General features: G+C 37.5%; 2 protein-coding genes across 3 annotated transcripts in view; one reads left to right on the forward strand and one right to left on the reverse strand.

The window, feature by feature from the left end:
- The first annotated feature begins 801 nt into the window (after window positions 1-801).
- LOC117409496 (elongation of very long chain fatty acids protein 6-like) lies at window positions 802-42,329 on the forward strand. Its single transcript, XM_034015647.3, has 4 exons — window positions 802-1,037; window positions 25,769-25,900; window positions 33,444-33,595; window positions 38,900-42,329. The coding sequence occupies exons 1-4, from the start codon at window positions 949-951 to the stop codon at window positions 39,325-39,327; spliced, it is 801 nt and encodes a 266-aa protein (XP_033871538.1). The 5' UTR covers window positions 802-948; the 3' UTR covers window positions 39,328-42,329.
- A 17,347-nt stretch (window positions 42,330-59,676) lies between these two features.
- Window positions 59,677-72,089, reverse strand: part of LOC117408408 (pro-epidermal growth factor-like) — a 48,130-nt gene continuing 35,717 nt past the window's right edge. For both annotated transcript variants that reach the window (XM_034013368.3, XM_034013370.3), the window contains 3 exons: window positions 69,371-69,473; window positions 63,496-63,598; window positions 59,677-62,937 (listed from right to left, as the gene is read on the reverse strand). In XM_034013368.3, coding sequence (XP_033869259.1) covers window positions 62,735-62,937; window positions 63,496-63,598; window positions 69,371-69,473 — 409 coding nt within the window. In that variant the 3' untranslated portion in view covers window positions 59,677-62,734. The remainder of the gene's footprint in view (window positions 62,938-63,495; window positions 63,599-69,370; window positions 69,474-72,089) is intronic.

Raw genomic sequence — 72,089 nt, forward strand, 5'->3', positions numbered from 1 at the left:
TTTGTCATACAACTGGGCACAGTTTGCCTCTCTTATTTCTCTTTGTCAGATTCTGATTGCCCTTATACTGATCATTCGGCCACAGGCTGTTAGAGACAGGATGCAGCTGACAGGTCTGTCTTGTTAATTTGCTGACAGTTTCCCTTTCTGACATTTGTTTCTGAAGCCAATGGCAATGCTAAGTAAACCTGTCAAAAACGACTTTACTGTGTCATTGTTTGTGGCCATATTTATAAAGTGGTGGTGGCACCATGCCTCTGATGTAGCACCCAAAGATTCAGTTTTCTTATATTTATTAAACCATGCTTTTGCACAAAACTTGAAACTTGCATTTTCGGGTGCCCTGAATGATCCTAGTGCCTATCAAAACATCGTTATGATTGTGCTTAATCTGACATAAATACTCTTTTTCCATTTTAAAACCCTTAGGTAGTTCATCCAAAACGTTAATAACTCAATCATTATGATATAAAACATTCTCATTGACATGTCTGTCTAAGATTTTACTAATTCTGTTTACAGTACTTCAATATTATTCATTCTGATGATTGTCTGTCAATAGCGATATATTATATTTACGTGTTTCTTAAGTGGACATCACCTCATCCGTATTACATATTTACAGATTTAAAAAAAAAAAAAACCCCGTGGAACCAGCATTATGAAATTGCCTGAAAGTTTATTCAAATTCACAAATCATTCCACTTTGGAAGATCAAGGAGGAATAACGGCAAACCAGGTTTTAGGACCTGGAAGCGTCATCCTTGCAAAAGGGTGGATGCCGGCTGGAGGTGGAGAACATTCAGGCTGACATATGAGTGATAGGAAGACAGGCTCCAGCAGCAATAGCAATGCGAGATCAAGGATAGAGCTGATATAAGTGATTCCAGGTTAAATAAAAAGACGATTTACTGTAGGTTATTGATTCAGTCTGCAAGAAGACATCCCATGAACATGTCAGTTCTGGCTTTGCAGGAATACGAATTTGAAAGACAGTTCAACGAGAATGAAGCCATTCAATGGATGCAAGAAAACTGGTAATTACCTGATGATTAACGCATTATTATTGTGGCAATTAAACTTGCAGTGGTCTTTAATAAGTACAGATTGATTGAGTTCGATTTTTGCTTTGGATGTATAAAATTGAGGTGGTGATGTAGTTGTTTTAGGTTGCTTACGGTATTTATTTATTTTGGGTCCATATCTGTAATTGGCGATTTATGCTTTAATTGTTTTCTATCATGGTATTATTTTCTGATGCGACAGATATATCGGTGGTAGAGATGAATATTTTAGGCATTACTTTTATAATCAGATTTCAGGTATTCAAGACGATGTTGTACTAATGACATTACATGCGACGATACCTGTCTTTGCAGGTACAGTGGCTCAGCCAATATGGTGTAATTTAGAAATACATTACAATATAATCACAGAAAGAATTATGGCATCGATGAGAAAGGGAGGCTGGATGAATTAAACACGTGCAGTGCAATGATATCCGCCCATTTCTGTGAAAATACATCTTTTGAATTATAGCGTTGTTCATTTTCATCATAACATTTAGTGATATACAGTACATGTTGTGTAGTCGCTGTCCTGTCAACTTTTCTAATTTCTCTAACATCAGTTGTCATGCTTTGATTCATTCATCCGGAATTTCTTCTGTGGAATATGCAATCTGCTGAATGTGCAACGTTAACCCGGTACTAATACTATGATAATTCGATCTGCACATAGAATGTATTGTAACAAGGCCGCCGATGGCAAGAAGTTATTTTGCTCCGGACAGCTGTTGGTTTTTAAGATCCTTCTATAAAAACACTGAGACAGATACCACAGTAAGAAACTCGATGATGATACCCGTATACTATTGCCGCATCTCCCTTTATGTTCGTTCAATTGTATACTCTCCAGTTCTTGGTACACCGGTGCTTACACATGTCCTTGTGTAACATCGTGTAGATCTTTCCATATGAAACCTTTAACTCATTGGAGTGTAAGAAGTGCCGGGAGTTGATAACAGCTGGCACTGCATGTGCTCATCAGATTACCAGTTAACTCCTGAAGTGCTGCAGGTTAATGTGAACCTAATTCGATGTTTAATTAATTGCTGTTTATTTGTGCGTATTGATTAATGTTTATTCGATGTAAAAAATTATATAAATAATATATTTCTGTGATTTGCACTATAAATACATTAAAAGGGCTTTAAAAACCACTGTTGGTTGTTAAGGTTATGCTGTGCAACCGAGTATATGCTGTTACAAAATTCTTACCTAGTGAACGAACGCAAAGTGCGTACTGCATTTCAACCATTCTCTGTATATTTACGAGGCTGCTGTTGAGAAATAAGAAGTAACAGAAAATACACCTGTTCAAATGTCAATTAATGAAACAAAACCTCTTAGCTCTCAGTGGGGAGCAATTAGTCACTGGCTGTGATAGATTTGAAGCAAATTAAATTGAATCTGGTCACTTACGTTGTTGGGGCGCTTCATTACTTTTGTAATCTCATAATGAAAGAATGGTCAAGTGAAATGAGTGACATACTATTTTAGAGTTTTAATGCCAGTTTCCATAACGGTACGGTAGACTGTACGGAATATACAGATACACGTTAATGTGTGTAATGTCTCGGTATGGAAAATACAAATGTATATTACTTTTGCATGTATGAATACATTAACTGTCACAAAACAAGTAATAGTCGGCTACAGTGTGTTCTGTATCCCCCGTCCTAGTCATCAGCATGTACACAAGCAATAAAAGCAAACCACTTCAGAAATGCTATCGAGTAGCCAATCATAATTATCTTATGAATGTCTGCTGACAGTGTACTGTCCAATCAGATTGCAATGTACTGTGCTGTGCTGACTGTGGAGTCCAGGCTACACTTGCATCACGGAAGCTTATTTTGATAGGGCGGCAAAATGCTTCTCATATCTCTGAAATGAGTTCAACACATCAACCTCGACTGCAAGGGCTGTTGATTAAAACTGGACGTGAATGTATCTGAGTTCAGTGTGCATATGTTTAATTGCTGTGTAATTTATATATTTTGTATTTACGTCCACTGGAATGTATTACTGACATGGAGATGATGTGGGAGATCAGTGACATATTGGATTGATTTTTGATAGTTGGGAATAGTATCCCTTCATTTAAATCACATTGTCTGAATTTCACAACCCGAATCTCTGTCTGCAGGACCGCATATGTAAACTCACCCTGTCCAACTATTGTCCAGAGAATTGCGCATATATTGCAAATAAATAGAAGCTAAAATTACATTCGTGGAACCCAATTGCAACCTTTGGAGTATTCATAATAAGATTCCTGTAGGTCCCATTATGAGTGCATATTTGTAAAGTTATATTGAAACACACTTCGGAGTTAACTGAATGCACTAGCTGAAATGTTTGTCTCCTTGACTTAATTTCTTGTTTTATTTCACAATTGCAGCACATTTCTGACGAATGAGATGGTGCTACTGTAACTGCAAATGCTTGCATTGACAGGTAGACCAGACCCTCTTGACACATTCAAAAAACAGGTTCTCTCACAGAATAAATGTAAACAGGCATGACATAATTAACAGATGCATATATAAATGATTCTCATGATTGATTTGAGATTCACCCCACCCTTAAGTTTATTGAAAATACTTTTTATGTGCTTATAAACAGATCAGTTTTGCTCTTTGGCTTTCTTGAAAAATATGTACTTTGGTGCAATTCACACATCGCAATGCTCTCCATGAGACACAATGGATTGAATTAAATGAAAGTTTGTTAGTGTATAAGATTTTTTGACATTTAATTGTGCTTATTGTAGTATTTTGTGTTACTTTTATTTTGCACTTTGCACCAGTAGTACTTGATATCCTGTAACAATAGGTTAATTATTTAATCAGTGTATTTTATGTGCTTTAAAAAACAAACTTAGCAGCCGTTTCATTATACACCCTTAGAAATAACTAGTTGGCATGTTTCTTTGAAAGAATTGCATTGGGATGCAAAACTACAAATCCACGATAAGTCAGCTTCTTATAACAAATTAAAGCACTGCAAGGCTTGCCAATAATGGTGCAGTTTCATGTGTCTTACAAACACATACAGGCCCACAAACAATGGACAAACAGCTTTATCAAGGTAAGTATTAGATACACCATGGTCTGCCAGGAGAGTCCTAATCCTGCAAAGTGTTGAGGACTTCTATTTACATAACAAACAAATCAGTCAGGTGAGGTCCACAAGTTTGGTGCCATTTAGTCCTTCTTACTGTATAAGTTATTCTTGCCCAATTATAAAATGTAAATAAAATAAAACATTATTTCAAATACACATTCAAGTTAATTAGTTTGAATACATGCAATTAAAAAATGTGCCTAATAAGAATTATGAAGTGTGTTTTTTGGAGCTACAGTATCAATCAGACATGATAGAATGATTTTATTGAGAGTGACAATGACTTCAGCCAACGAGTGAGTTCCTGTCCCACTTTCAGCTCTTAGTTTGTCTGCCTGTTAATATCACTTTTGTTGTAGTGACAGCGGTTAGATAATGCAAGCCTTTGCTGTACGCCGACCCCAGTTAGGTGTGAGTCTGACTAACGCAACCCTTAGGCCTGTAGCAGTTGGCATCTTGCATCACAACTCTTCTGTAATAGCTCCTTTATCTGAGCAGTCTAGTAATACCAGACCAATCAACAGATTAATGCCTTTTTCTTCATTGTATCAGTTTGGCCGAAAGTAATATAAATGATGAAAGATTGTCCTTCTCACCATTAAGTTTAGCTGTGAGTAACAAACCAACACGACATTAGAGACCAATTGACTAACCAACAAAAGCCTTAATGGAGGGGGTCCACTAGTAAAATCACTGCTGCTTGGAGTGTATGCTGCACTGTTCTTTGCCCTCCTGCAGTTATGGAAGAAAATGGTCTAGGCATAACTTAACCTATCAAGACCCTCTATTGGTCAGGTGCCCAATGAGTTCCGGTGGGTTACAGCATTTAGGCAAAATTCAAATTGGTTAAAACAAAACAAAACAAAACAAAAATAAAAAAAGTGATATAACACTTTTACGGATCTATGAGAGCTAGTGTAGATGTGGCTTGAGTCTTGTGCTGTAATGTTTGCAGGGTATCAGGGATGTCCGCACACACTGCTGCTATGGCATTGTTGAAGGATAGCCATCGTGTTTTACAGGCCTTCTTTAATTGCTTTGCAATTCTCGTACTTGCCTTTTGACCTAGAATGACTGCTTTTACCTCTAGCTGTATTTTGAGATGTGCTGCAAGTTTCTTGGGAGAATTGTGGCAGATTTTCCAAAGTTGAGTAACCACAGCCTCAACATCTTTGATCTTCTTAAGTGCTTCATTCCTATCAACACAGGCCAATGCAAGTTTGTGACAGGTGCCAAGGTACTGACTTCTCACTTTAACAATGCTGCTAAGCCATTTTCTTTTCCAGTCATCACACTGGCTCCATCTGTGGCCAAGCCTCTTAGGTTCTTCAGAGGAATCTTCAACGCTTCCAATTGTTGCTTGACAACTGCATGCAAAGCTGCTGCACTGGCACTGTCAGACATCTCCAGCACATTCACCATGGATAGAAACATACACTCCATCTCCCCTTTGCCGACATCTAAATACAGGATGAAGACCACCATTTGCTCTTCATTGCTTGTATTTGCTACATCATCTACCAGTAGGCCATAAAAGTGAGCATTTGATGATTCTTCCTGCAGCTTGTCACACATCTGATCTCGCAGCCTGTCTCCAAGGGTGAGATATTTTTGAGTGATCCGCATGACTTGGCCTGAAAATACTTGAGCTCTTGAAGGCCTAAAAGTTCCAAAAGGTCATGAAAGAGCTGATTTTTCTGTTAACTCCTTTGCTAACCAAGACACTTAACAGAGAGCTAGGGCGGTGAATCCAGTGCCCCAGATCCCACTAAAGACTGCGGCTTCACCTCTTCGTAAGAGACCAGTGTGGAAATCACACTGCGCAGGTGCAACAGGGGCGATGAAGAAGAACATCCTGCTATGTTGGTGATTTATTTTTGAGTGATTATACACATATATGTTGTATACCATATTCCTTCAAATCTAAAATGCCCTTGAATTTAAGATGCAACCCAAGTTTTCCACACTCAGTTTTGAGGAAAACATAAAACATCAAATAAAGCTGCATTTACAAAGATATAACCTCAATTACGCATATAAGAAAACGATGTATGGAGGTAGTTTGCAGCGATCTGCTGTCACAGAGCATTAAAGTTGTGCGCTGCTTCTCATTTTCAGTTGTGATTACTCACACCTGTTGTTCTCTCTTTTTGTGAACTGTGGTATTTCTTGGCATGTCGAAAAATACAGGGGTCTGATCATTTGCTGATCTGTCCAAGCTGGTACTGTTTGTTAGAACGGAGCCTAATAATGAAATACTGAAATTGTAAAAGCTACTCTTCGAATTCCTCAGTAAGCGAATGACTATTGTTTGAAAATGGCTGCATGTATGTCATGGATGATTCAAGATTGGGCAGTGATGTCTTTTGTTCATCTTTTCTTGGCAGCCAGTCACATTGCTGTTTGTATAGTTTGGTATTAACATCTTTTGTTGGTGATTTTAATACACATATCAATATACAGGACATTTTTTAGAAGATTAAATTGGTTTAAAAAATGCATCTTAAATTTTAAGAAATATGCTGTCTCCTCTCTCTCTCTCTCTCTCTCTCTCTCTCTCTCTCTCTCTCTCTCTCTCTCTCTCTCTATATATATATATATATATATATATATATATATATATATATATATATATATATATACTTTGCCAATTACTGTTGGTGGAATGGCTTGAAACAGTCAATGTGCAGTCCAACATGACATTTGTAACATGCAACTTTAGCCTTCTTGCCGCAATGAGCACACCTTCTCTGCATCTGATTTGTTTTTGGGTAGTGACCTTGTTCATCCCGTCGCACAGCTTTGGGCACTTTCTCCTTTCTTTTGCGTCCTGCAGTTAGTGGCCGACCAATGCCAGGAGCATTCCTCGCCTCAGCTGAAAACTTTAGCCTGTACACATTTACCACCACTGAAAAGCCAGCAGGCCCAGGGATCTATTCTTGTGCCCTGCAGAGTTCCTATACAGAAGCCATGCATTCTGTATGGCCACATCAGGCATGAACATAAAGAAGGGCACCCACAACTTCTTTGAGCGGATGGAAATTCTGTAGTAGCTAATGTTTTGGTCCATTCTATCAACTTCACCCATGTACTTGTTGTAGTATCGAATTACCTGTGGCTCATTCCATCGTGTTACTATCACACGATTGGTAGAATTGTAGCAGTAGTCTGCACTTCCCCGAGGACTTTGAATTTGTATCTAAAACAGGACAATCCTGCACTCTGTTAGCTCTCAGTGTGCCATTAGCTCCTATTCCTTTGTCACCCAAGTACTGCAGCAGTGGAAGTGATGTAAACAGATTGTCAAATGTTTGCTGGAATGTCACTTTCTTAGGTAATATTGAAATCAGTCCTGTCACCACAGAGCCACCCAAGCCAAGTTCAGGTAATGTAACACCTTTACCAGCATAAGGTTTGCACTGAATGAGGTATCCAAGGTGAGTATTCAGACACCACAGCTTATAACCAAACTTGATTGGTTTGCTCTTCATGAACTGTTTATCTGAGTGCTTCCCATAATAGGGAATCATGGCTTCATCTATACACAGATTTTTTTTCAATCTGGAAGGCCTTGAGGAATCTCTCATTCATCATTTCATAGAATGGCGTTATCTTGCCAAGCTTGTCTCCAACAAGTAGTCTGCTGTTATCAGCAAGGTGCAAATATCTGAGGATCTCTTCGAATCTATCACGTTTCATCAGTTGTGATACTGCAACATTACATACATCTTCACTCTGTTCCCACATCATACGTCTCCTTGGTACAACAGCATAGCCGCTTATAAGCAGCACTGCTAAAAAGGCCCTCATTTCATCTGGACTGACAGTGAAGTTCAGCTTACCTTTGAAAGATGCATTGAACTTGCTTTGGTCACACAGGTATTGAATCACTTCTTCATCAAAAAATTGCTCAAACCAAAGGTGTGGTGCCCAGTCATTCTCAGTAATTTGCAGTGTAGTGCTGTTCCCTGGTACATGGGGAATCAACAATATAAGGGAACCAGACACAACAATTATGGCACCAGACAAAACAACAATAACATCATCAACTATATTACCATAGAAAAAAAAACCTGTATGCATCTGTGCCTGTCGTCCCATATATGGGACGCTACAAAAAACAATGCTCAGTTTAGACAATATGCACATTTTTAATAAAATGGTTATGTACAGCTGCAGCACACCCTAACCAACATAAATTCATGAAAAAATAAGAATGAAAGATAATGGCTTCTTTGGCTGAAGTCAAGAGATATTATCAGCTGGTCATGTAACTTGGTCAATTAAATCATCCTCAGACTCCTGAAGGTAATGTAACCGAATATATCTGGGATAGATGCGGCTGCTAAAGAAGATGCAACAAACGATAAAAATCTGTTCATCTTAAATCAAAACTTTATATAGACGCCCTACGTTTTGAGTGGTGAAAGACAACATTGGTTTAGTGTAGTTTACAAAGAAAACCTTTTTCAGCTTGAACCTTTTTCCTTTTTTTATATTATTGACCTTTTGCTGAGGTTCAGTTCTTCATTATAATTATTTTCTATCGTTTTTGGAACCCTGCTACTTGCTCTTTTAATTATCTAATTTTAGCTGTTAAACCTGGAGTGAAATTGCCCTCCAGGACCGTTGATGGCATTGATGGCAGGAAAACTTAATTATATTACAACAGTTCACAAAACAAATGTCCAGGACTGTTGTGAGAATCATATTTTACAGTCTTCCACTAACACAGTAGTTCAGTCTACAAATAAAGGTGTTTTGAAAAGACCTGTTTAGCTTATTGCTGGCATTACAATAACAATACAAAATATGAAACAGTTTAGTAACAGTCCAGCAATGTCATGTGAGAGTAATCCTATGTACAGTACTCCACAAGTTAACTTTAGTGTTTTACTGTCATTACAATAACCAGGATAAAATATGAAACACTTTGATTAAAAAGGCGTGGTGACTGACTCGTTGCTACACAGGTTCACTGCTGTGTGTCACCCGATTTGTAATTTAAATAGCGCCCCTTTTAATGTGAACAAATAATGAATCCCCCCCAATTGTTTATTTGCAAAATCTGCCTTGCTGTTTGCAAAATATAACAAGAGGTGTGTCCTTTGCAAAATATAGCAAGAGGTGTGTAGTGTAGTGACTACATCCTTCACACAGTAAAGCGATCAATTTCTTTTAAGGAATGTATAGCTAGCAAATGTATAGCTTTGAGTTTGTTTCTTTGTCATCAGATAATATAATTTAATTAAGAAACGGTCATGGTTTAACATTGCTAATTATCGCTTTATAAAATGCAGGTAAAGTGGAAAGAAATAAACTAAACAATAATTAAATATGCAATTAATTTACTTACTTCGGATTTACTTACCTTGTGATGCAATGAAAAGAACATTAGGGAATTATATTACAAACTACAGTACAATTTTAACCTTTTTTTTTTTGCAAAAATGCTGACAAAGACAGCTGACAGCAAAAGTGCATCCTACGACTGTGACCATAAACATGGGTTTAAAGCTGCTTTGTACATCGGACACAGAGACTCTGGGATTGGAGTGAACGCCCTTGCAGTTGTTCATTCTGCCTTTGTTTTTAAGATTTAATATATATTACAAAACCGTATATGTGCTATACTGGGAAGTAATGTTATAAACTATTTATTTATCTGCTTTGCTTGTTTTTTTCTCACAATTTACAGTTCCAGAACCACTGTTTTTTTTATCTGATCCAGGAGAAAAAATAAATATTCAGAATATAGTGTGCCATTAAATTGTCTAGAACTGGCAGCAGATAGTCTTTTTAAAAATACATTTCAAAAACAAAAATGTAATTGTAATTGTACTGATACAGTTGTTAAATTGGTGACAAATAAAAAATAACTGAGCATTTGTGTGATTCGTAACTTTATTGAATGCAGAGTTCCAGAAAAAAGATGGGGGGAGGACATGATATACTATACAGGGCATCGTGGCGATTGAAGTTCTGTACTGGTGATGACCTTATCATAAGCAATAGAAAAAAAAACATTTGTGATTAAAAATAGCCAAAAAATAACCAAACCACCAGAGACCACATTAACCATTGGCTGGAAAAAAGGCCAATATGGCAGCACTGCATTACCTATTAAATGTTACCTCAAGTTCAATGTACAAATAAAACGTGAGTTTGTATAATTTGTTTTAAAAAAGTCAATATTTTAATTGGTGTTCTGGTACTTTAACCCTTTGCGGTCCATTTATTCAGCACGTCTCAGACGCGTCAGGTCCAATTTTTTTTCACACGCGCAGTTTATTTTAGACGCGTTGTTGCATATCAACAGGACACTCTTGTTTGTTTATGGCGGTGTTATCTCTCTGGTGCCGGGGCTATGTGTATTGCTAGATTTGCCCCCTTTTTGTTTGGCTCCTATCGGTCTCATCCAGCCATTGAATAGTTTTCTCGACTTTTTCAGGAGAAAAAATGCCTAGAGACTTGTGCTTTATGTCTTTTTATGTAAATGTTTTCGAAATGAAAAAGTTCTGGGGCTTTTCGCTTCTAATTGGACTAGGGGATAAACCTAGAATGGATTTATTTTGGTCCACCTACCCAAACCATGCTGCCCCAGTTTTCCCCTCCACAATGAGCCGGGACAGATTACAGTTAGTCTTAAAGTTTCTACATTGCAACGACAATTGTAAGACTCCTGAGGGACCATTCTCAATTGGACAGGCTCTTCAAATTACGGCCATGTCTACACCATCTGCAGCATAAATCTGAAGAGACATATACCCCTGGCCAAAATATATGTGTGGATGAATGAATCCCTCCTGCTGTTCAAGGGGAGGCTGCTCTTTAAGCAGTATGTCCCGATGAAGCGTGCCCAATATGGGATTAAACTGTACAAACTCTGCAAGAGTTCCACTGGGTACACTCAACAGTTCAGAGTGTACACAGGGAAGGCTCCCCCATGCTTCCAGACCACTAAGAAAATTGTGTGGGATCTTGTTTTTCCCCTCTTAAATCTTGGCTACCATTTGTTATGTAGACACCTTTTACACAAGGATCCCTCTGTTTAGGGCCATGTACACATCACAAACAATGGCTTGTGGTACAACAAGACCCAAAAGGAAGGGATTTCCATGACAATTGGTATCCAACGGGAAACCAGCACTGTGAGGAACTCCTGGCAGTTAAATACATTGACAAAAAAGATGTGTACCTCCTTACCACCATCCATGTATGGCCTGGAGTACAATAAATACATGGGAGCTGTGGATAGGTCAGACCATGTATTTATTGAAGAGCATGCCATGGTATAAGAAGCTTGGCATGTACGTGGTCCAGATTTCTTTGTACAGCACTGTGACAGGATGGCTGAGGGTGGTGACGTCAGGCCAGAAACAGGACTTCAAACACAGGTACTTGGGTGAAAAATGCGCACAGTGGCGCCATGTTTATTAATACAAAAATAAAACAAATATTTAAACAAAAGACACAGAGCGAAAAGGTAAACAAAACACAAATCTCGAACACAAAACTAAACAGACCTAAGGTCAGGCTGGGCAGTTGGCTTCACTGATCCTTAGTTTTTACTTTCGTTTTAGTTTTTGCTCTTTGATTCTCCGCTCACTGTCTCGTTCTCCACTTCCTGAACACTCCAACTTGAACACAGAGAGCTGCAAGCTTTTATACATGTGAGCATCTCTGGATTAACACTCAATTAGTCAGTCTGGAGATTATCACATTCTGCACAGGTTTTTGTATGATGGGGCTTTTAAACCCATCGATGCTGCCACAAAATAACACAACCCACGGTTATCGCCATCATATTTATACATAATAAATAAATCAAAACAAAATACATAATACAACAGGGCTTTGCCTTGCCCCCTCTATTTGTGTGCAGGACTTTTCCTCCACCCTGCCACAAGCACTTCTGTAGTATACCTAAGGACGACACCAGAGAATCGGCTCACATTTCTTGACTTTGAGAACTCTGTGATCTCCAGCCTTGTGTTTTGATTGAATGATTGGAAACAGTGGCAAGGCTTAGTGAACATAATTTTATTCTAACGCTGCCACAGTGGAAGGAAAGCCAAGTCACAAAAAAAGTGCTGTTTTCCCGCAAGGGCATGCAGAGGGATACACAGCACTACTGTCCACGCAGTCCCTCTCAGCCAGGCCTCTGTTTGGAGGACTATTTTGAAAGGTACCACACTGTAAACGAGTTCTAGCAGGACTAAATAACCCCAGAACAAACCACCATGACACATGCTGTACCAGTACCTGAGGTAACGTAGCCAAAGGTAGTACAAATCACTTGTTTTTTTGTCATACGACATTACGTTGGACTCCAGAGGAATAATGGGTAACAAGCCATTGAAGGGTAATGTTATGTTACCCATTTCTAAAATCTTTATTTTGTGCAGCTTCATAAAAAAATACTTATGCCAGGGTATCTTATTCTTTGGTGGCGTATTGAGCACATGAAATTGGGGTGGGTGCTATAGACCATGGGCTGCATATTTCGAAGTGGAAAAGGCAATGTGGACTGTTGCCAGTCTAGACCATTTAAACCCCCCAAACCAATTAAAAGATTTACACTTAGGCATCAAACATTAGGATTTTAGGACTAAATGTGATGTAGGTATAATACATTTTATGAAAAAGTGACCAAAGAATACACAAAAACATGGTACAAATAATACACAAAAACAAACAAACAAACAAACAAAAAAAAACAATATAAAGTTTGCCTGGGGTATCTGAAAGGGAACATATGATAATTTTGGTAAAACAGCCGACTCCAAAAATCACAAAATTCCTGTAGCGCAGAACATCACAAGGGCCTCAGCAGAGAAGGGGTTTAACTATAGACATAGATAAAAGCTACAGTACTTTGATCCGATTCCCAGGGGCTTCAAGTTACAGTATAATCCTTTAAGTTTCCTCTGGGTCACGTTTCAGCATTGTACAACATTATATTTTTTAAATTAGTGTTTCTTCATTTATGTATTTGATTGATGGTGAACTAGCAGGAAGTTAGATACCACATAAAAGCTTTTAAAACAATAAAGACCGCAACCCATTTCGCTACATTGACAAGCTGGTTCAATTTTGAATCCAAAGAAAGCATGGCTCATCATAAAATAAATTGGATCCAACTTTGATCCAGTTTATTTGACCATGAAAACATTACTTCCAATAAATTGCATCCAACATGGATATAATTTATTTGACTGTGAAAACACAACTTTAGTCAGAGGATGGCCCCATACTATTCTTTTTGCCAACCTTCTGCTACTTGTTCTACTGTGCTAGACAGTATTTATTGTTTTGCTTCCTGATTAGCACTGTCAGGACATATGTTATTATAACCTGATGATTACTCTGCAAATTACTTAAGGTTAAATACAGGAGAACTTTGGGGAAAAATACCACAAATGCAGGCCGGCTGAATTTGTTTTCTAGTCCTGTCCTAGAAGTGGTGTACTTTTTTCTTGCTGTTTTCATGACATACTTTGGTGGATAAACAGTATTATGTGTAGGTGGTTTTGCTATTTGCTGTACACTATTAGCAGCGAACTACAGTGTATATGTTATAGTGATGCTAGTTACTTTCCAGTCTCAATTTTTCTTTGGCTCCATCTCAAGCGGCTCTATTGTAAATGTACTAACTTGTTTGAAACAGTGGAAGTTATACACCTTTTGTAGGCACAACCTTTTGCTTTTATTTTTACATGCCACCACTAGCATTTATAAATAAACATGTCACCAGCCAGGGAAGCTGTAAGCTTGTAATAGGCTCAAACTATTAACACTGTATAAAAAGCATGTATCTCCTGTCGGGCATTGGTGTGACCTCACAAGGAGTTGACAGTAAATAATATTTAACACATCTTCTTCCTCTAAAGCTTAAGGTTTGTTTCTTGCTCTTTTGCCCAGCCATTATATGCTGGGTTACAGTACTTGTGTACTTGCAGAGTTTGCAAAAATTAACTGGATGTAAAATGCCTTCCAAGCATAATCTGTTTCTGTTTGTGTCATTTTAAAGCTGCAGTGTCCCACAATACAGAGTCAATTTGTCACTAAAAATATAAATCCCTGGTGTCTGCTTGTCACATTTGTTTCATAATTTTGCATTCTGGCACTATCAGAAATAGAGTTGTTATTTACATCCCCCTTGAAATCTGCTTGACACTGCGTCACTGTCTGCTACTACACATTTTGAAACTCAAACAACTTTTAAAAAGGGGGTTACTTTTATAAGAAACCTAGAGAGCTGATACTTACAACAGGCTTTGATTTAAATGTTTAAAACCTAATGATGCATGCCTTTTTATAAAACTGTCATATGATAGATCAAATGGAAAATATGATGCATCTTCTCACACTCACCAACCATATACGGCTGAGTGATCTCAGGAAATGTGAGATGGATTGATCCTATCAGGCTTTGCATGCACTAGTCACTGTTAAAATGTGCTGTACTAAACAGAATATAGAAACAACACAGACTAACACATGCTGCTGCTTTGCAGTTCTAACGGGAACAGCGGCTTCAGAATGAACTTTTCTATTACAAATCTTTACTGTTATACCAGTTATCAAGCAGGAAAGCGGAATGTGTCTCCAGCGTTGAGAGTTGAGGCGATGACAGGAACAGAGTGGGTTCTTTGAGAATAATATTCCCAGTGCTTAGATAACATATTCAATAATAACCTTACTCATGAGCCATCAAGAGTGGTTTATAAATGTTTGTAAATGTGCTGACTATTGACTACACTATACACTATAAACTTCCTTGTGATCAAAGATGCACTGAATATTTGTTCATATCTTTGTTAATTTATGTTATAGACATACAAAATGAAATGCGCTGACATTTCTTTAAAAAAAAGTACTAACTTCTTTTGCTTATTTTTTTCACTCCCTTTTATTAATGATTGATGGAGGCAAACACTACTGAAAAAAACATGTATGGAAATAGGAGGTGCTTATCTCACTGTGGCTTTCTGACAAATCCTATTGAATAAACAGAGTCACTCATGGGAACATTTTAATTTTGTGACCAGATGTTCTGGGATAAGTTTTGAAACATAATTATATTTTATTATTTTTTTCATAATAAGTACATTGGTCCTTTATATGAATGTCTGCAAAAATACACAGTAGGTGTTTGCAGAGAATCCACTACTCGAAAACCAATACTGGTACAAATACTCTTACTCTGATGATGTCATTGTAAGTGGGTGGGGCTAAAACCGAGAGTGCTGTTAAAATGTATCTGCCCCTGAAAGTGACCAGACAGTGCCTTAAGTCCTAATGTGTCATTTTTATTCTTAATGAGCACACAACTTGTGAAGGAAGAAAAAAACAACGCATACAACCCGCAGAACATACATTTTTGTCATAAACATTTTTTTTAAATTGAAGGCTTTTCAACAAAACAGACAGTAGCTTGTGTGTAAATTAAAAGCATTTATTAGTTATTTTACAGGCATGTAGCTTATTAGGTATTGTCTGTGTATACTACTGTGCAACATTAAATAATACAGCGGATATCAAATCAACCAACTAAAAAAAGTGTATTCTATTGCTTTTTTTTTCTTTTGACAAATTAAGACAAAATTAGTTTTATGGATGTGTGCGAACTAACTTAATAAATAACCTTTCAAGAAGTCTAAAATCCCCAAATAAACCTAATATGAACTAAACCTTTTTTTTTTTTTAAATAGCGTATGTTTTTGGATACTTTCCCAGCCTCCTATCATCTTAGAAATATAGCCAAGCTTAGACCCTACCTTTCCTTTTCATGATGCTGAGAAACTGGTTCACAAGTTTGTTTATTCAGTGATTGATTGTAAGAATCCATTGTTTGTGGCCATACCTTCCTTTTTTTCCTCAGCTTCAGAACACTGCTGAGAGGTCCTAAAAATCGAAATATGAACATTATCACCACGGCTGTAACTTGCAACCTCATTGCACTGGTTGTTTGTGCTTTTTAAAGTTGATGTTAAGGTCTTACCCTATAACACCCTTACCCTCTTGTACCTGTCTGAAATACTACTGAGAAGGAGAGCCAACACGAGAGGATTCTGGGAGTTTGAGTTCATTTCAAGAAGTAGTAGGGCCACTGTTACCAATCACTGCATCTCCAATGGCTTTCATGTTTTCAATCCCCATGTAATAATATTCATGTGACCACTTCAGTGGAATACAGTGATGCTTCAGAAGTGGTGCTTTTCTTCATAATAACTTTTTAAAAAATACGACCAATATGAAATCAACCACAGTATTACAATAATGTGTGTATCTTTTATACAGGAACATGCGAGACCTACAAAATGACAGTAATATGTAAAATCTGCTGGAATTATTTCATAAGCTGTATGTACTTCAAAGGATGTGCATTAACTTTTTTCAAAGCCAAAGTCAATATCAAACAGGAATAGCAGCTGAACTAAAAAAAAAAAAAAGTAATTTATTGGAAAAATATTTCAGTTGTATTTATTTTGTATTTTTTTTTTTAATGTGTCTTTTGACATCAAACAAATCAACTTTTTGTTGATGAAACGGGCATCTACCAGAAAAAAAAACCCTAAAATCTTTATTTTTACTCAAATAATAACTGCCCAACTCAGAACCTGAGGCAATATTTGAGATTTGTAAATATACACTGATTTTATGTGAAAGTAACTTCAGAGAACAGTCAGTGAGTCATCTTTCTTCAGTGTTGTACATGTTCTCTAACGACAGATCTCTACTGTAGGCATGTTTGTTCGCTCGCTAAGCAAGATTCCCCAAGTGAGCCAGCTTGTGAAGGACCTTTTCCCCGGGTGCATCTTTAGTACCTATGGGGTATTGCAGTGGACTGTTCAGGGTGCTGTCTGGCTATAGGAAGGAATGGAGCATCAGGGACTGTAATGGGCATTCCTCTGGGGAATAAATCCTGGCAGACTGGAATGATTTGTAAGACTGTTGAAGTCTTGGAGCTCTGATCAGCTGTTTTTGTGTTTCAGAATGTTCACGGTCAAGGAAATTGGGAACAGAGCTTTTAACCCTTGCTTCTCATACTATTTAAAGTTGCTTAGCAATACAAGGATTCCCTGGATTATTTTGGGTGGGTTTGTATGGTTGCAGGAACAAGTACCGTTACTTGCAAATGTATCTTCTTTTCCTTGTTTGTTGGTTCTTGGCAGTTTATTAGGAGGATTCATGTCTACTTCACCAATAGTAAATATACTAGTACTAGTACTTACTAGTGTGTACTTGTGTAAAATGCTGTGTGCAACAAAACCTACATTTGCAGTGACATCACAGTCACACTTACCAGTGCAAGTAATATAATGTATAAACACAAGAAGCAGAATTGTTTTCGAATGAGTTGTTCAAAAGGAGGTCGTATTTGCTTATTTTTCATACTGTATCAGTAACCTTGGTTTTATGTGGTTTATCGATGGATTTAGAATAGCTGGACAGTGTTCTGAAATTGACACACACATAAGGCCAGGTTTATCAAGGTCTGAACACCATTTTTTGTAAAAGGAAAATAATGCTAGAAAACTAAAAAGTGTGCCTTGGGTGTTTGTTTCCATTTTTAAAATTACACTTTGGTTAATAAATCTGGCCCACAATATAGTAGTTGTATTCTTAATATAGTACCTAATTATCTTATTTATATCAAACACAGGTAATGTTTGTTATTAAGTATGCCTTGCTGTCTGCACACAGGCCTCTACTACTACTGCACCCTGCAGCCTAGTGACAGACATTATTGTTCTGTAGCCGAGAGCCAGAAACTTTAGATTGAATATCAACATTGTGTTGTAAGGTGACCTGGTGCAAATTTCTGGCAAAAGTTAACATAGATTAGTTTAAATTACTTGAGTTTAGTCTTCATTTCAAATTACTGGCAATTGAAGCATAGAAAGTTTTTGCAAACAAACATTACTGCATTAAATAGGTGGCCGAGGAGCACAAAGTTCCAAACACTTGCTGGATAAAATCAGTTTACTGTAGACTTTGTATGTACGTTCCTTTTCCGATACAGTATTAAAGTACAGTGAAGTTAAACATAAATGGGAAACGAAAAACCCTAAACATTTTTGTATTTTACTTTAATATCCTTAATTTTAGGCTATTTGAAAATAAAATTAAACTGTTAAAACATCTGTTCTTCAGTTTTATAGTAAGAATTATTCCTGTGTGACTGTTTACAGCATTCCTTTGATAGTTTACCCTTCTGTGGACTTGTCAAAAAACAACTCTTGTTGCTTTACCAGTTTTTTTTGTACCACTATTTCAATTTTTAAAGAAAACTATCAAGCCTTACGCTTTTAGGCAGTCTGTTACAGATGCACTTGGGTTTAAAGCATGTCTAGCTGAGGAGCTCCAAAGGAAGATGGTTGGTTAATGACATGAAAGAAGGTATCGAAAGGCTGGGGAAAATTAAATGACCAAGAAAGGCTTTCTTTGGCCTATTACAAAACTGTGCTGAACAACAACAATCATCAGATTTGAACACTGCTCATCTGAGATTAAATGATCTTTAATAAGAGGGATTTTAAATGGGGTAATATCAATTATACAGATTGTTTTCACATTTTCATTTTAAATTAAGCTATTGGAGATGTTTGTTCACAAAAACACCTATTTACAGTTATTATTTTGCCTTGGCAAATACAACCACTATGGAGTTCCCTCTCTTAAAATAATTTGAAGTAAAAGTATCTTTGGAAGAGAAATGAAATCCAAGCAATTCTATGAACTGATGCAGTGGAGTTCATAGGCAAATTTCACTGGACAATTTCTACTGGCTGAGTGGCTGTGGAAAATGGTAAAAACAACTGCATACATGCCTAGCGTTTTGCATAGTTATCAACCTTGTTATTTCTTTTTTATAGCTGTCCGGACCACTGAACAAACCATCTGGCAAATTCTTATTAAAATAATAAAGAACTAAGCAAGTTTTGCTTAATGTATGTTTTTTAAACGTATAAGTTTAAATGATTAAACGTGGCATTGCCTTTTTCCCCAATTTTGTTCAGCTCTAGTTGCTTCTACCATGATAGAGAACTCTATCTTGTTTATCCTGTATATTTTATTAATGAGACGTTGTTGTCGGATGCGTTTTGAACATTAAACAGCAATTAAAACATTGATTGAGGTAGTGACTAAATATAGCTTGGGTGCTTCCCATTCAAAGACACGGTCGCTTACCCAGTCCTCTGTGACTGAGTCAGGGAAAGCCGACCTGTAACTGTTGCCATCAATAATATTACTGCACATACTGTTGTTGCCTTGGAAAACTTCAGTGTATTCCAACAGGAACTGATAGGGTCTAATGTGAATGCTAAGGGTTGACTGCAGGAAAGTGATAGGTTGTGGATACACGTAATTCTATGGGGATTCTAATTCTGTGTATCCCCCAAGAAACTTAGTCACTACAGAATCAGTATATGCTGCCATAAACCCTACATCACCACCACCACAGCAACATGGCTCTTCATCCATTTCCATTCTGAACTCACCAGCGGGCTGCCCCACTGCATGCTACATCTGACTTGCATCAACATTTTGAAAGGTGCAGCATTGCTCCCAGACACATGTTGCATAATAGCTAAAACCTCAAGTCCCGTTATTCATCCACTCTGAGATAATGTTCTCAGCTTGTTCACTCAATGAACCCTCAAGGTGTACTCAGGTGGTAAAAAGATGACATCCAAGCTCTGTCAGTTCTGGACTCCTATTCCAAATGTAAGACAGACCCCATTAAAAAGGTTCAATGAATTATTAGGGCACAGAATGGCTGAGCTCTAAGAAGCTTCCTAATCTGCCTTTTAGAGAACATTGGCAGTAAAATACAAAGATCGGTGTCTCACTCCTTGTGATTTGGATTTATTATTCTAAATCAAAGTCTCAGTGCAGCTACGTCTGTTGCCCTACAGGTCATGTATTAGAATAGTGCTGTTTAATTGTAGGGTTGTAGGATTGTGGGGTTAGACATTCTGTTTTGCATTCAGCCATTAATTCTGAGGTGAAACTTACAAGAAGTCATACAGGTACTAATGCCTTCCAGGAGATTTATAGGTCTTTATATTTTAAAGGTGCAGTCTTTACATCGTGCAGTGTGCATCTTAATTTTGGGTTGGTGGAGCTGAGAGTAGGGTTTTGTATGATTTGTAGTAGATGGTAAATATTTTGACAGATTTCTTTACCTCACATTTTGCCTGCCATAGATAATGTACAACTACTAGACAGCTGCAAAATACTATTAAACACAAAAGATCTGCCTGTGGAACAGGAAAACCAAAGTAATTCCCCATTGATTTGATGTTAAGTGACATTTTAAAAGGAAGCAGTATATTCTACAGTACTTATATTCAATATTATTATTATTTTGCTGGAAATGTTTTTTATAGAACATATGCACGCATATTACCAGGAGGGAAAAGCAGTTTGAAGAAAATGTGTCTTCAAGCAAGTGCGTCATGATTTTGTGCCAATTCAGTTGTTTTATAACAAAGTAATAAGGGTAAGCATGTCTGCTTTTCAGGTCAGTTCCTCTGTGTAGTAAATGATTAGAACTGTTTGTTACTGAAACATGCCTTTTTATTTTACTGTGTGGTTTATTTTCCTTAAATCAAATGCTGTTTTATTTTAATTTTTTTTAAAATCTAAATCTATTTAGATCATGCTTCTGTTAATTCTAGGTCAACAGAAAAACAAAGCACTTTATAAAGATACAGTACTGTGCAAAAGTTTCAGGCAGGTGTGAAAAAATGCTGTAAAGTAAGAATGCTTTCAAAAATAGACATGTTAATAGATTATATTTATCAATTAACTAAATGCAAAGTGAGTGAACAGAAGAAAAATCTAAATCAAATCCATATTTGGTGTGACCACCCTTTGCCTTCAAAACAGCATCAATTCTTCTAGGTACACTTGCACAAAATCAGGGATTTTGTAGGCATATAGTCAGGTGTATGATTAAACATTTATACCAAACAGGTGCTAATGATCATCAATTCAATATGTAGGTTGAAACACAATCATTAACTGAAACAGAAATAGCTGTGTAGGAGGAATAAAACTGGGTGAGGAACAGCCAAACTCAGCTAACAAGGTGAGGTTGCTGAAGACAGTTTACTGTCAAAAGTCATACACCATTGCAAGACTGAGCACAGCAACAAGACACAAGGTAGTTATACTGCATCAGCAAGGTCTCTCCCAGGCAGAAATTTCAAGGCAGACAGGGGTTTCCAGATGTGCTGTCCAAGCTCTTTTGAAGAAGCACAAAGAAACGGGCAACGTTGAGGACCGTAGACGCAGTGGTCGGCCAAGGAAACTTACTGCAGCAGATGAAAGACACATCATGCTTAGTTCCCTTCGCAGTCTGAAGATGTCCAGCAGTGCCATCAGCTCAGAATTGGCAGAAAACAGTGGGACCCTGGTACACCCATCTACTGTCCGGAGAAGTCTGGTCAGAAGTGGCCTTCATGGAAGACTTGCGGCCAAAAAGCCATACCTCCGACGTGGAAACAAGGCCAAGCGACTCAACTATGCACGAAAACACAGGAACTGGGGTGCAGAAAAATGGCAGCAGGTGCTCTGGACTGATGAGTCAAAATTTGAAATATTTGACTGTAGCAGAAGGCAGTTTGTTCGCCGAAGGGCTGGAGAGCGGTACACGAATGAGTGTCTGCAGGCAACAGTGAAGCATGGTGGAGGTTCCTTGCAAGTTTGGGGCTGCATTTCTGCAAATGGAGTTGGGGATTTGGTCAGAATTAATGGTCTCCTCAATGCTGAGAAGTACAGGCAGATACTTATCCATCATGCAATACCATCAGGGAGGCATCTGATTGGCCCCAAATTTATTCTGCAGCATGACAACGACCCCAAACATACAGCGAAAGTCATTAAGAACTATCTTCAGCGTAAAGAAGAACGAGTCCTGGAAGTGATGGTATGGCCCCCACAGAGCCCTGATCCCAACATCATCGAGTCTGTCTGGGATTACATGAAGAGAGAGAAGCAACTGAGGCTGCCTAAATCCACAGAAGAACTGTGGTTAGTTCTCCAAGATGTTTGGGCCAACCTACCTGCCGAGTTCCTTCAAAAACTGTGTGCAAGTGTACCTAGAAGAATTGATGCTGTTTTGAAGGCAAAGGGTGGTCACACCAAATATTGATTTGATGTAGATTTTTCTTCTGTTCACTCACTTTGCATTTTGTTAATTGATAAATATAAACTATTAACATACTATTAACTATTTTTGAAAGCATTCTTACTTTACAGCATTTTTTCACACCTGCCTAAAACCTTTGCACAGTACCGTATAGCACACCATTTTAAAAATAAAAACCTGGATATTCCTGCCCTGATTTACTGTATATATTTCAGCATGCATTTATACAAGTCTTGTCAACACATTGAAATCTCAGGGTCTCTATTGTATATTACAGACTGCCAATCACGTTTTGCTTGCTCTATTCCACAACACAACATGGAGAAACCCAGTTCATGACATCAGCTAAACCATTTTGGTATGCATCCATATTTAGGTCACCCCAGTATGTACACACACACAAAAACATATCTAGAATATTGACTTTTACACTGAATTATGCAATGAATGTTTTTTTTAGACTATGCGAATGTGAAGATGAGAGGATAGCGGTTAGTTATCTAGATCCAGGAGAGGGAGCTGCTTACTGGGGAGTTTTTCAAATGAAAAGCAGAAAAATAAATTACAGATTAATTACATTGTGTCCAAGACTGCAATTTAGCGTCCCCAAATTGATGCAGAAAAAGATGGGCATGTCCAATTGGAGTGCCTTTCGGTTCCCTATTGTTGCTGTGTCACTATCTGGTGAGGTATAGAAGTATCATGATTATGATGGTGTTGGCTTGTACTTGAGGGCATTCATTAGCACACAGTTTAAATATGATATTGGTTTGGGTGCAGTGGTCTGTTCTTCCTCTAGTGCCACTGAGCAGTCACACTGTATGACTGAGGGATTGTAGATTGTTCCAGTGGCGTAGCCAGGATTTTGTTTCGGGGGCGGGGGGATGGAGATTTTTGCAGATGGATAATAATTGGGTCTGTCAATAAAATTGCAGTTAACTTCTGCGATTTAACGCATATTTTTGGGGAGATTAATTTTTTTTTAACGCACGTTAATCGCACTCCTGTCTTGTCCCTCTTAGCAATATTCTTTATTTCCTTGGCACAGGTTTGTTGCTTTTAGTTACAGCATTAGAATATAGAGCTCAATGAAACTTGCTCAAAGTACCCCGTGGTAACGATCTCTCCCCCTCGTCCCAAGACAACACCAAACTCCCCACAGTTCAACAGCCATGTCACAGTACGTAAAGTCTTCCAGTTAAAGCTACAGATGCATTAGCTGCGCAGTACAAAACACAGTTCCAGCTAATCATTTTTGCTGTGTTAATTCTGCACTAATAACATTAATAAAATAATCTTAATAGTGCAAATACTATAACCTAGCCAAAACAATGGAAAATACCTTATCATCAGTAATAAAATAAAATAAATTAACTACACTTGGAGCTTGCAATGAACTTGAAATCGCCCTATTAAGAACCATGATGTTTCACCTCACAATCACATTTAGAACCACTGCTATGCAGTTATCAAACATACAAATTAAATAACAGAAAGAATAACCTACCTTACCTGATGTTTAGATGCCCAAGTCCATCATCCTGTTTTTCATTACAAACTTGTCGAGTGCTATAGGTCTCGGTTTTACAACAGCCGTTTAAAGCATGAATCGCAGGGGACTGAAAACCAGGTGTCCTTAGAGTTGGTCAAAAGCAGAGGATGTCTAGTAACCTCCCAGACGTGGGTTAGTTTTTATCAAAGAAAGTCTGTAAATTCAAAATTTGATGTGCTGTTGTGGCCAGAGAAGGCGCTTTTGTGCATGATTTGTAAACTATGAACCGGGTTTAAATAACTTATTTCATTGTACCTTCCTATTCAAAATCTAAAGGCTAGGATAACCATTTCATCCTTTGAGTGATGTAAATACCCAGAAGCACTGGACTCCCTGGAACAGTGCTGAGGAATGCCGCACAAACAAAAAATAAAACTATATGAACATAATTTAGATATTTTATTTAACATCATGTAATCAAATAAGCTATAAAATGCTATTGCAAAAGTCTACCGGAAGGCATAACTGTAATACGGTATCTCATGTTAGATTTCAAAATGTCAAATTTGTTCAATTTGTCAGTTTTTCATTAAATATCGATATGTAATTCAATATGTTAACATAACATTATTTATTCAGCAGGTTTCATTAGACTTTATGAAGCAAAATTTGTTAATTCTGTAGGGTGATGCAAAACTTTTGGCCTTAGCTGTACAGATTATAAAATATAGAAACATCTTTGTATTGTTTGATGCAATGTTATCTCTTTTATAGGACCCGCCTTTGCATAACTGGTTATAAGGCCATGCTATCATGGTCTCTTATCTATGGTGCCTAACTAGAATTATAAAGTGTCAATATTGTGTTTTTGTGTCCGGGTTATAATTTGCATGTGAAATGTTTGTCTAAGTATTATTAATAATGTTACACATACATATTTACTGTTATTTTTTATTTTTTTAACTTTTTATATTTCAGTATTCACATTGGTAGTTTTATGGAACATTTTTTTCATCCAATATGTGCTGTTACACTAAAATCACTCACACTTACTAAAATAGTTAACTTAATGAAAGAGTGTGGATAGCTGTATGGCTCTTCTGTACAGTACTATTTCCTATGTGCTAGGAGAAGGTTTCTGCTGCTAGTTAAGGGTCAGTTGGAGCATATCCTGCCTGTTGAGGTTTGGAACTGCTTGTTAAAGGGACTAATTGTCTGCACTCCCATAGTTGCCTGCACATCATCTAGTTTCAGTTGTCTGACTATAAGAAATCCTCCTCAGTTAGCCCAGGCCTAATGGTGTAGAGTATGACAGGCTCCGGGGCAAAGCCTATGGTAGTGGAGCGGAAGGCAGTGTGGTATGTACAGGCAGAAACAACTGAACCTCATGACAGGTCACATGATTGACTGTGTTTAGTTGGTTGGCCATGAAACGCAAAAAGGAAAGATTAATACATTATTATTTTATTATTATTATTATTTGTTTATTTAGTAGACGCCTTTATCCAAGGCGACTTACAGAGACTAGGGTGTGTGAACTATACATCAGCTGCAGAGTCACTTACAACTACGTCTCACCCGAAAGATGGAGCACAAGGAGGTTAAGTGACTTGCTCAGGGCCACACAGAGAGTCAGTGGTTGAGGTGGGATTTGAACCGGGAACCTTCTGGTTACAAGCCCTTTTCTTTAACCACTGGACCACACAGCCTCATTAAGGTTAAACCACAGACTCTCAAAAGTTTTTATTTATTTATTTATTTATTTATTTATTTATTTATTTATTTATTTTTTTTTTATTTAGTATTTAAATGTTAGCTTATTTATCAATTTGCTGTTTTGTAGCATAGAGAATTAAGATTCAGGTTCAAGTTTGTGTCAGTATTATGGTTTGGTAAAATCTACACTTTCTCTTGCAGGAAGAAGTCATTCTTATTCTCTGCTCTCTACGCAGCCTTTATATTTGGTGGCAGACACTTGATGAAACAGCGTGAAAAGTTTGAATTACGGAAACTTCTAGTGCTCTGGTCAATGAGCCTTGCAGTCTTTAGGTAAGTACAGGTTGTTTTGTAAAGGAGAAAGCCTGCCAGATGTTTAATGTAAGCTGGTTAATGCTTACTCATTTTCATCTTATAGCCTGCCACTGAATAATAGAAGGAAGCTATTATTGTAACCCGCTACTCCTTTACTATAATCCCCAGGAAAATGGATTGTGAATTAAGAATTAATTTAAGCTAAATAATATGTGCTTGCCTGCCCAACAGTTTATTAATGTGTTGACCCTCTTGCATTTGAAGGATACAAGTTTCAGTTTCCTAAGTGATTCAAAGAAAAATAATATAATCTTTCCTGGCTTACCCTTACAGTTTTGTAAGAAACACATGTTATAGAAAACATGTATTTTCATTTTAAAACAAGATATTGTTTAATTGTCAGTTGCTATGCCTTACACCCCAGGGAAGGGAATCTGTTATACCTGCAACACTTCCTAGGTCATTTATTCAAGTATGTTACTGGGTGAATAAAGTATGTCAGTGAATAGGATACAAAGACCTGACCAAGAAACTACAACACTACCTGAAAATATATTTTCTTTAGATATTTCTTTTAATCTAGTGTAGTCCCAGATATGATGTTAATAAAAAAAAAAGGTCATTCCACATCTGATGATATTGCATTTGAATGTGCCTGGTGTTTTAGGAAGAATCCCACATTATTAGCTGTCATCTCATATCTCTGTCATCTCTTATTATAAGTTTTTGGCCTATAATAGGGAGAGGGAGTGCCTGTGTGGGATGAAATCAAGCTCTGAAAAGGGGCCATGTTTGAGAGGTCTGATCTTTCAAAAGTATTCAATATATTTCACTGAACACATGACTACTCCTCTCCTCCAGGTTAATAATGTGTCAACAATTTACCTATTGGTGAGATGTTAAATATTAATTTGATGGAGGCATGTGTAGATGAAAGGGCAATGACACCGTTAACATTATTGTACTTGAGCTCCTGAACCACTGTAGTTATCATCTAGTAGTTTCATCAGATTATCTAACAACAACAAAAAATATATATATGCATTGTCAGTGTCACAAGGTAATTGGTTACTGAGTTATTAACCCCAGAGTGACCATCTGGCCAAATTGGCATCCTTGCAGCACCCTTGTGCTTTTGATGTGTCCTAAAGCTAAGTCTGGAAAAACAATAGAATTGTGATATGTATCCCTCTACATCAATGTGGCATTAATCATATTGTCACACTTTTTTTGTACACACACAAATTGTATTTTGTTATAAATGACATTTGTTATCTCCTCATCTCATTATCTCTCATCATCCAATGGTATGTGACACTTTAACATAACACGCTCTCTGAAAGGATCTAGTCATGGTCCCCTTTTTTGCTTGGGCTAATGAAGACTACGTCTTTATCAGTTTGTTGGTATGGGGAGAAACTTTGCTTTAACATTTGTTTGGACAGTAAGTTGAAATCAGCTGCTTCCCCTATTGACTGATATCCTTTCATCCAGTAACATGCTTTGACACCAAAGACCCTGCAAGGGTGAAATGACCGAAATCAGTAACAGACTTCCTGGTAGGCCAGGCAAGCAAAATGTGAACATTCTTTAACCTAGTTTAGGACCAGATTTTTATATTTGAAGTTCAGTGATGCTCAATGTGTCCAAACGATAAGCAAGCTTGCATCTTTAAATGCTGTATTTATTTCTTATCCATACAGTAACTGCATGAAAACACATCACTGCATGACTGTGAGGTGCCTAGTGTTGTTTTATGTTTTTGGTATATGAAGTTTGCATTTCTTGCATATTTTACAATCGTCCTTTTCTGGAATACATCTAAAACATTGGGATGTCTGTTTGCTGTTTTCTTTGCATATTCAGTTCACATTACGCAATAGGTCCAGAAAAATCCAAAATGTAATTTGGAGGTTGTTGGCCATATTTTATGCATGCTAATATAACGGAAGCACCTAATGAGCCCCTTGGTATTGGTATACAAACTACCATTTAATTCTTCTTGTTCTTGTTTACATTCACTTTGTATATCATTTTCTTTCAGTCTTCACATCCTGGTGACCTTTGGCAAAATTGAATTTTAAAGCACTCCTGTGGCCTCCAAAAAGCTCTCTAGCATGTCGTATCTCTAAGTATAGTTGATACACCAGATTATAACTGTTAACCCATCCCCTGCAGAAATATCAGTAATAAATACCACATAGAACAAATTAGGTATTACTTCCACTGTGAACAGGGTTCGTTACAGTCTGGTCTGTGTGAGGGAATATTGACACCAGTAGAAGTGAACTGGCCTCAGCTAGAAACTGTGGTCTGTGCACTTCCAGTCAGTGCTTTGAAGGAGAGGTGCCTCGGGTATGATTTTTTTACAGCAGGAACTCAATATGGAATGCTTTGGTTTCAAGAATGTGTTTGTTTTTTTGGTGGTAGTGGCGGCGTGGCATAAAGCAGGAGAAACTGGCAGTTTATATGAGGTCAGGGCTCTTCTAATAGCTATTGAGGCCTCAGGGATTCTGTAAACTGTTACCATGATGTATGAATATTTACAAAGTGATTCTAAACAACAACAATACACTAGTTAAGACTGCTGTGATATTTACTACCCATACCAAGTTGCTTTGACTCTTGTTCTACATAAATATTTATAACATGTGTGCATGTGAAATGTGACATAAATGTACTGTGCATTTCTGGTCTTATTAAAGTGACAGAGTGAAATGAAACCTGATTATAATTTTCTTAAGCTTAATTGCCTTGCGGATTAGCAGTGGTTTCATTATCAATTTTGTAATTCACAAAATGTTATTTCATACATGCAGTATAAAGTACAGGGATATAACTGTTTCAGGAATGTAATGTTGCCTTGCTTCTAGAATCCAGCTGATGGTTCTCACTTTACAGACTGCTGTGGTAAGCAGTTATTTTTGATGTCTTAAATACTAGAAGATAACCTACGATAGGATGGGCAAAATATGCTGAAGCCTGATATGTGTAAAAATCTACTCAGTCAGTAAAGGCAATTGGGGGGGCTTCACCATTCTGCAGCACAGATGATTGTTCACATCAGAACATAATCTTCCCAGCAACAATAAAAACGCACATAATACCAAACATTTCTAAAACGTTTTAATTATAGTGTTAGTTATCGAAACAACAATGACTCAAGGCAACAGTCCAATCTGTTATAGGTGACTGAATTTGCTTGTACTGTACTTACATTATTATTTATTTATTTCTTAGCAGACGCCCTTATCCAGGATGACTTACAATTGTTACAAGATATCGGTTGGCATATAAAATTGATATATAAAATGTGTGCATGCAAAAAAATATCGAACAATGTTCAATTGCTGTTTTATTGACAACATATTACATGTGCAATACTGTATAAAAAATGGTTAGGAGATTAATAGCCGGTTCATTTGCCAGCTTAACTATTATTCACAGTGACCAATTCAAAAGGAATTTCAACACTAAACATATTTTATAACCTAAAATTTATATTTTTTGCATTAGCCCAGAGGGTTCTATTAATATATATGTGCATAAAAATGGTCTTCTTTTAAATACTGCTCAAATCAGTGTTACCTTTACCATAGGAAAAAAAAAAAACCCTTTCAAGTACGAAATGTAACCATTACCGAATGGGTATTTACCTCCTAAAGACCCTGTAACAGGGCGAGCAGCCCTGTACATTGTTTTGTTTATTTTTGGAACGGAGTCCCCTCCGCCCCTGTGCAGATTATTGTTTTTTGTTTATTATGATTTATTGTATTTATGTCGGCGAGCGTCGTATGTTTTATTGTTTGTATTTTGACGGCGTAGCCAGTTTGTTTTGTTTAGCGTGGATGGGTAGCCCCATCCACAACATAATTAAAACTTGTGCAGAAGGTGGCCATCTCCCGAATTAATTAGGTGATTTAATTTGTTGCTAATCGGGAGATGGTCACCTGTTATAAAAAGCCTGCAGCTCTCTAGCTCGAGGGGGGTGTTGTAGGTGCGGAGAGAGCGAGACGGAGATTGAAAACGAAAAACGAAACTAAAAGAAAATAACATAGGAACAGTGAAGGCAATCTGCCCAGCCTGACCTGTGTTTGATTTATTTTGTGTCCGTGATTTGTTTTTGTTTAAACCTTTTATTTTCGCTCTGTGAGCGAGTGTTTTGTGTTTGAATATTTTATTTATTTTTGGATTATTTAAATAAAACTGCGCAAGCCTTTTGAACTGCAGTACTTCCCCGGTGTCAGTATTTTTGTTCCTGCTTCTGCCTGACGTCAGACCACTCGTCATCCCTGTCACAGACCCGAATCGTGAATATTGTATACCAAAGCTGCTCACCAAGCCTGTGACGCAGTCATGACTCCGCCCCCGAGGTATCAAATAAACTGCACTCACAGATCTCAGAGACATTTTTCCTTTCAAGACTGACCTGACAGTGCTTATATCTGTATATATTTCACATCTGATGTTTTTACACATTTTGTATGTGATAATTAAACAAATCGCTGTAATAGTTTTTTCTGTTTTATTATTATTTGTTTATTTAGCAGACGCCTTTATCCAACTTACGACTTACAGAGACTAGGGTGTGTGAACTATGCATCAGCTGCAGAGTCACTTACAATTACATCTCATCCGAAAGACGGAGCACAAGGAGGTTAAGTGACTTGCTCAAGGTCACACAATGAGTCAGTGGCTGAGGTGGGATTTGAACCGGGGATCTTCTGGTTACAAGCCCCTTTCTTTAACCACTGGACCACACAGCCTCCTATACATGTATTTGTGTGCACTACAGCCTGTTGCTAGTTATGTCCTGCAGCGGCCTTGTGCCCCACGTGAAGCCAGCAGCTCGCAGCTCGAGTATTAGGTCCTCTGCTCTTCCTAATCTACATTAATGACTTAGATTCTGGTATAGCAAGCAAACTTGTTAAATTTGCAGACAACACAAAAATAGGAGTGGCAAACACCATTGCAGCAGCAAAGGACATTCAAAATGATCTTGACAGCATTCAGAACTGGGTACACACATGGCAAATTACATTAAATAGAGAAAAGTGTCAGGTACTGCACGCAGGCAATAAAAATGTCCATTATAAATACCTTATGGGAGATACTGAAATAGAAGAAGGAATTTATGAAAAAGATCTAGGAGTTTATGTTGACTCAGAAATGTCTTCATCTTGACAATGTGGGGAAACTATAAAAAAGCCCAACAAAATGCTCAGATACATAGTGAAACGTGTTGAATTCAAATCAAGGGGAGTAATGTTAAAATGTTACAATGCATTGATAAGACCTCATCTAGAATATTGTGTTCAGTTCTGGTCACCTCGCTACAAAAAGGATATTGCTGCTGTAGAAAGAGTGCAAAGAAGAGCGACCAGAATTATTCTGGGTTTAAAAGGCATGTCATATGCAGACAGGCTAAAAGAATTGAATCTGTTCAGTCTTGAACAAAGAAGACTATGTAAACAAGGACCAGGGGTCACAAATGGAGATTAGACAAAGGTCGCACTCCATACCAATCCTGCCTTCTTGCTGAAGACTATCTCAGCTTTCCATGTTAACCAGTCTGTGGAATTGGAGGCTTTCCATCCACCTCCTTTCCAATCTGACAGGGAGCGACAGCTCCATACGCTCTGTCCAGTTCGGGCCCTGGCATATTATGTTGACAGGACAAAAAGTTGGAGGCAGTCTAAACAGTTTTTTGTCGGCTATGGTGCAAAGTCCCATGGTCAAGCCCTGTCTAAGCAGCGGCTGTCCAAGTGGATAGCAGACACGATCAAGACTGCCTGTGAGTTGACCCTCTCCAGAAATGCTCACGGCCCTATCAACCAGGGATCCTGCAATCGCATGGGCTTTATTCCAGGTGCATCTGTCGAAGACATATGAAATGCGGCGGTGGGGGCTACTCCCCATACCTTTACTATGTTCTACAGACTTAATGTCGTAGATCCTCAAAACCCTGGTTTTGGAATTAGAGTGCTAGGGCGGCTACCCAGTCAACCCTTACAACACAGGCATAGAGGTGAAACTCCCTCCATTTTTTCACCCTAGCTACTTGTTACTGGGGTTCCAAATGGTAACGCACAAGGCTGCCTTCGACTTAGCCTGTAGCATTCCAGTCGTTCAGCAATCCTGCCCTGGCGACGGCTTGGAAATACTGACCCATTCTGTAATGGTTACATTTCGTACTTGAAAGGGAACGTTGGGTTATTATCATAACCCTGGTTCCCTGTCACAAATAGCTTCGTGGTGACATCAGACCAGTAAGAAATACACACAGGCTCAATGCGGGTAGAGGCGCTGATGCACGTTTATTTATTAAATAAAAGGTTTAAACTCAAAACACTGATACACAAACAAAACGGCACAGTGGCCAAAACAAAAGACAATAATTAAAACAAATATCGTCCTGGTGTAAAGCCAGCACGAGTAGCAATTGTTTTTAGTTTTATAACTCTTACTGTCTCTCTGTCTCCTTTCTCCAAACTCTCTGCCACTCCCATCAACTCCACAGCAGCAGCTGCTTCGCTTTTATATATGTGGCCATCTCCCAATTGGTAATTACTTGATTAATTGGGACATGGCCAAGTTACGCACAAGTTTTAGCTGGATGGGGGATTTTAACCCCATCCAGGCTGTAAAACAATAATAACAAACATTGTGTTTTTCATCACTAAACAATACATTTAAATCATAATACAACAAAACCAGAGGAAAAGGGAGAGGCAGGGAGATCAGGTTAGAGGAGTTAGATTTGTAGTGACAGAGAGGAACCAGAGGACAGGAGCAGGAGGAGAGGATTACGGGGATATTAAAGTTAGTCATGGTAGGGAGCAGAAGAGGAGAGGGAGTAGAAATGGCTGTGGAAGAGGGTGGTGTCGAGGCGAAAACAAACAGGTACAAGAGGAGCGAGAGCATTAAGTGATAGATAGAAAAGAAAGAAATATACGCAAACCTGGTCTGGGAGCCTTCACAATTGTTGCTTGGGTAGTAAAGTTTGCAGCTGGTCCACGTTGGCCTGTGATGAGGCCCTTCGGTGAGCTGGCACTGAATGCATTTCTATTTTAGGGAACCAGGGTTATGATAAAAACCCAACGTTTTAAGATTTCCAGTTCTGTAGCTCACTCTATGTTATTGTCTTTGCTGAGCTGTGCTTGACATACTTTTTGTCATGAAGCACGAAGGTAAGACTATTTCTCAGTTTTTAAGTGTGATCCTTTGTCAGAGCAGTTAGAGTGAAAATGTCAGGGTGCTTACATTACAACAGATAGAGATGTGGATTTTGAATAAAAGTATATTTGCGTTGGCTCCATACTATGAAACAGGTCGCAAGATGAAAGATACTGATATTAAGCATCCCTGAAGCCAAACTGAAGCACAGGTCTCCATGAGTGAAGAAAACGATTGACCAATCATAGCTATTTTTCTGCAGTATTTGCTATGTACAAAGCATATTATCTGAGATCTGTTTATACAAGTTTGTATAATTTGAATGCTTGCTACCCTCCTTAGTACTCTGCAATAACACATTTTTCTTTGTTTCTTTGGCATTAAGTATTTTTGGTGCTGCCCGCACAGGGGGATATATGGTGTATATCCTGATGACCAAAGGGCTAAAGCAGTCAGTTTGCGATCAGAGTTTCTACAATGGACCAGTCAGCAAATTCTGGGCTTATGCATTTGTGCTAAGCAAGGCTCCTGAGCTAGGTAAGTGATGTGCAATTTAAAAAAAAAATGTCTAGCATATATTTTATATACATGATGAAATATATGATGCCAAGATACACATGTGCGTGCACACGCACACACGTGCAGTAATGAGGGGATAGGATTATTGATTCAGATAAAGTGGACAAAGCAAAAACCCAATAATGTAAAGCTTAACAATGACATGAACCAATCAGCTGCACGAAATACATAATAAACAACCACAAATCGTTAGTAGAACAAATTTGAAAAGCTTTACGTTAGATTGGATTACAACGGTAACAATCAGCCTCATCTGCTTGCTTGTTTATTTGCTTTCAGTTGCCTTATCCTTTCACCCAAAGTTACGAGACATGCTTGCATTTTTTTTACTATCTTGTTGTTGTTGATGTTGTTATTATTACAATGTATGTGTTGCCTTGCATCCTAGTAATGCAAGTCATTATATGCTTTTCATCTTGATGATTTGAGCAAATGCTTTGCTATGATACAATAATGCTTGATTTCAAGGACTGTGCCTGTACATCAACCTACTTAACAGAAAAGGTGATAGTTATCCATACTTCTCCATTAGCTGCAAGTCACTCTAAGCAGTTGTTTTTTTTTAATAGTCAGTACCTATACAGTATTTTGTGTACTTACAGAAATGCATACTTTTTAAACAGAGCTTTGTGGTTATGATCATACCAGTTTTGGCTTTGGCTTGGGCTTAATAACATTTTACGAACAATGATCTCCCTACCATAGTAGATGGAGAGTAAATAAGAGCAAAGCTCAACAAGCTATTTACTGAGTTAAAAATACATGCAAGCCAGGGTCTATCTCTTCCTTGAACTACTCTGATGCATTTAAATGTGCACAGTGGTGCATTAAGAGTTTGTTATGTACGTTACATTTTATGATCTATAGTGAACACATGAAACGGAACAAATCACTAAGCCATTAGTTTCAAAGTGTCAAGCACACTATTTTTTTCTTAAAGGAGACAAACACCCATTGAAGTTACAAAACCTGAAATGAACAACTCTGACTGGTAGAAGCCTATATTGTATGTTTTATAGTGTTTGGTGGCCACCTCCAATCAAGTTACACTTACATTTATATACATCTATCTATCTGTCTGTATGTCACACATTAATCGGGAGAAATGCTTATACATTTCATTGCTAATTCTTATTCTATATTATTCTGTAATATAGCAGAGGATGTGTGTTACTGACATATTTGTTAAAACCACAGCAGGTTCTATATAAATAGATTAAACATACAGAATATTTGCAAGATGTTTAAATAACACTCTCGGTGAAATTGTACTGTAAATGTAGTTACTGCAAATAGGTTCCAATAGGGTCATGAGTTATAATATGTCTAAATAGGCAGACCTCCCAACAGCATCCTGGTTTGTAAGCAGCTTTTCCACCCCTCAAACACGTTGGGACATAAATGAACGTTGCATACTAGTTAATGTGGATTCCTCTTATTGTTGTGTAAATACATATTGTGTTTAAACAGGGAAAATTAACTTTCAGTGGTGGGGTTGTGAAATTACTTTTATTTAGAATTAAATTAACAACAGTACACAGGAGGCAGCAACAGTAAACTAGAGAGAGAGAGAGGGTCTGCTCTGATTAACTGATTAATCAACAAAAGAGTTGATTGCAGATTATTTTTTTTGTTTACAATTTAATCCTGCAGAATTTTATTTTATATAAAATAAAATCAACCAATAGAAGATCTGCATTTTCTCTGTGACAGGCCAAACATAAGTGAGCAGAGGCGGGATATAAACAGTTGAAGTTCTTGAGTAGGTTTAAAGTCAAAAAGTCAAAAATGGCCTCCTAGTACCTTCAGTCATACTAAGACTGAGTGTCCTCTCCTAATCCCCCAGGGTCCTAAAGCCTCCCTATTCTTGATAGGAGAGTCCACTCCATCACTATATATATATATATATATATATATATATATATATATATATATATATATATATATATATATATATATATATACTACCGGTCAAAAGTTTTAGAACACCTCAATTTTTCCAGTTTTTATTGAAATTTACGCAGTTTAATGTCTCAATGTACTCTGAAATTAAAGCATAGAACAAATAAACAATTGGAGATAAAAAAAGAAGTCATAGAATCGTTTTGTTTAACAAAATTTAATCAAAATTTTTGACTCATCAAAGTAGCCACCTTTTGCAGATATAACAGCCGAACACACTCGTGGCATTCTTTCTACAATGTAAATCAAATATTGTTCGGAAAGTTCTTCCCAACACTGTTGCAGAAGTTCCCACAAATGTGTTGCACTTGTAGGTTGCTTTGCTTTCACCCTTCTGTCCAGTTCATCCCAAACCAGCTCGATGGGGTTTAAGTCTGGAGATGGTGATGGCCATTCCATGATTTGAAGCCTACCATCTTGTTCTTTTCTTCTAAGGTAGTTCTGACATAGCCTGGAGGTATGTTTTGGGTCATTATCTTGCTGTAGGATGAACCCCTGACCAACTAGGTGTATACCAGAGGGTATTGCATGGCGCTGCAAAATGCTGTGGTAGCAGTTTTGGTTCAGGGTGCCACTCACTCTGTGCAAGTCGCCGACTCTGGATCCAGCAAAAGAGCCCCAGACCATCATGCTTCCTCCTCCATGTTTGACAGTTGGTGTCACACACCGAGGAACCAGCCTTTCGCCTACTCGACGGTGTACAAAAACCCTGCGAGATGAACCGAAGATTTCAAATTTTGATTCATCGGTCCATAAGACCTTCTTCCAGTCTTCAGTAGTCCACTGGCGGTGCTTCATGGCCCAGGCAAGCCTCTTTTTCTTATTTTGCCATCTTAGCAATGGCTTTCTTACTGCCACTCGACCTGTCAAACCTGCAGCTCGAAGTCTTCTCTTCACAGTTGAAACTGAGACTTGCTTACTTCGACCAGTGTTAAGCTGTGCTTGAAGCTGTTGTCCTGTGAGCTGCCTATCACGCAAGCTGTTGACTCTCAGAAACTTGTCTTCTGATTCTGTTGTGGCTTTGGATCTGCCAGACCTCTTCCTGTCTTTCCAGTTTCCTCCAGTTTCCAAGTGCCTTTTGATGGTGTAGGAAACTGTACTCACTGGCACCTTGGCTTTCTTTGCAATTTCTCTAAAGGAAAGACCTACACTTTTAAGGGTTATAATGGTCTGTCTGTCTTCCTTTGTTAATTGCCTTTTTCTCGCCATTATGAGAGCAATATACTACTTCCTGCAGTACAATACTGTCCAAATAATGCTTAAGAGGGTGTAGTAACACAGTCTGTTCCAACACTGCTTTTATACAGACAGAGGGTTTGTAAGTAATCAACAAAAGTTGGGACACCTGTAGGAATTGTTAGCATCAACTTTCAAGGCTTAATTTACTTCCATTGCTGCAGAACAGCTGTAAGTTGTTAACCCATTACTTGTTCCCTGAAAAAGGCCTTTTTGTATAACTCTGAAATGTACATTATTTTTCAGTTTTTGGTAACCTAAACTTTTTTTTTAACCTCTGGCAGTTTACCGCTTTCCTTTGTACCATTTCAGGTTATTCACTGGACTTGAACTGCTTAAATTTCAATAAAAACTGGAAAAATGGGGGTGTTCTAAAACTTTTGACCGGTAGTGTATATATATATATATATATATATATATATATATATATATAATGCTACCCCGTTATAATGAGGTTTTCGGGGTTCATAATTAGGAGACTGCATATTTGTGTTTCACCTTATAATAGATATTGGCATTTTTGTTCCTGGAATGATTTACAATGCCCACAAGCCAAATTAATATTATAGTGTACGGTGGAAAATGAGGGAAGGAGACACACAATTTGCAGGTACTGGAATCCACAGTTTATTGGGACAATTATTCCCAGCCCGTTAGCCTGGGCCACACCAAAAACAACAGTCTTGCACTCTGACAGCAGCACATTCACATAGCAGCTTGCCTCCTAGTGCAGCAATTTTTTTTCCTACAGCAGCCCTCTTTGGAGTCAATCTTATCAAGAAAACCTGTACATTTTTCTTCAATTTTAGCCATCCATGCAATGTAGATTCTGCAACAGTTATATCTTTTCTTACTCTGTCCATCGAGTTTAATTTTAACATTTTATTTTCGTTTTTTGCTGTCTGCCATGCTCCGTACTGTATATGTGGAATGTTCACCCAACATTTGTGAGTTTTGAGAAGAAGGCGGAAAGCAGTAAAAGACTGAACAGTCCTGAAGATAACCGGTGGCTGGGACGAGGGATATATAGATAGAATACATGTAAAAGGAAACTAAGATAAATAACATAAGGCTTTGTCTCTGTGGCAAACTGTTGCGTTATAGTACTGTATCGGATGTCTTAAAAAAAAAAAGAAAGAAAAAAGCCCACATCTGCAGGCAACTTACTGTGTGTCAGTGTGTCTAATACATAATTATTAACTAAGGCTCCATGATCATATTGTGTTTTTCATTTTCCATTTGCTTTACCTCCTTATGTTCACTCAGATACTGGATATCACACTTACAAATTGTGGTAGCTTTGACACTTGAGAAGGTAATAGCATAGCAATTACTGGACAAGTTCCCTTTATTTGAAGTTCATTGGTCTGTGATAATCATTTGAACTGTATACTCTGTATTCAAACGGTAGGTGTGCATACAGAATGTTCTTTTGCATCAAAATTGTTCAGCCCAGGTCCATTGCACCTTTAAAGAAAGCTATAACAACACTATTATGCTGACCAGCCTGTCCCAGAAATTAGACCCTCGTCTATCATACTGTAACTGGCTTAATTGTTTAGACTTGATGTCGTCAACACAGTGTTAATAATAAAGTGAGCTGTGCTCAGCATATAGAAAACATTAACACAGATGGTTATTAGCTACAGATCTAATTTGCGAATAAATAAGAACTTGCTTAAGGATACATTGGCCATAGTGGTAGTTTTAATGGTTGCTATTTTTAATTATATTAGATTTCTTAGAAACGGCTATGTTCATGTTAATTACACCAGATGAAAACTGGGATAATTGTGAGAAGATAAGTAACTTTAGGCCTCAAGAGGGTTGTGCATTACAGAATAAAAACTGGCATGCTCATTGTAAACTTGAACATCTACAGCTTCTATCAAAGGTTTGTTAAATGTATTCACATAGATCAGCTATAAGCTCCTCTGAAAAGCCAAACAGGCCCTTTCTGTATGAAGGAGCCGAACTTATGTGTTCTATTTTGGAGTAGCTAAGAACAATGACTCTGTTCATCATCCTTCATGTCTGTAATGCAACTTCCTGTCTTTCATTCAGGAGACACAATCTTCATTATACTGAGGAAACAGAAGCTCATCTTCCTGCACTGGTACCACCACATCACTGTGCTCCTCTACTCCTGGTACTCATACAAGGACATGGTGGCCGGGGGGGGCTGGTTCATGACAATAAACTACCTGGTGCATGCAGTCATGTACTCCTACTATGCCTTGCGAGCAGCTGGCTTCCAGGTGTCCCGCAAGTTCGCCATGATCATCACCCTCACGCAGATCACCCAGATGGTGGTGGGCTGCGTAGTCAACTACCTGGTCTTCTCCTGGATGCAGCAAGGGCAGTGTCCGTCACACGTGCAGAACATTGTGTGGTCCTCCCTCATGTACCTCAGCTACTTTGTGCTCTTCTGCCGGTTCTTCTTTGAGGCGTACATCCACAAGAGCAAAAAAAACACAGGCAAGGTCGAGTAGAACTGAGGAAAAGGACCCAAACCATAGCTCAGGGCCTGGCGATGACTAATGCAGTGTTGTCGTTGAAAGGGAGTGTGAAACCATATCTGGCACAGCTTACACAACGCAGCCTGTCCAACAGCAAGCTTGGTTTAACCCAGTAAATGTGTGAACCTTTTCTTTTCAAGGTTTGAGGACTGTCTGTGTTATATACACACAAAAAAAAAGATGGACCAATAATGAAAGATTCTTACCAATAGTACCTAATGCACTAGCACTGCAAAGAAGTACCATATTACTAGTAAAATGAATGAAAAGAAGTGAAATTATCCCTGTAAGGTGAGGGGGGGGGGGGGGGGTTCTGTTGCAATTTTCATTTTGTTTCCATTCCACCCCTGACCCCTGCGTAGAGAATTTTAGACATGTCAAAAGGAATATAGGTAATAACACCTGTAAGTGAGGTAAATTATGTTTTAAATGCATTTACATCTATACAGGAACCCTCCTGATGTAAATTGTGTGGAAATATTGAAAGGCAGTGTGATTATTATTGCAAACTTCTTAATCTTCATCAAATTAGGTCTGTTTCTTTGGATATATTAAGCAATATTATCTGTTTTTAGTATGAATTCTAATCTGACTAAAATATTGATTTTAAAATACCTTTTAAAAGGGATAACGCAGTTGTATGATCAAAATAACGTAACCAATAATTGAAATTATCCCAAAAGGGAAACACCACTATGTACTACTGCGGCATCTGCCGTTTTTCTTTTTTTTTTTACTGATCTCATTCATTTACAGTAACACAACACATGGAATTAATGGACTTTCACACTGACAATAAAGTGCACAGAGTTCAAAGACACTAGCTTGCCATACTCTAGTACAGTGGTTCCCAACCCTAGTCCTGGGGACCCCCTCTGTCTGCTGGTTTTAATTCCAATTATAACTAGACCCTTAATTGAAATGATGATTTGCTAATTAGAACTTTTTAATTGTTTCAGCTCTTAAACTGTTGCAGAGTTCAAGTTACTTATAAAATTATATTGTTAATTCAAAATCTGCAACTGTTTTAGAGCAGAAAACAAGTAAAAAGGTCTAATTAGCAAATGATCAGTTCAATTAAGGGTCTAGTTAACTAATTGAGAGCTCAGTTGGAATGAAAATCAGCAGACGGAGGGGGTCCCCTGGACCAGGGTTGGGAACCACTGCTCTAGTACATATGTAAGATACAGTAATTTAATTTCTATTTGAAGGAATAAAAACTGTATGAAACATAGCAAATAAAAAATGTGAGAGGTTAGTGGAACTTCTAACAAATATTAGTTAACATATCAAATATTCTTTGTAGTAATTCATACAACCAGAAGTATTCTCATGCACTGTGTACATTAAATGTGTTAGATGATGTGTAAGTAGGTAATATGCAAAACCCTGATTCCACTGGTTTTTTTTTGTTTGTTTTTTTTTTTAAGTGGGGAATTTACAATCTTGTATTGTATTTTAATTTCATTTCATATAAGAGCCCTCTGATACATAGTTCTTCACGGGGCAAAGCCTTTCTTTAACTATACCCAGGTTTGAGCTGTTTTTATTTGTTTAAAATTGACATGCACTATCAAAAGAGTACAGTAGTTTGTGCACCTTCAAAAAGTATCATATACCCTTGAGGTAGATAAAAAAAAAATGCATGGTTTGTTAGGCAGCAGCTTGGATCAGCAGAATCTAAATACAGCTAACCATATCTGCTAATGAAAGAAACTTCCACCCTTGGTAGCATCCTAGTTTAACCTCATAGTTCAACTAACACAAATAAGTACAGTAGTTTCCTAATGTTATCAGCTTTTATAATGTGATTACTTCATTTGAGTGTTAGGTTAGATATCACAAACTGTTTAATTTATTCAAAGCAAATGTTAAGCCAATTTAAATATAAATTCATGTTCTTAAAATTAGAATTATTATAATATTCTTTACAGTGAATATACTATTCTTTATAATGAAGTGCATAGGAAATCAGCATGATAGAAAACAGGATATTATTGTATGTAACCTATGAATAGAAATGTGCTCAAAATATAATACGGAAGGAACATATATATTATCTTGTATCAAGCTCTATGCTTTTAAGAAATGTTTGTGCTTGCATACAACAATTGTAGAGGGACATAATGTGCTGCTATAGATATATTTTACCTTTAAGGCTTTATAAAAAGATATACAGTGACTGGGTGATTTTGATTGATTGGTTGTCCGGTGTCTGTGCATATGAGTGCCAATTCCAGCTATTTTAAAAAGGGACACCATATGAAAAACAAAATATATATGTTGCTTGTTTAGTAAGAATGTGATGCAGCCATATTCATAAAGTGTTAGAATGACAGTCAGAATATTGCTATCCTATGAGTTTTCAAGCATACTAACTATTTATCAATACTGCTCATGGAGAACAGTATGTTGTATCACTGTGGCCAGCCATGCAAAGACGAGATATGTCTGTACATTAGACAATGTATTACATTTTTATGAAGGTAGTCTAAAAGCAGTGTATTGTTATATCTATTACAGGCAAACCAATTGTGATTAGCAGTGTACTCTAGCACTGAATTAATAAGGTCAAACCGTATTTCATAGAGATCATTTTTTGTGTGCACAGCCCAATCTCACGGGACGCTTTTTCATTCACAAGGAAAGCACTGTACTATGCTGTAGCGTTCTGTGTTGTCAAAGTTTTTGCTGAGGTTTGATTTTTTTCAGAGTGACGGTCTTTGTAACAGATCGTACAGAAAAAGGACCTGCTTACCTCTCTAAAACAGCCTCCCACACCAACCTGCGATATGACAGCTGTTAAATATTGCACTCTGTGTACCCATTAGTTCAGGCTAATTGTGTCTTGTTTTAGTCCTTTTCACTGTGTGTTCTGTGTATTAGCTGCAGATTCAACATGGATTAGCACCCATGTTTACATTGAATTGTGTGTCTGCCTGTATCATTAAAATACATTCTTAAATAACAAAAAATGTTTTGTGTTGATTTCCTCAAAATAGTATTATAATACTATAGTCATTATTGTTGATATTGATAGTAAGAGAAAAACATGCCAATAAACCTACAGCGCCGCCATGGGAAGCCAGGAAGGGACTGATTCAACGTGATTATTGAAGGCGATTTAAATATGTCCCTCAATGATGGCTGCCTCTATTTATTATTTGTATTATTATTAGATAAGAGCAAGTAAAGCACATTTAAGGAAGGGTGATAAGTGTCAAAGGGGAAAAACAGAGGAGTTCTACAGGTGCTGTCTGAAGAGGTGAGTCTTAAGGAGGCGCCGGAATGTGGTCAGGGACTGGGCAGTCCTGACATCTGTATGTAATTCTGCAGCACATTCTATTCTCCATGAAGCCTCATTCAGCCATCACCTTTTAGACAGCACAGATTGCTGATGTTTCACAAGGAATATTGATATCAAAGCACTTGCCAAGCGCGTTCCTGTCTTGCAGAACCTGACTGAACCTGATTTGCAACAGCCCTTACATACTACAGAAGACATGTCGGGAACAGGACATTGCAGTCTACTTTAATCCAAGATGTTTAGTTTATACTGGCATACATGGTACAGCAGTTGATATGCACATGGTCTTGCACACAGCAGATGGTTTTGTTTGATTGAATGTTCCATGCAAGATACTGCAAAACTGAACACAGCTCAAAGAGGCAGTTTGATCAATATTCAAAAAATGTCAATGCAAAAAATGTTAATGCAATATACATTTATTTAAGTCTGGCTTATTGGAACTTATTAAGTGTATAAGTTCCCAAGGAGGGTGTGTGGTCCAGTGGTTAAAGAAAAGGGCTTGTAACCAGGAGGTCTCCAGTTCAAATCCCACCTCAGCCACTGACTCATTGTGCGACCCTGAGCAATTCACTTAACCTCCTTGTGCTCCGTCTTTCGGGTGAGACGTAGTTGTAAGTGACTCTGCAGCTGATGCATAGTTCACACACCCTAGTCTCTGTAAGTCGCCTTGGATAAAGGCGTCTGCTAAATAAACAAATAATAATAATAAAGTGTATCATAAGATGCATTGTAACAGTCTTCTTGATTGTAGTTATAATAACCCTTGAATCCCCACAAAAAGGATGGACCCTCTTGTTCCGAGTTAGGGGGATGGGGTATAAAGAAAGAATGCCAAAAGAATAAACTTTGAACCGAAATGTATGAATTGGTTCTTGCAAAATAATCAATTTTGATTCTAAAATTGTACACAATACATGCGTTGCCAGCAACATTTGTGTATAGAATTTCGACCATGAAATCAGATGGCAGCAAACTTTTTGGAGCTAACAAGTTATGCAGTGACTGAATTCTTTTAACACTAACAAAATCTGATTTGAAATACATCTCGAGTATCAAGGTAAGGGATAACAGATATGAAGGACTGGCTTAACCGACTAGTTCTATTGCTTTTTGCATCAATATAATAACATGTGAGTCTTAATTACAGGTTGGGAATACAAAAAGGCAGTCACTCTAATAGATCTCTAAATTAAAAGGGCCGAACAGAGTGGTCTTAATGGGAAGCTGGTCTTAATGTTAAGTTACTCAAGGAGAATTACTGTATACTATTAACACACTGTAATGCTGTTTTTGGAAATACTCAAATAAGCCTAATAATTTAAATGGCAGGCTTATTCAATTTTTTTCAGTTGAAGCACTTGTCTTTGAATTTATCTAGTTTGTTTTAGTATTTCTAAATTTACCACTATTGAGTGTTTTATAGTATGGGTGAAATTACTGTTTTTCACAAAATAAAAATAAAAACAATCGAAACACTTAACACATGCTGTGCCATCCTGCTTTTTAATTGTGAAAGTGGGAGAGGTTGAATGAAATGTATATTCTGTCAAGCACAGAAAACACATCGGTCTCAATAGTCTTGTACCTTGAAAGACTTACAGTAAAATCATTAAAAAAAATTATCTAAACAAGGGAGGACTGAAAAGAGCACTGACATTAAATAAAGGTTAAAAAAGGAAAAGCCTAATTTATCGCAGTTGATCTTTTTTTAACTTAGTGCCTATAGCACCATCTAGTGGCATGTTACAACTTTTCTTTATTTAAAAGGTTTTTTCAAAAGGCAGTCAGGTAACCCGACTGGTGGTGTAATTGTGGTTTCCTTTTTTTTTAAGGTAACTGATAAACAGCCGACTTATGATTAAATGTACTCTAAGCACTAGAAATCTGTATTTTAAGCTGGTTTTCACCAAGTTCTATATAGTTGTGTACTGTGTGATAGGTCACAGAAATAAAAGGAGCTGCACATTGTTTCTGACACTTTTCCTGTATGAGTAAAATCATCAAGTGGAAACTGACCATGTCTTCTTTATTTATCAAACTGATCTGAAATACAATTTGTTTTTGTTTTTAATAGAAACATGTTTGTTTCTCTTGTCTTTTGATCCAAAAAATATCACGAATCACAAATGATCTGAATTTAAAGACAATTAAAATAATAATACATAATGTTACTACTGGTGTGGGTTTTTTTTCTGTTTTCTTTAAGAGCTTTTTAGATAATAATTATTGATCGTAATTATCTTACAGACATCTGTCCAGGGCAGATGCTAATCTTAAGGTTAATCCCAGTGAGAGTCTGCCAAAGGGTTAATGTCCCCCAACATGATTTTTTTAAAAAGTGGCACTTTTCTTTAATTCATTAATTAATTTGTATTGAATATAACAGCTGTTTTTAAGTATTGCCAAAGTATTATTTTTTTAAATGTCGTTATGGAATGTAAAATACCATATATCATCTTTGCTAAACTAAAATCTTCAAGCACAGTTATTTAAATAAGTTTTCCTAAATTTGTTTTATGGGAGACCGATTTTACCATTTTTGTAATATCTGTACCAAGGACCAAAGTGTAAGAGAGTCCATTTCTCACATATTTGTTGGTGCAGATTTTTCCCAGCTCATCCTTCCTGTCATGCTGTTTATTTCTGTAGTTATTTATTTATGAACGATGAGCAAGGGCAAGGCAGGAATAAGGGGTTTAAGACCATTTTATATACAGTGCCGAGAAAAAAGTTTGTGAACCCCTTAGGATTTTCACATATTTCACATATTTCAAACCTAAAATGTTATTAGATCTTAATCTAAGTCCTAATAATAGATAAAGATAACCTGATTAAACAAATGTCACAAAAACATGATATTTTTTCAACATTTATTTATCCACAAATGATTCAACATTCAATATCCATGTGTGAAAAAGTATGTGAACCTTTAGATTCAGTAACTTGTGGCACCCCCTTGAGCAGCAATGACTTCAACTAAGCGTTTCCTGTAACTGTTGGTCAGTCTCTCATGTCAGTTTTGAGGAATTTTGACCCATTCCTCCTTACAGAACTGCTTCAACTCAGTGACATTTGAGGGCTTCCTTGCATGGACAGCTCGCTTCAGGTCCTGCCACAACATTTCGATGGGGTTTAGGTCCAGACTTTGACTAGGCCATTCTAAAACACGGAATTTCTTCTTCTGCAGCCATTCTTTTGTAGATCTGCTTGTATGTTTAGGATCATTGTCTTGCTGCATGACCCACTTTCGGTTCAGCTTCAGCTCACGGACGGATGGCCTGACATTCTCCTCTAGAATCTTCTGATACAATGCAGAATTCATGGTTGTGTCAATGATGGCAAGTCCTCCAGGTGCAGAGGCAGCAAAGCAGCCCCAAACCATCACACTCCCACCACCATGCTTGACGGTTGGGATAAGGTTCTTCTGTTCGATTGCAGTGTTTGGTTTTTGCCAAACATAATGTTTCCCATTGAGGCCAAAAAGTTCTACCTTTGACTCATCTGTCCAGAGAACATTGTTCCAGAAGTCTTGTGGATCATCTATGTGCTCTTTGGCGAACTTCAGATGGGCAGCAATGTTCTTTTTAGAGAGCAGTGGTGTCCTCTTGGCTATCCTTCCATGAACACCATTCTTGTTCAGTCTTTTTCTGATAGTTGAGTCATGAACACTCACATTAGCCAAGGCGAGAGTGGATGTTACTCTGGGGTTCTTTGTGACTTCCTTGATGATTTTGTGGTTTGTTCTTGGAGAGATTTTGGTAGGATGACCGCTCCTGGGCAGAGTGACTGTGGTCTTGAACTTTCTCCATTTGTAGACTGTCTGACAGTGGATTGGTGCAGCCCCAAATCCTTAGAAATGGTTTTGTAACCATTTCTAGACTGATGAGCACCACTAACTGTTTTAACTGAGATTTCTTTTGATCGTGGCATGACGTGTTTCCACACACCTGTATAGTGAAGACTAAACTCACTAAGTTTCTGATCTTTATATAGGGTGGGGCCTTCCCAAACTCACCCCTGAAGATCTACTTAATTATTTAAACACCTGATTCTAATTATCCCCTTAATTGAGCTGATAAAACCAGGGGTCACTTACTTTTTCACATACCCTGAATCTTAATTATTCATTTTTTTCTAATTCATACATCATTTTGTTTCAAAAGACATGGGATTGGTTAATATAAACCCTCGTGGATATTTAAGAAAAGACTTGTTTTGATTCAAGAAGGCTAGCATGGTAAAACTGTGGAATTTCCATAATTATCATTGGGGTTCACAAACTTTTCACGGCACTGTATAAAAAATATATATATATAAAACAGATATGGCCAGGTAGTAAAAATACCCCACCCTTATTTTTACATGTGGGTAACTAAACTAACCTCGAAATACCTTAGCCCTACCTTAAGGCAATAAAGTAAGGTTTAATTGACTTCCCTTATTTTTTATGGTAGTATTAGATAATAAAATTAGATGTTCTGACAAGAGGTTTCTTTTTAGTATACTGTGTAAATGATGAAACCCTTACCAAAATGAAGATAGAAAGATAGGGCAGTGGAATGATGTTCCAGATAATTCTGTACCAGGTTCCTTTCGTAAAGGTTGTCTCTGACATAAAGCCACATGGGGCAGTCACAACTTGAGAAAATAGGAGCAACATTGAGATTTAGGTAAAACATATGGGTCCCACATTATTTTAGGGTAACAGTAAACAACTAGCTTTCTAACACAGGAACAGGCACTGCATGTGTGTTAATGGGTAGTTAGTATATTTTAAACCATTTATAAGCAAATAAAAAGGTAAAATCAATACAAAAAGTGCTAAATATTAACAAGGTTACATCTTTATAAGTGCATTTAAACAACTGTCAATGATATGATGGAGAGTTGATAATCCTAAAGTAGGGATGTGATGGCTGAACATGACTAAGATATGTTACAGGTGAGTTAGGACCCTTAGACCTGTGGACTGGCTTGTAGCTCTGTTGTACCTTCAAAGGCAGAATAAGAATTCTGCACAGTCTCTATTTCTGGTTGAAAATGAGGGATCCGCTAGTTATCTGTTTTTCACAAATAATGTTTATTTTACAGTGGTATCCCTCTTTACATTTTTATAAAAGAAAGGGTAACATGAGTCAGCCAGGCAGTGTGGCTTTAATAATACAGGCATGATATGAACCCACCCAGCCTACACTGTGTTTTAACAACAACAACATCAACTGCAACAACAAATACCTGCTGATTCTGCCTGGCTCTCTAACAAAGTGCAGACTTTCAACTGCTTTTATATTTGTTGAAATTATCAATTTTGCAGTTGTTAATAAAAACAAAATAAATAATTTCCAAAATATGCAAAAGTAATTTGCAAACAATTCTCAAACATCCCTTACATTCCCAATTCACTATATATACTAGATGTTATAATGAATTAATTTATTTTAAAAATGGAAGTCTTCACAGTAAATCCAATACATTAAATTAAAATGTAAATCTAACCTCACTAAAAATTGTTCCCTTTCATTTCAAAGACGACCACCAAAACATTACGTATGGGATATGCCTACCTATTGGTAGGCATTTTCTGAGCTCTCTATACCATAGGCCCCTTCGTGGAGTGATGCCCTCTGTCCCGCCTACAGAGGGATTAAATAGTCAAAACACGGAAGCCATGTTCTCTTTTTGCCTCTCAAGACGGTAAGGTAAGACCCTCTGTGTTGGTATCTGAGCATGTTGTGAAAAAGAGCTTTGAGTCAACTGCAGGGTGCAGTGCGTCCTCGCAACAGCATTCCAGGAGGCAATTTCAGAGCCGTCGCCCTAGGCAGCCGCCTCAGCATGCTCCAAATTGGGCAGCGGACAGCCTATCGAAAGAGGGTGCGCATCCGTCAGAATGGCGACTCCACCTGCATGTTGCGGAGCACATTTGGGAACGGTTTCGGAAGGCGCAGGTTGATCTCTTCGACTCGGTGGAGACAACGTATTGCCCACTGTTGTATTCCCTCCACCGCTTAGGCGGTCCACTCGGCGTCAACACTCTAACCCACAAGTGGCCCAGGACACTCCTTTACACGTTCTCGCCAGTACCGTTGCACTCAACCTTCTTGGAGAAGGTCTGGTTAGAGAAAGCAGCAGTTCTCCTAGTGGCCCCTCGATGGCCCAGGAGAATCTGGTTCTCGACCCTATGCCAGCTCATACAAGGCCAGACCTAGGAGATCCCGCTTCGTCTGGATCTCCTCAGTCAGACGAGAGGCACTCTCTGGCATCCATAACCAGGCAGGTTCCAACTATGGGTCTGGCCCCTGAACGGGACCACTGGACAGCCCTAGGGCTATCAGACGCAGTTGTGGGTACTTTGCAGAGTGCTAGGACATACTCCACTAGGTCGCTGTACACCTATAAGTGGAAGTATTTTCAGAATTGGTATCTGACTAGAAGTCATGACCCAGTTTCTTGCCCCATGCCAGTTATCTTGCAGTTTCTGCAGGAACTGCTCGATGCTGGTAAGTCACCTTCTACCTTGAATGTGTATTTAGCGGCTATCTCTGTGTGCCATGCCCCCATAGATTCGGTATCTCCAGGTATGCATTTCTTAGCAACCCGTTTCCTGAAAGGCACTCGGTGGTTATGCCCTCCCAGGAGGATCGTTCTCCCCCCTGAATGGAGCCTTGATGTTGTACTGGAGGCTCTCATGAAGGCCCCGTTTGAGCCCATACACTCCATAGAGTTGAAGCATCTGTCTATGAAGACAGCCTTCCTCTTGGCTATCGCCTCCGCAAAGCAGGTCAGTGAGCTACAGGCGCTGTCTGTACACAGCTCCTGTATGCGGATTTGGGATGATGGCAGCAGGGTGTCACTGCGTACAAACCCTGTTTTCCTCCCTAAGGTGATCACAGCCTTCCACATGAACCAATCTGTGGAACTGGAGTCTTTCCATCCGCCTCCGTTTTCTTCAGAGGAGGATAGGAGATTGAACTTCCTCTGCCCAGTGCGGGCGTTGAAATGTTACGTGGATAGAACAAAAGCTCTGCGTCATTCTGACCAGCTCTTTACACTGTTGTTCAAAATAGTTAAAAAAAAAAAAAAAAAAAAAAAAAAAAAGATTTAGTTTGGAACACTTCAGATTAAAAACAATACAAACAATAAATAAATACAAAGCAAAGGGCTTGAACTTTCAGATTTGAATTTCACATTATGATAATAAATAAAAATAACTATATATAATTTAATTCTTACTTATGGTTGTCCATTTTTGTTAACTAAAATTTTGTGTTCAAACAAAGCAAACCATTTTATTTAATTTCACAAATCCTGACTAATTTAATTACTGTTTGACTGGCGCAGGACTGCCGGTGGTACCTAATCTTCTGGAGGTTTGGGGGAGGAGGGAATCGTACACACAGTTGCATTAACTACATTGTATAACTACAGCGCCTTAAAAAAAAAAAATGTACGAACAGCTGATCCAACACAAAAAAAGAAAACGTGGCTTGATTGACAGCAAATCCAAACAATCATTTTTATGGTATCACACTGCACTTATATTCGGTAGCCTATCAGGCTTTGTTGAGCTGATGGATGCACTGTAGCCTAAACAAATAATCAGAATGAAAACTAATAGGAATTGAAACAGTTTTGCCGTTTCTCTCCAGCAGCATCCAGAACTGTTTTCATTCTAATTATTTATTTAGTTATTCAATTAATAATAGGTTGTACATTTACTACTCCATCTCCAAGACCTGGATGGAATTGGCTACCGTCCCTTGATGAAGCTGGCTGCACAATCCGTGAAAAATGATAATCTTATTAGTAGGCAGGCCACTGAAGAGGTAAGATATGTCGAGAGGCGAGTGCATTCTACGTAAATACATAGGCTACTCATTACATAGTAGATGTCCTCTACCCCGTCTATGTGTGTAGTAGCTAGGCTACATAGCCTATACAGTAATCATAGCCTATACGTTTCATGCATCTGTGTGTGGGGTTGAGCAAGTACAGCTTGCTTATGTATTCTTGTTGGTTGATAGCAATGCGGTAAATAAAAAATTTGCTCCGTGATCGAAAAGAAAAGTCAGCGCCGCCCGTGCTGCGTCCGCTCCATGTCCTGTGTGAACACACAGGTAGACTATAATAGGAAGTGAAAAAATACAACAATATTTCAATTTCTTTATTTCTTACACATGTTTCAGTGTGAACAATCCTAACGCAGTGGCTAAGCCACTACATGGTAGAAATCTGGGGGGGGGGGGGGGGCACGTGACCAGACATGCCCCCCCTATGCATCACCACTGTCTGTGGCGTACGACATTGCTGGCTTATCCCCACCTGGGAGAGTAGCTGCGCACTCCACTAAAGGGTTGGCTACATCTTGGGCTCTCTTCAGAGGGGCCTCACTGTCTGATATATGTACAACAGCTAGCTGGGCTACGCCGCATACATTCTCCAGGTTCTACTGCTTGAATGTGGTAGATACTTCTTTGCCTTCAATAGGCACGAGGGTTCTTGAGGTTGCACGCTCGCACTGCTAACCTAGGGTTAAGTGGTTCTGATGTGTCCCTCATAAGCTGCTGTTCCTTCTCCCTCGCGACGGCTCTGGTATACATTTCTCATATGTAAGGTTTCTGTGGTCGTTTTCGAATTGAAAGGGAACGTTAGGTTACTTACCGTAACCCTGGTTCCCTGTTAGAGAAGATGACCACCAACCAGCGAGGTCACATCAGTCGCCCTCACGGCTTCAATACAAAAAGAGAACATGGCTTCCGTGGTTTGACTATTTAATCCCTCTGTAGGCGGGACAGAGGGCGTCACTCCAGGAAGCTGCCTATCGGCAGCTCTGGTATAGAGAGTTCAGAAAATACCTACCAATAGGCAGGCATATCCCATACATAATGTTTTGGAGTTGGACTTCTCTTTCCGGGAACCAGAGTTACGTTAACTAACCTAACGGTTCCCCCCCACCTTTTCCAAATTGTACAACAGATGTCTAGTGCCACCAGATGGTGATAGTTGGTACTGTAAAACTGTATAAACTAGAAATAACTTGTGTGGATAAAGCAGCTTGACAGCAGTTTATGAATGCAGTTAAACTGCACTATTTTATTGAATTGCACCTTTGTTTATACCTTTGACTGTTTGTCTTTTGACAGTAACCTGAACATTATCTGCCACAGTATGAGCCCTGAACACTGAAACACACAGGCTGGTGGCTTCCTTCAAAGATGCTTAATGCTTCGTACATCTTTTATTTCTAAGGACTGGCACTTGAACTATACAGTCTTCTGTTCTTCTTAGATGGTACATTAATAGTATGTTCCTGACAGCACATTAAGGGTTGCATGCCTGTATGCAAGGTTGAACAGCCAGTACTCAGACTTCATTTCACTGACAGAGAAGAACAAAAACAGATGTCATACCCTTGATGTTTTGACCTGCAGTCTAAACAACACTGTATTAACAGTGTGGTGTCAAAAAGAATTTCGTCAAGTGGATTAATGCCTTCCCATTCTGCACTTGCTAAATCTCAGTCCTCCATTTAAGCAAAATAATATTCTGATTTTAATAAATAAATGACTGAACTATGAATGATACAGGAATGTACAGTATAAACATTATACATATTGCTTCCAACATCATAACAGGTGCCTACATAGCATCTGACTTTCCTGTTGCAATAGGAGAAAATAACATAATTTTTGTGCAATATGCAACAACCATATAACCAATAGCTGTTATGAAAGGAATCCACACTTTCCAATCCCATGTTGTATTTTTATTTTTGGAGAATCCTTGGTGGAGTATAACATATAGAGCAGTATAAACATAGCTGGAAAACAGGATACAAGCAATAGCTTCTCAGAACAGTAATGAACAGTAAAGTCTCAGGAAACATGCCTTTGAACTTGATTCAAAACAGAGCCCAGATTCTTCTGCCAGCACTTGGTTAAATTGAACAAACATCAACATCTGCGCTTTCAGAACCATCTACACATAAACCTACTACTAACCTTAAATTATAAATGTACCCCTTTAATCTAACTAAACTTAATCCTACCCTGAAGGTCCCCCAGCTGGATATTGTACAACTGATGCTGTTCAAATCGTGGATGAGTAGAAAAATGGTTTATAATTATTTATAGCATGTGACCACTTCATAATATTAATGTTGGCACATTATATGGCAATGTATAATACCTAGAGCAGAAGTTAGTTGGCATCTATATCCTAACAATGAAAAAAACACAATGTAAATGGACACTCATGGGATCTTAGAGCAATGGGCCTTATTGTATGAGGCAAGGTTATTGTCACAATGTTGTACAGCAGCATACCTCAAAAGACCAGTAATAGCAATGTAATGTAATGTAACAACTGTTTAAATAACCTAACCAGGTGGCAATGGTATTATTCATCATTGACTGTGTGACATTGAACAACCTCTCAAACATAACAGCTATATTGGTTATTGCTTCCACCCAGACTCCGCTTTAATAGGACTGAACATTTTTCAACTGCTGCAATGTTTGCGAGAATGCACTTTGAAAGCTTATTACAATTCATGTGGCAGTACAGGGTCATAATGACTAAACACCACTGCTCAGCAAAGCCAGCTATGTTATCCACTTGAAGCAAACCTGAGATTTAAGGCCCTTCTCTGGCAACCCTTGCATTTAATATTTAATCGAAGGAACTGAGTTTCTGTATAATTCCATAGAATCCATCTGCACACATTCAGTCTTGTCAGACTTGCTGAGGAAACACACAGAACAAATGCTAATCACACTAAAGTCGACGGTGGGCAAGGAAAAGAGATATTTTCAGAAATCCACCTAATTAACCAGTGCAGAAAAGCGAGGCCCATTTTCTAGCCACCATATAGGAGGATAGAACAGTATTTACATTCAGAACATTGATGACAAGGCAAGCTTGTGTCACTGAGGAACATATTCATGAAACATTAGCATACCAGTAAATGTATGACTGTCCTATGCATTTACCTGTACACAAATACTTTTTGAATATTGTTCCTATAAAGGGTTGCTGTTACTTGCTTAGTCAGTGAAGTAATTTGTATTTCTCAGCAGTGGAGACTGTGGATCTGATGTTAGATCCCTAACTCGTGACAATATCCTTTCAATCAAATGCATTTATGCATTTGGTTGTCTGCCATCCTGAGAAGGGGTCTTGCTACAATATCACTGCAGCTGATTCATTTTGTGGTTGACCTTTTCCACCCTCCATATAATAGGGTTACCATATGGCTCCAGATTAACCGGATGCTTTGAGACAGATTTCAAAATCCCCCATAAACTGAAAGTAATTCATGTATAAATGAGCTCCACCTTTGCTGAGATTAATCCTGCTGTGGTGCAGCAAACAAGTCACGCTGATCAGCTTCTTCTGATCAGATCTTAATGAACGAATAGCTAATCTATCGATAGAGCAACGAGATGATGATGATTTGATTGTTTTTACAGAATAATATGGGCGATTGAATTTTAACAAACAGAAAAAAATAGCGACTGGCTGCAATTCATTCTTAGTATAATACAATTATTTGACACGCATGCGGGTATTTAAGCACCATTATTAATTATAGCTAAGGATGGTTCACTTACACATTCATTTATTTCAATTTAGGGGCAAGTTTGAAATCCCGTTCTGTCTCACAGCGTCCGGTTAATCTGGAGCCACATGGTAACCCTACATGTAACCTTCTTGAGCAGCAGTGAAATGTGTCATTATTTCATAATGAATCAGAGGCACCTGTAGTTCAAACCTGTGCTGAAAGCTTCTTGTACCATTATGCAACCTTCCCTTAAATGTGGTTTATGTGTCTTGCCCAAGCAAAATTTGAAATTATTTTCTCTCAAGCCTGCTCTAAACATAATGACATGGTTGCACAAGATTTATTTATTTATTTATTTGCTGAATTAAGATTCTGACCTTTATAGTGACTGGTGGTCACTATTTCAAGCAGTATGGTCACCGCCACTGTGTCTTGGTAGGTTTAAAAATAAATAAAAAATGGTAACAGTAATTTAACAATGCAACAGTATACAATATTTGACATAATGAATATGTACAACAAGGTAATTGTAATATATCCAGTTATTCCAATATCCAATAGATTACATGTATTTATTACATGTATTTAGAAATGTACTAGTAGTGTTGGTATGTGTGGCAGGGCAGAAGAAAAGTCCTGCACATAGTTAGAGGGGGCAGGGCAAAGCCCCGAATGTGAATACATTTATTGTGTTTATTATATTATTATTTAAAATAAATGTATTGTTTGATGTTTATTTAAACGGGTGATATTAGTGTATTATGATTTTTTTTAAATACAAAGTGTTTTTGTTCGTTATTGTGTGGCAGCCTCATCCCTGTAAATTCATGTAGAATGTGCCCATCTCCAAATTGAATGATTTAGTGTTTAGTGAGATGGTCAGAGGGATAAAAAGCTGTAGCTTTTGTTGTTCAGGGGTGAGTGTTTGGAAGGCGGAATGTGAGCGAGCAAGCTGAAATAAAATCTAAAACAAAAGTAAAAAGAAAAGAAAGCAATTGCTACTCGTGCTGGGCAGACCAACACGGTATTTGTTTGGGTATTTGTGTTCAAGATTTATTTTTGTTTAAATATTTATTTTTGCTTTGTGAGCAGTAGTGTTTTATACAGCCTTTTCATTTATTTTTTGTTTCAGTAAAAACGACGCACCAGCGCTTTCACCCATAGTAGTGCCTCTGTCAGCTGTCTGGTCTGGGAACGTCATCACTCGGCCGTCCTGTCACAGTATACCACTATGCCTAATATATATTTAGATATCTTACAGTGGGGTTTGTATATTTACACTAATGGCTTGTTTCACAGACCCCAAATTACTCTACCTTAGGTACAGTAGTGCAAGATTAGTGTTAATCGGGTCGGTAATACCACCCATTATTTTATATATGTAAAAATATATTGACAAATTACTGTCTTAAAAATGATATATTTTCTGATAGCACTCACTCACTAAACAATACAGTGTAAAACATCTATTTTCTCAAAAGTCTTGAAACAATCAATGTCTTCAGTACATGCTAATTTGGAAAATATGCATTTGAGATTTCAAAATCTAAAAAAAAAAGAAAGTAAAATATTTCATCTTTAAAGGTGTTTTGATTATTATTATTATTATTATTATTATTATTATTATTATTATTAGTAGTAGTATTATTAAGTGAGTAATCAGCAACATGGATACAAACTTGTTTCTTTGTTTATTTTGAAACAGGGAAGAAAAACAAAAGGTTCCTGTTTGAAAAGTGTCTTGGTAAATAGGGTAATAGGAGAATAGGCTACTGTACTGATGCACAAGTGTTTGTCACTACCATATGTGTTAATACTTAGATACATGTATTATCTTCCGGTAAATCTAGTAAGCTTTGCCAAACAGAATGTTCTCCCAGGTCAGGAGCTCGAAAGGCAATGATGTGACCTTAAGGATAAGAGCAAAGCCTTTGAGTGGGCAGTTAATACCTGATTGAGTCCCTCATCTGTGCGGTTTGAGAGAGAAAACTGTTACTTAAGGCCAACTGCTCCTGTCTGGCAGAGAAATTAGAAAAAGATACTGTAATCTTTGGCAACCCCTGCTATGGCCTATTCTCCTCAGGTGGATTACCCCTGATCCCTTTATCCTGATTTTAATTCCAAACAGCTGAACTGAAAATGTGACTGGACTACAACCTCAGCTAAAAACCTTATTATTGAGCTGCCTGAAAAAGAAAAAAAAGCTACTATCTGATCTGGCTCTTTCTATAATGAAGGTGTACAGATGAGGATCCATATCTTCATCTATTATACAAAATGCTTTACCAGCAAAGGGGCTCTGTGAGAGATAAGATTGTTTTCTGCTACTTAGGTATTAAGAAGGAGGAGGCATTTTTAATACCCAGTAATGTAACCTCTTTGTTTTTTTTTTTGTTGCCCATTGCAGTTTTTAATAGCCTGAGCTAATTGTTTTCTAAAACAATGAAACTAAGAGGATTAGACTTGTTTTTCTACTACTGTACATCTACAGTAAATGTAACATATACTGTATAATGTACAATATCATGCTGTAGTTCTTTTTAGAAAGATCTGCATTTTCTTCAGCCTTCACTTCATCCTAATTCATAGCTAGCTCTATTTTAATCCCAGTAAGGCTTGCAAAAGCCCTTTACATTCAGTGGGTCTGTGTTGGTAGTATTATTCAGATTAACACAAAGCCTTGTAATGTCTTTAATTTAGTTTTGAGTAGTTTCCTTAATTTTTAAAGGTCTCCAAGCATTTGGCCACACCATTTATCTTCCCATGGAATTGATAAATGTTAAATAATGTTTTGGTTTTCATAACTTGGTTTGATTGATGGTAATCCTACTGATGGGTTTTCAAATATCCTTGCTTTACATTCGACAAACCAGGTGCTTTTCGTAAAGGGCTTGATTAATTAACATTGCCATGTAAATCCCCCATCAACTTGTAAATAGCATCACCAAAATTCTGTAAACCTCTCATCAGAATCTTCTACTCAGAACTTTGATATTGGACTCCATTCTCAAAATGCAGAGTTGAATCCATTAAACTGCCTTATGATGTGCCTACTTGATATCCTAATATTTCCAAATAAAGTGGCCACTACAGCCATCCACTGACTCCTTTTCTGACTGTTAGACACTGTATCAGCTCATCCTCTAACCTCCAGATAGCTTGAAAGAAACATTAAATAAACAGATACTTAAAGCTATGGCCAAAAGTTTAGCATCATCTAGAATTTTAGGTTGAGACATAATTTAAAAAAATATACATATAAGAAAATAATTTAGGTATATTATTTAACACCATGTCATCAAATAAACTACAACATAATATTGCAAAAGTCTACCGGAAGCCATAATAGTAGTAGAGTGTTTCATGTTAGATTTAATAGATGTATTGTTTTTTTCAGTTTTTCATTAAGTATATAGAAAACTACAAAGTGGTATGTAACATTATTCAGCAGTTTTCATTCAACTTTATGAAGCAAAATGAATTAATTATATAGGCCATAGCTGCACACACTGCTTTTCTTTAACAACCAATAATTTATATTTTAAATGACATGGGCTCATGAACTGTTTATTTAGGCTTCTGCTACTGAGCTCTCTATTATTAAGACAAATACTGCAAAATATTGGAAAAGGGCCATTAGTGAGGCTGACACAATAACATACTGAACAATTGATTCACAAATAAAAGAGGTGTAAGCAATTTCAAAAATGTAAAAATAAAATGTGAGTATGCTAAAATCAACCAACAGAAGCATCTTGTTTAATATCCAGTTACAAGGGCACAGTTTTCTATAGTTTATTCAGATTTTGTAAGCAAAAAATAGTAGCCCTGGAAAGAAACATCCACAGTCAAAGAGATTATGCCACTGACATCATTTTGGGCTTCAATGAAGAGTGATTCTGTAGCAATTGGCAGTGGTCCCACTTTTACCTTTGTATTGAGAGCAATTTTGTTGCTTAAGAATACTGTACTGGCAAGTCATGACTGCCTAACTCCCCTAATGAAGAGCAATATATAGATGTGTGCTGTTTCGCGAAATCAATATCGATTTTTCTAGACAGAATGCTAGGTTCTGCTGTGATGGTTTCTTTCATAAACCAAACATAATCTGGCTTGCTGTGAATCAACTGTTGCTAAACAAAAGACTGTCATTGCACAAGACTGACAAAGCGTGAGATTACATGAGGTACCATTTTATCAATGGAAATGTATATTTACTTTGTTGCTGTTATTTCTTTGACAAAATACTTTTTGTTGCTTCAAAACTATTTTCCCCTGGTGTTGTTTATTTGCAGTAAGACTATGCTGTAGTTTGACTAGATCAGTGTTGTTAAGTTTCCAAATATTTTAGAATTATGGTCAAAGAAGACATCTTGTACTGCAAATAACGTATGCACTCACCACCTTCTAGAGCTGATGCAACATCTTTCTCAGAGATATATGCGTAGTACTGATGAACTAATTGTAAGGTTCAAACCATAAATGAGGTTTTCCAATAATATGTTGCAGTTTAGATTACATGGGCGTTTTACTAAAGCTATTACGCAATTAGTCAGTAGCATCCAAAACAATGTGCATGCAATATGGTGAAATAAGGGTGGGTTATCATGAGATAATGACACCCCGAGGGATTACATGCCTGGTGCCACTAATCCCTTTAGGGGAGTGCCTAACCATTCAAACACTTCTAACTTCATTATAATCCATTTTAGGGTGTTTCAATTGTATTATTTGTTCTAAAATGTATAAATGCCTAAGAATTATTGGGGTTCACATCCATAAACACAACACCATTTAAAAAGTCTACCTGCGGAAAGCAGTGCAAATGAATTTGAACTAGTTGTATTATCTTCCTTTGTGAATCTATTCTGTGACATACAAAAGCAAAAGACAGAAGCCTACAATCTTAGATTCTATGTCTGAGGTACGATAAAACAAAACACAGTTCACACAAATTAATTATTTTATTTTTTTTTTTGTTTTCTAACTGGGTCTACAAATGCGTACAACTATTACAATATAGCAAAATATTTTAAACAAGCAATACTGCGTATTCAAAAAGCAATGTTAATATTTTATATCAAATTAAGAAAGGAAAACATTATATAATGTAGAAAGGCACTTCTATCACATATTTAAATTTGGTAAAAATGATTTTATTATGGTCCTGTTCTAAAACTTTCAATCACATTTAACACAAATAATAACAGGCCTACATATCATATTGTTGAATTCAGTGTTTTGTTCTTTCCTTTACTTTTATGGAGGGCTTGGTGTTTATTCCTGTGTTTCAAGCATAAATGACTTACAAAACATATTCAAATAAAAATCAAGCTGATGTTTTGTGAATTGGACCCACTGTTTTAAATAAATTAACTTACTGTTACAAACCTGTTTTAAGACAAAGGATTGTGTACATTAAAATGCAAGCATCTGCACAACCACACGTTGATTGGCTATAATACATTTAATGTTACTTTTATTAATAAAAACAAGATTTGTACAAGTTAAGGGCGAAGCAGTTACATCATTTATGATTTAAAATAAAAAAAACACATCTTCTCCATTTCTTCCCTAAAAGAAAATAACAGCTTATTCAACATGCACTTCAGTGAAACCTGTGTTAAAGTCAACCAATCTGGAAAATATGCCACCAGTTTTAAACAGTTATATTTAATGTAAGACAACATATACAATAACACCATTAGTATTCAAATGTCTTTCCAGATACACAGTGGAGTGTCAACTATCTGAAGCTCGATTTCACAAACTGTTGGTTATCAGAGCAAATCCCAGCTAGCTCATACTGTGTTTGCCCATAAATAAATAGCTGAGGTGTATTTATATTTTTGAAATTGCCTGCTGCATCATACAGTAAATGTCTGCATTGCTGTGACATTAATAGCAGTGTTTTTCAGGAGCAAAGTATAGTTCTGGTTTAGTGTGCACTGTAATATAATATTTACTCACACTCCAGCACTTCATCTTAAATGCTACTGTAGCTGTAGGTACAAGAATGCTAAATGTGTGCAGTTTTGCAATACATACAGGGCAAATTAGAAATATATTGATATCGTTAGGGTTTTATATAGTACATACAAAAACTCTGAATGGATATACTTTGGATAATTGATACTTCTCTGTAAACAGGTTTCACAGCTGGCAAATAAACACTTCAGTAGCTGTAGTAAATCAATAGTCTTAAGTGCTGGTGCTAGTGTACAGTTTATTTATATGGTCCCTATATGTATGGTTCCTTCACAAACCATGTCATTCCACAGCCCGTGTTAAAATGAGGCTAAACTCATCTAAAGGAAGTATTGCAGATATTATAAAGCTTGCAAGGTTTTCAGGCAGGAAATCTATAGTATCATTAATACAAGTGCCCAGTACATTCATTGGTCAAGTTACAAGCCAATTACTGGCAAGTTCCCATCAGCCTCAGTCCTGCCGTCCTTTCAAATTACCACCTCACTCCCCAACCATTACCACCTCACTCCCCAACCACCACCACCTCACTCCCAGCCTTGTCTGGAGCATACAATGCTCCTATTTTTTGTTCACCAAGATGAACACGTCACATAAATTTATTATTTTATTGTTCGTTTTTTTAGCAGGCGGTTCAGTGTTTTTGGAAATCTGTAAGATTTTGTATTATAATAAAGGTGGTTATTTAACATAAGTTTGTCCTGACTCCCACTACAACTACAACTACAACTACAACTGTTTAAATAACATACCTGTATTTTTTAATTTTCATTGTTAACATCCTCAGAACTTTTTACACTTATAACTTTAAACTCTGTTTCAAAGCTCTTTTCAAAATGGCCACTCTAGCACACTGGGGTTTGAGATCCATCCTCTAAATCACTGCAGGAAGAACAAAAAAAAAAAAAAAACATAACAACAAGTGCTCTGGCTGTTCTGTTCCTTATTGCTGTGTTACCTGTTTGACAATGTGGGCAATAATCTCAGTGCACTAGAGCAGCCATTTTGAACAGAGCTTAAAACAGAGTTGAAAGCTATGTGTAAAAAGTTGTCAGGATGTTAAAAATGAAAAGAAAAAGTAGGTATATTATTTAAACAGTTGTAGCAACATGTGGGGACTTGTAATGCTATATTTTTCGGAACCCCGCTACTTACTCTTTAAAGTCATTTTCAAAACACACTGTCAAAATTGTGAGGAACCCTTTATCGGCAAATAAGACAGGGTTGATGAAATCCCTGCACTGAAAAGCTCAACTCCCACCAGCAGGCGGAATAGGAGGAACCTGTCCATCCAGCAGGCTCTGGCAACTACGGGGTTAATATTCCGTGGGAGCCGGCTCCCCTGGTGGAGGGGAACAATATACACCTGGGTCCAATCCCAGGTAAATGGGTAGGAGGCGGAACTAAGGTGTACGAAAGGGGCAGTGTTCCTGAGACCAGGAGATAGAAGGCTACATGCGCTGTGCACACTAAACCTTTGTCACTTAAATCCCTGCAGAATAAACAGGTACGCGGTGCTCCAGACCTTCGAGCTTACCTACCCTCCAGACAATCGAAGAGCAGTAACTACCCTGCAGCAACCTTACTGGGACTGAATCAACAACTGAGCTGTTTTTTGAGACTGATCGCCATCGCAGGCAACCACCTTATCGACAACTTTTCACACTGTATCAATCTGTTGACAATCACACCACCAAAGACCCAACGTCTCAGCTGTTGTTTGAAAGCAACTGACTTATTGTCTTGAATAGCAACCATGTTAAAGAACAGAGGTCTGCCACTCTCACCCCACCCTGCCCTCGATGAAACTGTATTGAGCAGCACATTCCCATCTCTCTACATTGTGTTAGCAGGTGCATTCTCAATGTTTTCTATAATATCTGATTCATATTAATACATCTCTAGTAAATTATTCACGTTATTAGCACATCGTAACTCCAATGCCACCAGTGTTACAAACTACAATAAAAAATATTTAAAGTCTATAATATGGAGGAGACATAACATCTTCATAATAAGTCCTATGCAACCCCTTGGAGGGTCCCTACTACTTTCACAAATTACATTTGCTTATCATTAAATAATTGGCACTTCTCTAAGCTTTTTCCATTTTTTTTTACATTAATGTTCAGAATGAAATACAACCAACTTGAGTGCTTAATAGACATCGGGCTAGATTCTCAAAGTTATTTACTCCAAATTATCATTGGCAGTACATTTTCTTCTGAAAAGACAAAACACCATTTACAATTCTTAAACAAACAAGAAACGCTACATAAGTAATTACAAGCTGTTAAGCTAAACTGAGTCATTTATATCTGTTTTGGTAACTTTATTAGGTGTGATTTCCCTTTCTGAAAAAAGCTCACAATGATTATGACTAAATGAGAATCGAGAAAAGTTTTACCAATAAAACAGTCCAGTCTGCTCTCAAACACTGTCTTCTACTAGTGTTTATACTTTAAATAAATTGAGTTTCCTCTGTCCTTGGTCCAGTGCGAGTTTCAGAGAACGACACAGGGTCAAACAGGCTGAGATGACCTGCTCTCCCCACTCATGTCCGATTCACTATCTTCCAGGTATATGAGGTTCTCCTCCTGTCTAAGATGGAGGACAGTCCTGTTGGTGTCCTGCTGCACATGGCTACAAGGCACCTGGGGTACAAAAACCAGGCCTTTCCTGTCCCTCTGCAAATTGCAAGCTTCCTCAGACACTACACTTTCTCCTTGTGAAATAAGAAGAGAGGGTTTTGTAAAACAACGATTTAAAACGTCATTATTCATTATGTTTTCACACTGCTGCCGTAATGAAATTCAGAGCACCTCTTTTGTTTTAAGGTATAATTTTGTTTTTTATATACAAGTTTGGATTTAAAGCAGATAATTATCTATTTCTAATGGTGTAGAGCAACCCTGGTCCTGGAGAGTTATGGGGTCTTCTGGTTTTTCATTTCAACCAAGCTCAGTTACTTAATTGAACCAATTATTGGCTTAATTAGTCAAGATTAACAGGTGTTCCAGATCTTTAGCCACTGATGAAGTAGACACCTATAAAAGCTGCAGGATTGGGTTTCTCAAGGACCAGGGTTGGGGACCCCTGGTGTAGAAAAACATGTTATTGAATCTAGTACCCTGCAACTGATTTTTTGCTGACAGGTCATACATTTATTGACAGTTTAAAATATAGGAAATGAAATACAAATTCAATTGGGTTTTTAACAAGGACCAATGAAAAAGTAACAAACTAAAAAAATATATAGCTAGCTCTGTGCATATCAGCTCACCTGTCTCTGAGGAGCAGGAATGGTAAACCCGTCTTCTGTTACAACCAACCACGTGGATAACTTTGCCGTCTCTTCTTGAGCCATGTTCTAGGACAACATAGAACTGAAAAGCAGGAGACAGGACGAAGCTGTTAGAAGAGAGCAAGCACACACACACACACACACACATACATACATATACTGTATATATATATATATATATATATATATATATATATATATATATATATATATATATATAGAACTGCCAATGCTAAGTCATATCCACTGAAGCAAAAATAATCGTACAAAACATATGCTTGAAAAAGGTGATTTTTACTTTCATACATGGTTTTGTTTGAAAAATATGACGTCTTGTAAATGAACAATAAAAAACTAGTGGGATTTTTTTTTTTTAACAATTACAAATTGTTCAAGTATTATTACTTTAAAAAACAGATCCTGTAATTTCTGGTAATTCTCTCTGGGAAAGGTATTGAAATATTTAATCCTATGAGCCACCCACATGACAGAACCAGTTATAGAAAGTCTGTTTGGTATTAAACAAGTGGTCAAGAAAGGTCAGTCTTACAGAAATATATACATTTCTTTCCCCTAAAAAACACACAGTGCATGGATTATTCAGAATTATAAAATGGCTTGGATAAATTAAGTGCTGTGATTGGCTGAACAAGATCACATGACCGTGTGGTAATATTTGTCTTACCGCACGGCTATGACACCATAGACCAACTTACTTACCTGATCTATTAATATTACTACGCCTTAATAGTAACAATTATCTAAACAGTGTTTCTGTAGGTAAAAATGTCAACATACAACTGAAACACAATTTAAATCACTCAACAAGCTGTTTTTTGTTTTCATCTGTGTCACTAAGAATTACAGAAAAATTGACAATAATACAAACGTATTCTAAAGAAACCACTGCTTTGTTTTTTTAAATCCCATACTGTTTAAATATTTCAATAAATTAGATATTCTTCATACACATGTCATTGTAACCGAGTTCTGCAAGAGCAGGATTTTCAAAATAAGCCAGCGAGTGGCGCAATCCACCATCTAAAACGATATTTGTGCCGGCTACTTATATTTAAAAATATTACGATTATTTTCGGGTACTATTGTACTTATGAGATATTGGGTGAGTCATGTCATCTATACAGCCTGTATCCCTTTAAAAAGAAAGGCATGCTGGGACATCAGCTGAGCACTTGTCAGCTGACGGCAGAAGACAAATGAGAGAGGGAGATCTGAGGAGGAGGAAGAAGAGAAAGTTTGGAGAGGAGGTATGACACAGGCCAGTTTTTGGGATGGAACCACATAACAGTCTTGCGTTTTGATTGGTCCTTGTCCGTCAAAGGAATATGACATCAACACGAGTGGGAAAGCTTAGAGGCATTTTAACATTGTAATCGGAGCGGGAGAGAGAGAGATAGACATACTTTCCAGAACTTTTCAATTAAAATATAATATGGTATTTTGCTGTACTAATGTAACAAACTATGGGTGATTATTACTTGATATAAATTGTCATGTTATGCACGAATGTAAAAATTGGCTTTCTGTGGTGATGTACTTTTTTCTTTCAAATAGCACATATCTTTAATCGTTCGCATGATTTACTTTAATTGGAAATAGATATCCTGCCCGCTATTACAGTTTTGTTACAGGATATATTAGTTTATCTCTAATGTAATTTAATCACAGTTTTACATATAGACGTCCCTGTTCTCAGGCTATGTCCCAAATTCAAGTTTTCCCAACTCGTGTTGACGTCACATCCCTTCAATAGACAAGAACCAATCAAAACAGTGATATTCTCTCTTTACCTGAAACATGGTTTGGACCGAATGACAACGTTTCCCTGATTGCGAGAAATTTCTCGTGACTGAGCTGTTAAGAACATCATAACCCTAGATCTTAGTATTTCTGATCATCTTGCCTTTCTTTTTGAGGTGAATCTGCCAGTATCTACAAAGACTGTGGACCATACATTTAAATCCCGGGTAATTAATTATTCAACTGCTGTTAATCTTTCTGTTGTCTTGAGCTCATTACCACGCTCTGAGTCCTCATCAGTAGATGAGCCAGTTAATACCTACAACACCACCTTGACTGGTATCTTAGATACTGTAGCGCCAATCAAAACTCAGAGAAAAAAAAAGCTCACCATGGTTCAATGATACAACTCATAAGATGAAATATGAGGGTCGTAAACTAGAACAGAGATAGCGTGGAAAGGCATGGAAGGGCCACCTGGTTAAATATAGGAAGGCTCTGGCATTGGCTAGATAATGATATTATTCAAATTTAATTGAAACAAATAAAAATAATCCTAGATTTCTTTTTGCTACCCTAAATACATTAATTAATCCTTCCCCTAATAGTCCTACCCTTGACATTGGCTCCTCTCACAGCTGCAATGACTTCTTACATTTCTTTAAAAAATAAAATACTAGACGTCAGAAATGAGATTCCACAGACACCTTGTATTAAGGAGGACTCCAGCACAATTTTACTAACTACACCTAATAAGGCTACTATCGGGGCTTTTTCTTTGATTACCTTACCTTACTATCTTTTTACCATTTGAGATATATAGCCAAACTTAGATCAATTATTTCCGTATCTGATGCCAAGAGACTAATGCATGCCTTTGTTTCATCTAGAATTGATTATTGTAATGTACTTTTTTCTGGTGTCCCAAAACATGCAGCTTGTTCAGAATTCCGCAGCTAGAATTCTGACTAAAACCAGGAAAAGTGAACATATTACCCCTGTTTTGGCCTCTTTACACTGGCTCCCTGTGCAGTATAGAATTGATTTTAAGATTTTGCTGTTAACTTACAAGGCTCTGAATGGATTAGCACATAGTTATTTGCAGGAGTTACTGACCCTGTATCTTCCAAACCATACTCTGAGATCACAGGATGCGGGGCTGCTGGTTATTCCTAGGGTCAACAAAAGCAACACGGGAGGTAGGGCTTTTTCTTGAGCTCCTAAATTATGGAATGCTCTGCCTTCGTTTGTCAGGGAAACTGGGACCGTTACAGTTTTCAAGTCAAGACTAAAAACGCACTTTTATAAAATGGCTTTCTTATATTGGTGGGTTTTAATGTAACTTTTAATGTTGCTGCTTTTGTATTCTGTGTATATTGTTTAAATCTGTTATTTAAATGGTCTGATTGTGGCAGTTGTATGTGTGACATGCTATACAAATGTATTGTGGTTTGTCCTTTTTTTCTGTTATGTTCTGTATAGTGCTTTGCAATACTTTTGTATAAAAAGCGCTATATAAATGCAATAAATAAATAAAAATAAATAAATAGCCTAAGCCTTAATTCCCAGTGTGTTGTATAAATCCTACATTACAAATATTCTCATCTATGTATTTAAATATATTGATTTATTTGAGACTAATGCAAAATAAATAATAATTCATAAATAGATGGGTCACCTTGGATAAAGTCAGCAGCTAAATAAATAATAATAGTAATAATAATATGTCATCAAGTTACCCATTACAGTATGCAACAAGACAGTAACACTATTCAACTAAAATGAGGGATACTAACTTATTTATGAATAGCTTCAGTTTCAACCGATAACAAATGAAATAGAAAGGATAATCTCTGAAAGACAATATTTAAACTATTGTTGATTATATATGGAGGTTTACTGCATTGTTTCATAGTAAATTATCTGTGCGCTCAACTTCTTTAGAATGTAGGCTTTGCTTACATTCCAGTTTGTTTACAGCTTCCAAAGGTAATTTTTAGAAGGGTGGTCCCAATGTTTTGCACACTACTCTGTATAACTGGTGTGATTTAAAGCATTACAGGTATATTTAAGTTGAGTGAAAGAATATTTTGCATCAGATATTTCATCAATTTTCTGAGCAAATGCCAGGTCTTTTATTGCAGGGGCCTTGCTGCTCCAAAAGTCCATTTCTCTTCTTGTTGATGTTGCCTTGCTGTGAGCAATGCTGAAATAAAGCTCCTTCATTGCAGTAAAGGAGTACTTTGTCAGACACTACAAGCAGACCACTACTAGTCTAGCACATGCTTAAACCAGGCAAAAATGTGTCAGAATGCACTGTTTTTATCCTTTTTTTTCACAATTTTCCCAGTGGGAGGGTCAACATGAAATTGAGTTATTGGAAAAGCCTCAGTCAACATCAGTTATGCTACCAAAGAGGCCATATGGTCCTCTATAGTGGAGAAAGTCAGTGCTGTTGGTGTTACCAGGAGGACAGTCAACCGGGTGATAACTCCTTACCACCGCATCCTATGGCATCCCAAACAAAGTGGCCCTGGGTTTGAATATGCAGGGTCTTCTCTATCTTGCCCTTCTCCTCCGAAGATTTTCCTGTCTCTCCTCAACAAGAGCCAACCATCACTGCATTAGGAAGTGTACCATAGCAGCCATCCTGAGGCCAATGACAGGTCTCTGAAAGCGTGTGGTTTTATACAGCTCTTAATTACTCACTTCTACAATGGTTTGCACCTTGTAAGAGGAGGTGCAAAGTTTTTGGAGGGTCAGCAACTGCCCAAGTGCAAGGCAAAATCCTTACATCTCATTATAATGTTTGCACCCGCTTAATATTACAGATCCCTGCCAAATTCCATGCTCTTATCTTCATTTGAATACATTTCAATATAATTTAATGATGGCAAAGTGCTTATTTGATACCAGGTGCAGAACGGCAGGTGAAAAACATTCTTTACACACGCCGAATTTTTAGTGGCCGCTAAAGTCCCACTTTTTTTTACGGCAGCTAAACATGGTTTGCATGTGCAAAACGCAGATTTTGGCCACAACATGGATGTTTTGAAGCCGCAAATCACTTTTCACTTATCCTTACATCAGCCCCAGTGTTTCATTAAAAAAAAAAAATGTTGTCTGTGTATTTAGCTCAGGTGATAAGCAGTTAGGACGTAATCCAAGACAAACAGAAATAACACTGCGAGACAAGTTTAGGCATCACTGCAACAGTTTCATATGACAAATATTGGTAACATTTTCAATTAAACATCCCAAGTAAGTATTATGTATTGTTTAATAGCTACCAGAAAGATCAATGACATCACTTCAATACTGCTTACAGAGGTATTCAGGATTGATTGTTGAAAATGTTGTGATGATGATAATTAAAGGTATTATTTTACCTAACAGAGAGTAAAATGGAGGGTTATATTGTTGGACAGTGTGTTTTTGTAATACAGGCAGAATTCCTGTAATTATTTTATTTCATACACTTACAATATATAAAATATGGATGCAATAAGGGTAAATGTAAATACTTGTAAATAAGGTACCGGTAATAAAATTATCTACATTTCACGGTTAGCTTTGAATGATGTACTGTATCAGGAACCATTTATTTATTTATTATATTTATTTTTTCATTTGTTTGTTTGGATACAGTCAGTCTATCAATCATTTAACCTTTTTCAATGTGTGCAGTAGTTTTTATAATATATTCAACACATTTAGAAATATTAAAAGTAAAACCGACTAGTATTTTGAGATGTAACATTTCGTTTCAGGGGTTTCCTGTTTTGTTGTTATTAATATTTACTGAAAGGTTTTGATCCACACTTTTGCTGTCACAAAATAAAGAAACAAAAGGAAACTTCATGCATGCATGCATCCACCATCATGCCAGGACCAAGTTTTTCCAGTCTTTCTAAATAGAAGGTAAAATAAAAAAGCAACATGAACCTCTATGAAAAAAATGTGGACTACTGTATAATGTTCAACACAAAGCACTTACATAGTCCTGCACATACAAAACAGTATGTACACAAAATCTGGGCTTCATTTTCACTGAAAACCAGTGCTTGCCTACCCCGTTTCTCTGTGTAATTACCTGTTGCCTGCTGCTGATTGAAGCTTCGGTTATGCTGTTGTCACTGCTGCAGGTCTCACTCATCTCATCAGCATACTGACTCTTCATTGGGTACTTCTTAGACCTGCATCAAAAACAATTACGGCAGGAAATCACAAAATGGCATCCCATTAACATAAACATCAATAATTTATAATTTGGAGGCCAATATATACTGTGTATATATACTGTATATATATATATATATATATGCAAGTGTGTCATCAACTGTGCCACCATCACTCATTTTAAATTGTTGTGACAAAACCATAAGAAACTGGGCATGCCACATAATACATCTGTTTATTATTATTATAAAAGTCTGGATGTAGTTTGTCATAACATAAATACACACATACAATTGGCTTTATGAAAGCTGTGTATTTTTGATTGTGTATGGCCCTATATCCTTTTGAGCAAACCTAGAATGCATTATATGTACTCTGAACAAAAATGGATTGTATTTTCACATGACTCAAAGTAAATCAAGCAAGCAATTTTAGGAAATATAAATCTCAAGATCCACCACCTTGTACTACCAGTCAAGCGAGAAAGGTAATTTACAGGATAAATATTGGTAACCATGCCTCGGTTAAATAAGGTTATAGACCAATGGGTCCATTTTTAGGTGCAGAAATGACCTAGTTATATCTGTAATTGCTGTAGTACAAGCCAAATCAAGCATGTAATTGAAAGCGTACACTTCCACTAGGAAGTAACAAGGTTGCATTGATCTCAACTGCTTTGTAAGTCAAAAGAGCAAATTCAACGCAGTGTGACGGAATAAGAAAAACGGGTGCAAAGGGAATCATGTACTTAAACAGCAGAAGTATATTGAGTTTAAAATCTCTCAAACCATTCATTTGTACATTTTTTTGGTGATCTGTTAGTAAAGCTGTTACACACCTGATCTTAGTTATCACTGTCAGCAACCTACATTACATGGCCCTTTGCGTTTGTACCCTTTCATAAACATGTGCAGATGTACAGCTAAGCATACAATAATACCTATGATCTCATGCACTATGGATTTCCAGTTTGTTTAATCTTTTGTTGCAACACAGTTCTGTCTTGTGCTGTATTTGTTTTTCTTTTTTTTTTTACATTACTAAGGAGCTTGGAACATGGATTTCAGAATGTGGAACACAAAAGATAATGTACCTGTTTGTTCTTTTTTATAAGACATTTTGTAGGACTGACATATATAATCTTCTTAACCAACCAAGCTGTTAAAAATAAACATTTACACAGGACCGGGATGGTTTTTTTAGCTGTATTTCCAAGACGCCCACAGACGTTGATCTTGTCAGCTACATCATTGTTAATAGACATGCATTAGTATAAGCCAATGGGATTTTATGGAGCCTCACCGATTTACATCAATGTAAGCCACAAATTTGATCTCTGTCTGTCGTACATCAAGAAAAAGAACATTTTCACTTTATAAAAATGGAGAGCTTGAATGTATTGGATTAATGTATAACTAGTCACTGCCATTGCTGTGGTGGTGGCCCTCAGGGAGCTATTGTGCTCATCTGTGTTGCTAGAGGGGGAAAAGGGCACACTCCTATTACAGTGCTTGTTACAAGAACTGAATAATGAGAAGATTATTCTTCCTCTGACAATCTATAGGGATACACTTAAATATTCACAGAGCTACAGACTGGAACTATACAAAGAGAAATGGAAAACAGAAGTGTCTAGAGAGAGTACAAGAGTTTGTTTCAGACAAAAAAACAAACCAAGGCTGATTAAATTCAACATTTTTATGAAAGCAAAAGTCTGTGGAGAATACTGAATACACAGACTGCATTCGTTTCAACTCCCCATATTCTCACTAGGTAGATATTTACTGATGTGTTCACAGACAAAATGAAGGAATATGGGTCAGTCGGTCACAAATCGGGTATGCTTTTATTTTGAACCACATTTGGTAAAATGTGACCTTGCAAAATATTATCTCTGTAGTATTTATAAAGCAATTCAGAATGCGGTTACTTTAGTTTATAACTTGCTCTTTAACCTATTACTACACATTGGGCCCTATTTAGCAAATATGTGTGCAGCCGCTATCACCAGGGCAAAAATGACTGCGTTTGCGAAGTGCTGCGATAGCGCACGAAAACGTGATTTAGAAGTCGGGTCATGCCTGGGCTAACGCACATCAAATCGCGAATCACAGTAGGGGGGGGGGGGGGGGGGGTAAGGTTACAACCAATAAGGATTCAACATTCCCTTAAGAGGACCTGTGCGTCTGCGATAATTGGACTCTTTGGAGAGTCAAATTAAACCTACTAAAAACTCAATGTGTGCAAAAGAACAAAAAATCACATATTAGAACAACCAGTTAGATTACAGCTAGAGAAACTAGAGCCAACTGCCAAGTGTTTGGGGGTGACGTTCCAACAGAATATGACTTGGACAAAACACATAGATGACATTGAAACCCGGGCCAGGAAAAGACTTAACAATCAATTGCCTGCGAGTATGAAGGAGCGAGACTTTTTGATTTTTAACTTTTTGGGAGAGAGAGTTAATAAAAAGAGTCTTTTTAATCGCTATTAAAACCAGCCCTGGTGTCCTGCCTCCTCTGCACCGCCACTGGAAACCCAGCACACAGTCGCTACATTGTTGTCAGCAGTGGAGGCGAGGCAGGTACCCTGACACACACTTGGAAGCTGGCAGGGGAGAGTGTAGAAAC

The sequence above is a fragment of the Acipenser ruthenus genome, chromosome 2 (genome assembly GCF_902713425.1).
Source record: "Acipenser ruthenus chromosome 2, fAciRut3.2 maternal haplotype, whole genome shotgun sequence".
NCBI lineage: Eukaryota > Metazoa > Chordata > Actinopteri > Acipenseriformes > Acipenseridae > Acipenser > Acipenser ruthenus.

Excerpts from the sequence above, each read along its gene's own strand:
- LOC117409496 (XM_034015647.3), top strand. The coding sequence starts at position 949 with ATGAACATGTCAGTTCTGGCTTTGCAGGAATACGAATTTGAAAGACAG. Across the intron at positions 25,901-33,443 it reads ATGAGCCTTGCAGTCTTTAG|TATTTTTGGTGCTGCCCGCA; the intron begins GTAAGTACAGGT and ends TTTGGCATTAAG. Across the intron at positions 33,596-38,899 it reads AAGCAAGGCTCCTGAGCTAG|GAGACACAATCTTCATTATA; the intron begins GTAAGTGATGTG and ends TCTTTCATTCAG.